A 72,089-nucleotide genomic window follows, 5' to 3' on the forward strand; every position below is an offset into this window, starting at 1 on the left:
GATCACCCACTCCAGGTCGATAATCCGGGTCAGTTGGCTCTGGTGGTGGCGCCTCAGGTGGGAGGTTATAAGTTCACCAAGGTGCTCATGGATGGAGGGAGCAGCATTAACATCCTATACTATGAGACCTTCCGTCGTATGGGACTTACAGATAAGAATCTCAAACCGTCCAATACAGTATTCCACGGTGTAGTGCCTGGCAGATCAGCATATCCCGTTGGTAAGATAGCTCTTGAAGTGGCCTTTGGGGATGATCATGATTCCAGGTCGGAGACATTAACGTTTGAAGTGGTGAAAATCCAAAGTCCATATCATGCCCTGTTTGGGCGTCCGGCATACGCCAAGTTTATGGCTCGGCCCTGTTATGTGTATTTGCAGCTCAAGATGCCGGGTCACAAGGGGACAATAACGGTTCACGGAAGCCGCAAAATCGCTTTGGAATGCGAGGAAGGAGATGCGGCTTATGCAGAGTCGGTTTGTGCCACCGAGGAGTTGAAGTACTATAAAGACAATGTTGATCCGGCGGACATGACTCCGTTGAAGAAGCCAACTACGGAGCATGATCCGGCCCTGAAGTTCAAATCGGCAGCAGAAACTAAGCTTGTTGACTTCGTACCTGGCGATTCGTCCAAGCAGTTCAGCATTAGTGCCAACTTGGATCCGAAATAGGAAAGCGCGCTCATCGAGTTCATCCGTGAGAATCGGGACATTTTTGCATGGAAGCCCTCTGACATGCCAGGTGTACCGAGGCAACTCGCTGAGCACACACTTAATGTGGATCCTAAATACAAACCGGTGAAACAGTTCCTCCGCCGGTTTAACGAAGAAAGACGCAAGGCGATTGGAGAAGAGGTAGCCAGGCTCTTAGCAGCTGGTTTTATTGTTGAAGTTTTTCACCCTGAGTGGCTTGCCAATCCGGTGCTAGTCCTTAAGAAAAACGGCACCTGGCGTATGTGTGTGGATTACACAGATCTTAATAAGGCTTGTCCAGCAGATCCTTTTGCCCTCCCCCGTATTGATCAAATCATTGATGCTACGGCGGGTTGTGAGCGTTTAAGTTTTTTGGATGCATATTCTGGCTATCATCAGATCAAAATGGCAGTTAAGGACCAGGAGAAGACGACATTCATAACTCCCTTTGGAGCCTTCTGCTATGTGTCTATGCCCTTTGGGCTCAAAAGTGCCCAGGCAACTTATCAACGGTGTGTACAAAATTGTCTTCACAAGCAGATTGGCCGTAATGTACATGCTTACGTGGATGATATCGTGGTTAAATCCAGGGAGAAGGAGACTCTGGTTGATGATTTGAAGGAAACCTTTGATAACCTAAGGACGTACAAGATGATGCTTAATCCGGACAAGTGTGTCTTTGGTGTACCGGCGGGCAAGTTATTGGGTTTTCTGGTGTCCAACAGGGGAATTGAGGCTAATCCGGAGAAGATCACAGCCATCACCTCCCTGGCTAAACCGAAGTGTATCAATGATGTTCAACGCCTGGCAGGCCGGATTGCCGCGTTAAGCCGGTTTATCAGCCGCCTTGGTGAGAAGGCGATCCCTTTGTATCAGATGTTGAAGAAGACGGATCAGTTCGTCTGGAGTTCTGCTGCTGATGAAGCATTTGAGGACTTAAAGCGGCAATTGGCCAATCCGCCTGTGCTCGCCGCTCCCATTGACAAGGAGCCGTTACTGCTATATGTTGCTGCTAATGCTCGTGCGGTCAGCGTGGCTATTGTGGTGGAACGAAAGGAGGCAGGTAAGGAGCATCCGGTTCAACGTCCGGTCTATTATATCAGCGAGGTACTCATTGAGTCCAAGCAAAGGTATCCGCATTGGCAGAAGCTGGTGTACGGAGTTTTTATGGCAAGCCGGAAGCTTAAGCAATACTTCCAAGGGCACCCAATTACGGTGGTCAGTTCTGCTCCTTTGGGAGATATCATCCAGAACCGGGAAGCAACTGGCCGGATTGCAAAGTGGGCTATAGAGCTGGGGCCGTACGGTTTGAAATATGTGCCTCGGACAGCGATTAAGTCTCAAGCACTTGTTGATTTCATCAATGATTGGACGGAAATGCAAGCACCTGAAGAAAAGCCGGATCATACGTATTGGACCATCCATTTTGACGGATCCAGGCAGTTGGAAGGCTCGGGGGCTGGAGTCGTATTAACTTCCCCACGAGGTGATAAGTTTTGTTATGTTCTCCGTTTAATGTTCCCTTGTACTAACAATGCAGCTGAGTATGAAGCCTTGCTCCATGGTCTTCGGATGGCTAAGGAGATGAATCTAAGTCGAGTTAAGTGCTTCGGTGATTCGGACCTTGTGGCTCAGCAAGTGTCTGGCACTTGGGACTCCAAGGACCCACTCATGGCAGCATATCGTCGTGAGGTGGATATTGTTGCAGGTTATTTCAGAGGCTATCAGGTGGACCACGTGGACCGGCGGAAAAATGAAGCGGCGGACGCTTTAAGCCGGCTGGGCTCTCAGCGCAAACCGGTCCCACCCAATGTTTTTCTGGATGTGCTGCACAACCCGTCGGTGAAGATCCCTGGTGAAGAGGATTTGGCCATTCCTGATCCGGAGGCTCAATTGGTGGCAGTTCTTCATGTTATTCCGGATTGGACGCTTCCTTACCTGGCGTACAAGAACCGGGGCGAGTTGCCAGAAGATGAGATTCTGGCCCGGCAGATAATCCGGCGATCCAAGTCCATGGCTGTCATCAACGGTGAGTTGCATCATTGCAGTGTATCAGGAGCTTTTCAACGTTGCGTGTCTCCTGAAGAAGGCCGTGAAATTTTGCGTGAGATCCACGAAGGAGATTGTGGTCACCACGCCGGTTCAAAGTCTCTGGTGGCTAAAGCGTTTCGCCATGGTTTCTATTGGTTAACTGCTCATGCTGATGCGAAGGATCTGGTCAGACGATGTGATGGTTGCCAAAGGTTTTCAAGACGTGCTCATGTACCGGCTCAAGAATTGAGGATGATTCCAATTACTTGGCCGTTTGCGACTTGGGGGCTGGATATGGTTGGGCCTTTCAAAAGGTCCAAAGATAAGAAGACCCACCTCCTGGTGGCGGTGGACAAGTTTACAAAGTGGGTGGAGGCAGAACCTGTTAGCAAGTGTGATGCGGCCACGGCGGTTCAGTTCATCAAAAAGGTGATTTTCCGGTTTGGCTTTCCGCACAGTATTATCACAGATAATGGTACCAATTTGTCCAAAGGTGCTATGAAGGAGTTCTGCGAACGGGAGCACATCCGGCTCGACGTTTCATCAGTGGCACATCCACAGTCCAATGGTCAAGCAGAAAGAGCTAATCAAGAGATCTTGAGAGGCATCAAGCCCCGGCTCATGGTTCCTTTGCAGAGAACGCCGGGTTGTTGGGTAGAAGAATTACCATCTGTGTTATGGAGCATCAATACAACACCCAACAGATCAACAGGATACACACCGTTCTTCATGGTTTATGGAGCGGAGGCGGTTCTCCCCAGCGATATCCGTCATGACTCACCTCGTGTCACGGCTTATGTTGAAGCGGACAACGAGACAGCACGGCAAGATGCTTTGGACCGGTTGGATGAAGAGCGTGACATCGCAGCCGCCCGGTCGGCGATTTACCAGCAGGATCTTCGTCGTTATCACAGTCGCCGAGTCAGAACCAGAGCCTTCCAGGAAGGAGATTTGGTGCTTCGGCTCATCCAAGATCAGACTGATATGCATAAGCTATCCCCACCTTGGGAGGGGCCTTTCGTGGTCAGCAAGAATCTGCACAACGGGTCGTACTATCTGATCGATATTCGAGAGCATAAGGACTCACGTACATCAGAGGAGGAGACTAACAGGCCGTGGAATATAGCTCATCTTCGGCCTTACTATACCTGAGCCATTGGCTATACTTATGTACATACAATGTATATATTATGATTAAGTATAATAAACCGGAACCTCAGCTAAAGCGGGGTATCTGTTCTTTTACATCATGTGAGGTTACACGGAGTTGCTCTAAAGCGGCCTCCGGTTTACCCCTTGAGTTCGCTTTGCTAAAAGCATCGTGTTATATCACTTGGAGGATTGGTCGTGTCCGAACCAATACCATGCCTCTTGATAGGCGAAAGCCACCAGATCACTTGGGGACTTGGTCATGTCTGAACCAGTCATGCCTCTTGATCGGCCTAAGGCCACAGAATCACTTGGGGGCTTGGTCGAACCCGAACCATGACCACGCCATTTGGTCGGCATAAATGCCACAAGAATCACTTGGGGACCTGGCTAACTAGAACCATAGTTACACCTAACGGGAGCTTGGTCGTGTTTGGCCATGGTTACGCCATTTGATCAGCTTAAATAAGTCTTTTTTGGCAAACGTTTTTTCGTTGCTTTTGCTTCATACTTTTCTTTGAAGGGGGTTTTTTGCTTTTTATTGTGTTTCTTAAACCGACAAAGTTTTTAACAATCAATTGACGGAACACAGTTCACGTCAATCCGGAGACTATTTGTCCGGTTTGATCCTTGTTGTTAACATCCTCTTATGGAGTAACACGGTGTTTATTATAACCCGGCACAGTTTACATGGTAACCAGTGTCATATATATATACAGGAGTTGTTATTTCCTCCAACAGTGTGGGTTTGCAAAACTCCGCTTCAAGGTTGGCCAAGCCAACTTCACACTCAATGGTGGCAGGTATTATGTATCTCAAAATTTGATCATATACTTAAAATTTTGTTTTGGATGTTTTGATTTTATATATACAGACATCATATTCCGCCTGACGGTACAACCGCGGTGGCACTTGACGAATTTCTTATTTCAGAAAGTATTTTGGAAAGTTCATTACCACAGGAAGAACAAGTTATGCACGAAGGCATATCAACATCAAAGGTATCAGCTAGCCTATTACAAGGCAACATGGTGCCCATAATAACATAATTGTTTTTCACAAAGGAGAGACAGTTTTAAAACCGGCTTCCGGTTTAAGCTTGGCCACCAGCCTGGCCTGATGGTTGTGGGTCATCCTGCGCCGCTTCAGCTTCCGTTTCTCTACCCAGTGGCTGGAAATCCACAGTTGTCCAGTCGATTCCCATTAATGCTTGAAAAACAGCTTCATCATGGATTAGCAATGACGGGTCAATATCGGGAGCATAAGTATGCTTACGGATTGGAGGGATCAGATTTTCCGATTCATGGATTGGTGCAGCTATTCGCTTGTTCTGACTGTCATATTGGGCTTGATAATGAGACAAGTCTGCTTCCTCAGCCAGTTGACAAGCTAGCGGACGTACCTCCCGGTTTATTGCTCGCAAATCCGCTTCACCAAATTCTGACCCGTCTTCCTTCAAGCTGGGATAGCCCTGAGCCGCTTCAATAGGATCAAAATCCGGCACCCAGGCTTTTGCCCGGATTAAAGCATTGATTGCACCGGTTCGAGCAGCAGATTTCTTCAGCTCTTCAACCCGGGCAGGAAGCACTGACAGTTTCATCAGAGTATCTTGAATCAAAGTGGGCGCCGGTTTGTTATGAGACGCGGTACAGATGATCCGCTGGGCACCAGTATACAATTGTTCAACCAAGTATAGGCGGCTTTCAATTTCTTCCGCACATCTGACCCCAAGTGACCAATGCGTGTCCCTGAAATACCATAAAGGTTAATAAACCGGCGACTCTGTAAGAAGGCAGAACCAATTCAGAAGGCAAGTGGCTTACCAAAGATAGCAGTGGTCATGGCATGAACGTGCCGCTTTATGCTGGTCAGTTCATCGTCACTGGTTTTAGTGCAGCCTCGGCATCCTCTGCTCGTTTGATCAAAGCGGACTTTTCAGTGGCCCAATCCGCCCGTTTCTTCTTGAAGTTCTCCTTAAGTTGTTCCATGGCGCTTAAGGCACTGGCCAATTCCTCTTTTGCTTGGAGGTTTCAGCCTGTTGGGTTTTCAGGTTTTCTTGCAGATCGATGACTTGGTTTTCTTTCGCCTTCAGCTCCGCCTGCAGGCATACAGATATATGTTTCAACAAATCGGTAGAAGGATTCAAGTACCAACCACATAACAAGTTATGCGCTTAGCACTTGGGGGCTAATGCATATTCGATCTTCATCTTTCAATTGTTTACAAAGTCCCAAGCTCAATACAAGTATTCAACTTGGCACTTGGGGGCTAATGGCTATTTGATCATATGTATTCTGATGCGGCAGTTTCAATTACTTAAAGTACTGGTTTAACTACGCTAAGTTGAACCGGCCCTTGGGCACTACATCAGCAATTTCAAAGCATCAAGATTCATATTATTAAGTCCCGGTTTGAAAGAATATTTCAAATGGCCCTTAGGGGCTAGGAGAGTCAGCAAGAATGAAAGCATACAAGCAGGAAGGAGCATATGGAAGTTACCTCATATTTATCTTCATCATGTTAACCAGACCGGCTTCATAGTCACGGCTGGTATACAGCCGGTTCAGATAGCCGGAATGGATATCTTGGGCGTTCAGAGCAGCGTAAGCCGTCAGATCAGCGTTCCACTTGCCTTTGCCAAAGCAGCAAGTTCTTCCTTGGCAGAATGTTTGGATAAAGCGACAGGATTGCTTGGCTCAGTATGGCCAGTGCCAGTAATGACAACTTCATCATCATTGGTACCGCCGGTTTGCACTGGAGCTGTTGGCTTGTCAGTAGGTTTTGCGGGACCGGTGGAGCTTTCAACCCGGAGGGAACCTGTGGGCTGATGGATAGGACCTGAAGTATCAGTAGGTCTTTCCTCAGCAGTAAGATCATCATCTGGCTGCGGTGGATCATTGGGAATATCCTCAGGAATAGCCGCTTCAAGATTGGGTGTGGTGCCTGGTTCAAGAATGACATCTTCTTCGGCCGCTTTATCCAGGCGGGCCTTCTTGCTCGGCCTAGGTTTGGCCCTGAGAAGAATAACAAAATTAAATACAGCATATGTTCTAAGGCAATATACTGCAAACATCACAATAAATATAGCTTACCCAAGCACCGTTTTGAGCGGTGGGAGCTGAGTAGCCGACGACTCGCCAGAAGATGAGTGGGAAATAACCTGATAATCGGAGTCAGACGGATTAAGAGGTTGACGAAAGCAGCCCGCTTTAGGACAAGCACTGACAAGCGAATTAGAGACCTCGGAATGACGTTTCCGAACCGGACTGTTCGGTAAACCGGCGGAGGTAACTACCTGGCCGCTGTGCCGGGTGGTGCGGCGAGCTTCGTGTTGTTGAGTCTTCATAAGAAGTTTAGGATCCAAATAAGCAAGAGGATGAGAAAATTTAACTTTCCGGTTTGCCTGACGGATTTTTTGTGAAGGCAAAGTTTCTGAATCGGAAGAGAGAATAATTACCTCTGCAACATCCGCATGGCTGGCTTCGGCATCATCCTGACAAATATCATCATCAATAAGATGCATGAAAAATAAACCAAGTGAGTCAAGCTCTACCTCAAGGTCCGGATTATCCACCTCGTCATCAGGGGCCGGATTAGAAGATGCAGTGGTTCTTTTCCGGTGGGCAGTCTTCTTCACAGCTTTAGTTTTTTGCCGGGTTGCTCTTTCCGGTTTATCTGTTTTCTCTGGTTTCTCCTGCGGCAGCTTTTTGCTCCAAAACGGATCATCGCCCTGATTATGCAGACACTGATATTAAAAACAATGACCAGACATATCAATAACAGATTCAGCAAAGAGAAAAATCAAAGTCTTACAGCTGGCGGTTTGTTGGTGGCACAGAAGGGAAGCAGGCCGGTTCTAGCGCAGATGTGCTCCGGTTCATTCAGTATCTTACGCACAGCCTCTGTGATTTCTTCACCGGAGAGCTGGAGTCTTGAATGTCGCAGTGGGTCATCCACACTATCAGTATATTCGCACATCAAACCGGAGCGCTGACTAAGGGGCAGTATGCTCCATGATATCCAACAGCGAGCAAGGTCAACCCCTGTTAAACCGTTGGCCATAAAGGCTCTGAGCTTTGACAGCTGAGGAGCATATTTGCTTCTCTCCTGGGCAGTCAATCGTTGAGGAAAAGGATGGGTATTGCTGAGCCGCTCCGGACGAAAGCCAGGCAAGGGATTCTCACCAGCAGGGGAGGTGTCTTTGCAGTAGAACCATGTCTGATTCCACTCCTTGGGGTGACTGTGCAGCTTGGCGTGAGGGTATGTGACCTCTTTCCTTTTTTGAATCGCCATGCCACCCAACTCCGTATTAGAGCCATCAGTAAACTCAGTACGGCGGTTTAGATGGAAAAGATCTCTGAATAATTCCACTGTGGGCTCCTCTTGAAAGAACACCTCACAGAGCACTTGGAAGTGGCACATATTTGTAACAGAGTTGGGGCCAGTGTCTTGCGGATGGAGTTGGAAATCAGCTAGAACATCCCGGTAGAATTTAGAACCGGGCGGTTTAAAACCCCGGGCTAAGTGGTCTACGAAAACAACAACCTCTCCTTCTCGAGGTGTGGGGGGCATTCTTTGCCAGGAGCCCTCCAATGGACGGTGTCTTTGCTGCCCAAGGCGCCAATCAGGACTAAATCGTCCAGTTGATCCTCTGTGACGCGAGAAGGGACCCAATTGCACTCATACACTTGCTTGGCCATGATGAAATCTACAAAGTACATTGATATGTGCAATGTTAAACCGGAAGCAGATCTATCTAAACCGGAGTTTATGAAGCAACAGCATCACGGCGGTTCAACAAGGGGACTAATGATATATGATAGATTGCTTTTTCAAAGGTGAACCGCCTATGTGGTAAAGAGGATACAGATCTAAGGCAAGAATGACTAAGGAAGGTAAAAACAGATTTCATAAGGTCGCAGTGAAATTTTGGATCTACCGTAAGACAGGAAAATAAAAGGATTTAGACCTAAAAGGTTGATCTCAAAGCAATTCACAAGGGACCAGATCAGTGTTTTATGCGCATAAAGGTTTGCTTTGGTAACAGAAGATAAGCCATTACGGGGAATACATCAGGTTTGAAGTTTTATTCATGGGCTAAAGAAGAAACAAAGGAAGAACAGCGCCAGAGTCTCGATGAACTTCGACGAACGAGGAAACCCTAGAACAGATCTGCGGGGGAAAGGAAAGAAGATTTACCGGAGCTGAGGAAGAAGCGGAAGGTCGCCGCGATGCTCTGGTGTGCTCAGGTTGATGCAGCGGCCAAGGTTGATGCAGAGGTCGACGGTGGCGGCGGAGCTCCGAAGCTGGGCGACGCGAGGAAGATGAAGCAGAAGGGGTCGGAGGGAAAGAGAAAGGAAATGACCCTTCGGTCCTATTTATAAAGAAAGGGATATGTCAGGCGCGAGAATCAAGGAGCCGCGAGTTTGGAAACGAAGTTGCGGCCTTAATTGTCGCAGGCTTGTTAACAGGATAAGGTTCTTTATAACCAGTGACGTCACACCGGTCTACCGCGAGCAGAGAAGATGACATCACGGCGGTTCAACAAAATACAAGAAGATGTTGAAGATGAAGATTTTTGCTAAGGATTGACATGAACCTGTTCAAATCAATTTGGGGCCTAATGTTGGGGATATTACTACTGGGCGTAAACCGGCCAGGACAGGCCGGGTTAACTTCATCAGTAGTTGAGTATGATAAAAGCCCATGAGGGCAGATGAGGGCTAAAGGCCCATAATCGGTTTAAGGCCTATAGCTATAAACCGGCGTCGGTATGTAACTTGTGTTATAAGTTAGGAATAGTGGAGACCGAACCGGACGCATCTATGAGCCGGTATCGGGACTCTGTAAACCGACGGGCGTCCCCATGTATATAAGGGGACGACCCGGCGGCGGTTCAAGGACAGACAACAACTCAAGACATAGGCGAAGCTTATTTGCTCCCTAGTCATCGAAACACCCATCAATTCCATCACAACTAGACGTAGGCTTTTACCTTCATTGAAGGGGCCGAACTAGTATAAACTCTCTTGCGTCCTTGTGTCCGCTTTAACCCCTTCAAGCTAACCTGTAGCGATGGCTCCACGACTAAGTCCTTTCTCTAGGACATCTACCGTGACAAAACCACGACAATCATGATGAACGGTGGCTGAGCAACAAATATTAGATCAGGTACTAGCACATATGCCTGTGCGTTGCAACGGGAGAAATAACAGAACTGTATTTCAATTTTGTGATGATTGTATCCGCAAAACACGTTAAGTTCATGCAAACTTTGATCTTAACCAAGATCCATGGAAACATCACTAAAACATTTTTAGTGTGGTACTAATGATACACATCTAATTAATTGTTCCTGTATTATCAAACATCTCATCAAAATCTTAAAAAAAATCTTTTGCTCGCAAAACAAATCTTTTAAACTTTGTAATAATTTATTAACAAAAACATAATATTCTCTTTACCATAACAACAACTGTTTTTTTCCAACCTTAGTCCTTGTTGTGTGCCTCAACTTACACGACAAACAAAATTCAGCACATACATCAGGCACGTACAAGCAAAACACATACAGTACATATGCATCTCTGCTTCTCCAATTCAGCACGCTTCACACAAAGCAACACCAGTAACGCACAAGGCACATCACATATGCAACTCCGATTCAGTAGTCAGTTATTCACCACTGTGTGGATTCTACAGCAAGCTAGACGGAATGGGGAGTGCTGTTTGGAGGCAGCCCCATGTATATACGGAGGTAATTTATATTTGGGAAGACAACGCTAAGTAGTTGACGCCACCGGTGGACGCCTAAGCTATGGAGAGGAGCAACACATGGGTGGCAGCTTAGGAGATGGCTCGATAGACATGCTAGCAGCACTAGCCCACCCAGCCAGTCACCGACCTCACTGCTGATTCTAGTTGTCGCTTGCAAGATAAGGTCGAGCCCACGCCACCCCGCCGCCTCACCCTGCACCACTCCCTCCGCCGATCCGCCCATTGTGCAGCCCGACCTCCTGACCGACCAGACGCGGAGGTCTCCAACTCATGCAGGAGTAGCCCAGCAGGGCTCTCGCTTGCTTCTCGTCAGGGCCGCCCAAGACGCTGTTGGGATGAGCGGAGAGTGAGCTCCCATCACCCAGCCGCTTGGATGCGCTGGAGGAGAGCGTGATCCCGTCTTCTAGCCGATATGCATCGTTGCAGGGCCGCCTAGGACTAGGGGCGTAGGAACGACCACCGAGCATGCAGGAAATCAATGGGACCTCGAGGGGATTAGCCGATTATTTTACTTTATTTATAGCTTCTGGTACTCATGTAAGTAACTGGTTTCAGATATGTATACGACTTCTGTTTTTCAGCAGGAGTCGGATTCTACATGGACACTCATGGACGAACAGATTGGGAGGCTACGTATACAAACCATAAACCAGTTGCGGGACGTGAAAACCAAGCCCAACACAGCCAAATATGAGACGTATGATTGTATAAAAAAATAACCAGCAACGTACGAAGGCAACATAATAACAGATTTAAACGGACCAAAATCAGGGACCAAACCAAGAATACCTACTCCCTTTAATAGTAGGTCTAGATATGATCATGCAAAGCAATATTACAATGAAGATGTATGTCATAATAATAGAATGGTGGAAGTTGCATGGCAATATATCTCGGAATGGCTATGGAAATACCATGATAGGTAGGTATGGTGGCTGTTTTGAGGAAGATATACGAAGGATTATTTTCGATAGAGCATATAATACCAGGGGGTTTGGATGCACCGACAAAATTTTCACCGACTCTTGAGGTGAGAAAGGGCAATGCATGGTACCGAAGAGGCTAGCAAAATTGCGGAAAGGTAAGAGCGTGTATAATCCATGGACTCACATTAGTCATAAAGAATTCACATACTTATTGCGAAAGTTTACTAGCCCTCGAAGCAAAGTACTACTATGCATGCCCCTAGGGGGGTAGATTGGTAGGAAAAGACCATTGCTTGTCCCCGACCTCCACTAATAAGGAAGACACTCAATAATAAATCATGCTCCCACTTCATAGCATAACTAGAGACTATATGCGCATGCTTCACTAATCACAAACCTTAACACCAATATTACTACTAAACCACAATCATTCACTAGTACCTCCCACATATTAACATCTCAATATTGCAAAACTATTGCAAGGAATCAAACTTATCATATTCAGTAATCTACATGAAAGTTTTTATTATATCTATCCCTCTTGAATACCTATCATATCAGGACCAATTTCATAACACATGTATTTTGCCATTACTATTTATTGGAATCTCAAAAAGATATAAGTGACACATAAGAGTGCAACTATTTATTTAATATATTACCACCGCCATGCTCTAAAAGATATAAGTGAAGCACTAGAGCAACTGCCTAGCTCAAAGATATAAGCGAAGCACACAGAGTATTGTAACAAATTGTGAATAAATGTGTGTCCCTCTCAAAAGGTGTATGCAGAAAAAAATGATTGTGGCAAACTAAAAAGTAAACAAAGCAAAGACTACTATAATACAAGATGCTCCAAGAAAAACTCATATCATGTGTGAAGGAAATATGCCCTAGAGGCTAGAGGCAATCATAAAGTTACTATTTATTTTCTTATTTCATGATAAATGTTTATTATTCATGCTAGAATTGTATTAACCGGAAACATAATACATGTGTGAATACATAGACAAACAGAGTGTCACTAGTATGCCTCTACTTGACTAGCTCGTTGATCAAAGATGGTTATGTTTCCTAGCCATAGATAAAGAGTTGTCATTTGATTAATGGGATCACATCATTAGGAGAATGATGTGATTGACTTGACCCATTCCGTTAGCTTAGCACTTGATTGTTTAGTTTGTTGCTATTGCTTTCTTCATGACTTATACATATTCCTATGACTATGAGATTATGCAACTCCCGTTTACCGGAGGAACACTTTGTGTGCTACCAAACGGCACAACGTAACTGGGTGATTATAAAGGTGCTCTACAGGTGTCTCCGAAGGTACTTGTTGGATTGACGTATTTCAAGATTAGGATTTGTCACTCCGATTGTCGGAGAGGTATCTCTGGGCCCACTCGGTAATACACATCACTTAAGCCTTGCCAGCATTGCAACTAATGAGTTAGTTGCGGGATGATGTATTACAGAACAAGTAAAGAGACTTTCCGGTAACGAGATTGAACAAGGTATTGAGATACCGACGATCGAATCTCGGGCAAGTAACATACCGATGAAAAAGGGAACAACGTATATTGTTATGCGGTTTGACCGATAAAGATCTTCGTAGAATATGTAGGAGCCAATATGAGCATCCAGGTTCCGCTATTGGTTATTGACCGGAGATGTGTCTCGGTCATGTCTACATAGTTCTCAAACCCGTAGGATCCACAGGCTTAAAGTTCGATGACGGTTATATTATGAGTTTATGGTTTTTGATGTACTGAAGGTAGTTCGGAGCCCCGGATGAGATCGGGGACATGACGAGGAGTCTCGAAATGGTCGAGACGTAAAGATCGATATATTGGATGACTATATTCAGACATCAGAAAGGTTCCGAGTGATTCGGGTATTTTCAGAGTACTGAGGAGTTACGGGAATTCACCGGGAGAAGTATTAGGCCTTATTGGGCCATACGGGAATAGAGGAGAGAGGCCAAAAGGAAGGAGGCGCGCACCCCCCCGCCCCCCTGGTCCGAATTGGACAAGGGGTGCAGCCCCGTTTTGCTTCTCCCTCTCCCCCGCTTTCCTTCTCTCCTACTCCGGAAAGGAAAGGGGAATCCTAATAGGATTTGGGAGTCCTAGTAGGACTCCCCACACTTGGCGCGCCCCCTCTAGGGCCGGCCTCTCCCTCCCTCCTTTATATACGGGGGCAAGGGGGCACCTCTAGACACAACAATTGATCTCTTGGATCTTTAGCCGTGTGCGGTGCCCCTCTCCACCATAGTCCACCTCGATAATATCGTAGCGGTGCTTAGGAGAAACCCTGCGACGGTAGAACATCAACATCGTCACCACGCTGTCGTGCTGGCGGAACTCTCCCTCAAAGCTCGGTTGGATTGGAGTTCGAGGGACATCATCGAGTTGAACATGTGCAGAACTCGGAGGTGCCGTGCGTTCGGTACTTGATCGGTCGGATCGTGAAGACGTACGACTACATCAACCGTGTTGTGCTAATGCTTGCGCTTTCGGTCTACGAGGGTACGTGGACACACTCTCCCCTCTTGTTGCTATACATCACCATGATCTTACGTGTGCGTAGGAATTTTTTTGAAATTACTATGTTCCCCATTAGTGGCATCCGAGCCTGGTTGTATGCGTTAATGTTATATGCACGAGTCGAACACAAGTGAGTTGTGGGCGATACAAGTCATACTGCTTACCAGCATGTCATACTTTGGTTCGACTGTATTGTTGGATGAAGCGGCCCGGACCGACATTACGCGTACGCTTACGCGAGACTGGTTCTACCGACGTGCTTTGCACACAGGTGGCTGGCGGGTGTCAGTTTCCCCAACTTTAGTTGAACCGAGTGTGGCTACGCCCGGTCCTTGAGAAGGTTAAAACAACACTAACTTGATAAACTATCGTTGTAGTTTTGATGCATAGGTAAGAACAGTTCTTGCTCAGCCTGTAGCAGCCACGTAAAACTTTCAACAACAAAGTAGAGGAAGTCTAACTTGTTTTTGCAGGGCATGTTGTGATGTGATATGGTCAAGACATGATGCTATATTTTATTGTATGAGATGATCATGTTTTGTGATCGAGTTATCGGAAACTGGCAGGAGCCATATGGTTGTCGCTTTATTGTAAGCAATGCAATCGCCCTATAATTGCTTTACTTTATCACTAAGCGGTAGCGATAGTCATAGAAGCAATAGTTGGCGAGACGACAGCGATGCTATGATGGAGATCAAGGCGTCGCGCCGGTGACGATGGTGATCATGACGGTGCTTCGGGGATGGAGATCACAAGCACAAGATGATGATGGCCATATCATATCACTTATATTGATTGCATGTGATGTTTATCTTTTATGCATCTTATTTTGCTTTGATTGACGGTAGCATTATAAGATGATCTCTCACTAAATTTCAAGATAAAAGTGTTCTCCCTGAGTATGCACCGTTCCCAAAGTTCATCGTGCCCAGACACCACGTGATGATCGGGTGTGATAAGCTCTATGTCCATCTACAACAGGTGCAAGCCAGTTTTGAATGCAGAATACTCAGGTTAAAGTTGACGAGCCTAGCATATGCAGATATGGCCTCGGAACACTGAGACTGAAAGGTCGAGCGTGAATCATATAGTAGATATGATCAACATAGTGATGTTGACCATTGAAAACTATTCCATCTCACGTGATGATCGGACATGGTTTAGTTGATTTCGATCACGTGATCACTTAGATGATCAGAGGGGTGTCTATCTAAGTGGGAGTTCTTAAGTAATATGATTAATTGAACTTTAATTTATCATGAACTTAGTCCTGATAGTATTATCATATCTATGTTGTAGATCAATAGCTCGCGTTTAGCTCCCCTGTTTTTATTTTTGATATGTTCCTAGAGAAAATAAAGTTGAAAGATGTTAGTAGCAATGATGCGGATTGGATCCGTGATCTGGGGATTATCCTCATTGCTGCATAGAAGAATTATGTCCTTAATCCGTGAAGATTTGTGCAGTCCTTAATCCGTGATCTTAGGTGAAGCCCTGCGACAGTAGAACATCAACATCGTCACCACGCCGTCATGCTGACGGAACTCTCCCTCAAAGCTCGGCTGGATCGGAGTTCGAGGGACGTCATCGAGTTGAACGTGTGCAGAACTCGGAGGTGTCGTGCATTCGGTACTTGATCGGTCGGATCATGAAGACGTACGACTACATCAACCGTGTTGTGCTAACGCTTCCGCTTTCGGTCTACGAGGGTACGTGGACACACTCTCCCCTCCCGTTGCTATGCATCACCATGATCTTGCGTGTGCGTAGGATATTTTTTGAAATTACTACGTTCCCAACAATGTGATGAATAAAAATATAGCTCCAAGTAGTATACCGATGGATTGTAGATGCAAGAGGGGATGCCATCCTGGGCATCCCCAAGCTTAGATGCTTGGTTCTCCTTGAATATCACCTTGGGGTGCCGTGGGCATCTCCAAGCTTAGTGTCTTGCCGCTCCCTATTCCTTCATCCATCACGATCTCACCCAAAACTTGAAAACGTTAGCACACAAAACTCAACATAAACCTCATGAGATCCGTTAGTATAACAAGCAAATCATAAACTTTAGGTACTGTTATGAACCCATTCATATTTTATTATTGCACAATACCTACTGTATTCTAACTTCTCCCTGACTTATACCTCCCGATATAATCCATTGCATCATTAAAAAAGCAAATTCTATAACTCAAAAAATTCTGCAAAATTAGGACAAAGTGGGCAATTTTTAAACCAATCATGTGCAAAACATTTGGAATTTTATCATGTTCTAGTGAATTCTAAAAATTCCAGTACTCGGCGCAAAAGTTTCTGTTTTTACATAGAATCAAATCAACTATCAATCAAATCATCCCAAAGGCTTTACTTGGCATAAACACTAATTAGAACATAAAAACACAATCACAACAATAGCATAATTGTATGAACACTCAAAAAACAGAAAGCAAAAAAGAAAAATAAGCTAACTATTGGATTGCCTCCCAACAAGCGATATGGTTTTACTGTTGGGGAACGTAGTACTTTCAAAAAAATTCCTACGCACAAGCAAGATCATGGTGATGCATAGCAATGAGAGGGGAGAGTGTGATCTACGCACCCTTGTAGATGGACAACGGAAGCGTTTGGTTGATGTAGTCGTACGTCTCCATGGCCCGACCGATCAAGCATCGAAACTACGGCACCTCCGAGTTCTAGCACACGTTTAGCTCGATGACGATCCCCGGGCTCCGATCCAGCAAAGCGTCGGGGAGGAGTTCCGTCAGCATGACGGCATGGTGACGATCTTGATGTTCTACCGTCGCAGGGCTTCGTCTAAGCACCGCTACAATATGACCGAGGTGGAATATGGTGGAGCGGGGCACCGCACACGGCTAAGGAACGATCACAAAGATCAACTTGTGTCTAGGGGTGCCCCCCTGCCCCCGTATATAAAGGAGCAAGGGGAGAAGGCCGGCCGGCCCCTATAGGCGCTCCAGGAGGAGTCCTCCTCCTAGTAGGAGTAGGACTCCTACTAGGAGGGGGAAAGAAGTGGGGAGGGAGAGGGAAAGGGGGGCGCCGCCCCCCCCCCCCCTCTCATATTCCAATTCGGACCAGGGGGGAGGAGGCGCGCGGCCCACCTCTGGCAGCCCCTCTCTCTCTCCACTAAGGCCCATATGGCCCATTACTTCTCCCAGGGGGTTCCGGTAACCCTCCGGCTCTCCGGTTTTCTCCGAAATCACCCGGAACACTTCTGGTGTCCGAATATAGCCGTCCAATATATCAATCTTTATGTCTCGACCATTTCGAGACTCCTCTTCATGTCCGTGATCACATCAGGGACTCCGAACTAACTTCGGTACATCAAAACTCATAAACTCATAATATAACTGTCATCGAAACCTTAAGCGTGTGGACCCTACGGGTTCGAGAACAATGTAGACATGACCGAGACACGTCTCCGGTCAATAACCAATAGCGGAACCTGGATGCTCATATTGGCTCCTACATATTCTACGAAGATCTTTATCGGTCAGACCGCATAACAACATACGTTGTTCCTTTTGTCATCGGTATGTTACTTGCCCGAGATTCGATCGTCGGTATCTCAATACCTAGTTCAATCTCATTACTGGCAAGTCTCTTTACTCGTTTCGTAATACATCATCTCGCAACTAACTCATTAGTTGCAATGCTTGCAAGGCTTGTGTGATGTGCATTACCGAGAGGGCCCAGAGATACCTCTCCGACAATCGGAGTGACAAATCCTAATCTCGAAATACGCCAACCCAACATGTACCTTTGGAGACATCTGTAGAGCACCTTTATAATCACCCATTTACATTGTGACGTTTGGTAGCACACAAAGTGTTCCTCCGGCAAACGGGAGTTGCATAATCTCATAGTCATAGGAACATGTATAAGTCATGAAGAAAGCAATAGCAACATACTAAACGATCGGGTGCTAAGCTAATGGAATGGGTCATGTCAATCAAATCATTCACCTAATGATGTGATCTCGTTAATCAAATAACAACTCCTTGTTCATGGTTAGGAAACGTAACCATCTTTGATTAACGAGCTAGTCAAGTAGAGGCATACTAGTGACACTATGTTTGTCTATGTATTCACACATGTATTATGTTTCCGGTTAATACAATTCTAGCATGAATAATAAACATTTATCATGATATAAGGAAATAAATAATAACTTTATTATTGCCTCTAGGGCATATTTCCTTCAGTCTCCCACTTGCACTAGAGTCAATAATCTAGATTACACAGTAATGATTCTAACACCCATGGAGCCTTGGTGCTGATCATGTTTTGCTCGTGGAAGAGGCTTAGTCAACGGGTCTGCAACATTCAGATCCGTATGTATCTTGCAAATCTCTATGTCTCCCACCTGGACTAGATCCCGGATGGAATTGAAGCGTCTCTTGATGTGCTTGGTTCTCTTGTGAAATCTGGATTCCTTTGCCAAGGCAATTGCACCAGTATTGTCACAAAAGATTTTCATTGGACCCGATGCACTAGGTATGACACCTAGATCGGATATGAACTCCTTCATCCAGACTCCTTCATTTGCTGCTTCCGAAGCAGCTATGTACTCCGCTTCACATGTAGATCCCGCTACAACGCTTTGTTTAGAACTGCACCAACTGACAGCTCCACCATTTAATGTAAACACGTATCCGGTTTGCGATTTAGAATCGTCCGGATCAGTGTCAAAGCTTGCATCAACGTAACCTTTTACGATGAGCTCTTTGTCACCTCCATATATGAGAAACATATCCTTAGTCCTTTTCAGGTATTTCAGGATGTTCTTGACCGCTGTCCAGTGATCCACTCCTGGATTACTTTGGTACCTCCCTGCTAGACTTATAGCAAGGCACACATCAGGTCTGGTACACAGCATTGCATACATGATAGAGCCTATGGCTGAAGCATAGGGAACATCTTTCATATTCTCTCTATCTTCTGCAGTGGTCGGGCATTGAGTCTTACTCAACTTCACACCTTGTAACACAGGCAAGAACCCTTTCTTTGCTTGATCCATTTTGAACTTCTTCAAAACTTTGTCAAGGTATGTGCTTTGTGAAAGTCCAATTAAGCGTCTTGATCTATCTCTATAGATCTTAATGCCTAATATGTAAGCAGCTTCACCGAGGTCTTTCATTGAAAAACTCTTATTCAAGTATCCCTTTATGCTATCCAGAAATTCTATATCATTTCCAATTAGTAATATGTCATCCACATATAATATCAGAAATGCTACAGAGCTCCCACTCACTTTCTTGTAAATACAGGCTTCTCCAAAAGTCTGTATAAAACCAAATGCTTTGATCACACTATCAAAGCGTTTATTCCAACTCCGAGAGGCTTGCACCAGTCCATAAATGGATCGCTGGAGCTTGCACACTTTGTTAGCTCCCTTTGGATCGACAAAACCTTCTGGTTGCATCATATACAACTCTTCTTCCAGAAATCCATTCAGGAATGCAGTTTTGACATCCATCTGCCAAATTTCATAATCATAAAATGCGGCAATTGCTAACATGATTCGGACAGACTTAAGCATCGCTACGGGTGAGAAGGTCTCATCGTAGTCAATCCCTTGAACTTGCCGAAAACCTTTTGCGACAAGTCGAGCTTTGTAGACAGTAATATTACCGTCAGCGTCAGTCTTCTTCTTGAAGATCCATTTATTCTCAATTGCTTGCCGATCATCGGGCAAGTCAACCAAAGTCCATACTTTGTTCTCATACATGGATCCCATCTCAGATTTCATGGCTTCAAGCCATTTTGCGGAATCTGGGCTCACCATCGCTTCTTCATAGTTCGTAGGTTCATCATGATCTAGTAGCATGACTTCCAGAACAGGATTACCGTACCACTCTGGCGCGGATCTCACTCTGGTTGATCTACGAGGTTCAGTAGTATCTTGTTCTGAAGTTTCATGATCATCATCATTAGCTTCCTCACTAACTGGTGTAGGTGTCACTGAAACAATTTTCTGTGATGCACTACTTTCCAATAAGGGAGCATGTACAGTTACCTCGTCAAGTTCTACTTTCCTCCCACTCACTTCTTTCGAGAGAAACTCCTTCTCCAGAAAGTTTCCGAATTTAGCAACAAAAGTCTTGCCTTCGGATCTGTGATAGAAGGTGTATCCAATAGTTTCCTTTGGATATCCTATGAAGACACATTTCTCCGATTTGGGTTCGAGCTTATCAGGTTGAAACTTTTTCACATAAGCATCGCATCCCCAAACTTTCAGAAACGACAACTTTGGTTTCTTGCCAAACCACAGTTCATAAGGCGTCGTCTCAACGGATTTTGATGGTGCCCTATTTAATGTGAATGCGGCCGTCTCTAGAGCGTATCCCCAAAACGATAGCGGTAAATCAGTAAGAGACATCATAGATCGCACCATATCTAGTAAAGTACGATTACGACGTTCGGACACACCATTACGCTGTGGTGTTCCGGGTGGCGTGAGTTGCGAAACTATTCCACAATTTTTCAAATGTACACCAAACTTGTAACTCAAATATTCTCCTCCACGATCTGATCGTAGAAATTTTATTTTCTTGTTATGATGATTTTCTACTTCACTCTGAAATTCTTTGAACTTTTCAAATGTTTCAGACTTGTGTTTCATTAAGTAGATATACCCATATCTGCTTAAGTCATCTGTGAAGGTGAGAAAATAACGATATACTCCACGAGCCTCAATATTCATTGGACCACATACATCTGTATGTATGATTTCCAACAAATCTGTTGCTCTCTCCATAGTACCGGAGAACGGTGTTTTGGTCATCTTGCCTATGAGGCACAGTTCGCAAGTACCAAGTGATTCATAACCAAGTGGTTCCAAAAGTCCATCAGTATGGAGTTTCTTCATGCGTTTTATACCGATATGACCTAAACGGCAATGCCACAAATAAGTTGCACTATCATTATCAACTCTGCATCTTTTGGCTTCAACACTATGAATATGTGTGTCACTACTATCGAGATTCAATAAAAATAGACCACTCTTTAAGGGTGCATGACCATAAAAGATATTACTCATATAAATAGAACAACCATTATTCTCAGATTTAAATGAATAATCGTCTCGCATCAAACAAGATCCAGATATAATGTTCATGCTTAACGCTCGCACCAAATAACAATTATTTAGGTCTAATATTAATCCCGAAGGTAGATGTAGAGGTAGCGTGCCGACTGCGATCACATCGACTTTGGAACCGTTTCCCACGCGCATCGTCACCTCGTCCTTAGCCAATCTTCGCTTAATCCGTAGTCCCTGTTTCGAGTTGCAAATATTAGCAACAGAACCAGTATCAAATACCCAGGTGCTACTGCGAGCATTAGTAAGGTACACATCAATAACATGTATATCACATATACCTTTGTTCACCTTGCCATCCTTCTTATCCGCCAAATACTTGGGGCAGTTCCGCTTCCAGTGACCAGTCTGCTTGCAGTAGAAGCACTCAGTTTCAGGCTTAGGTCCAGGTTTGGGTTTCTTCTCTTGAGTAGCAACTTGCTTGCTGTTCTTTTTGAAGTTCCCCTTCTTCTTCCCTTTGCCCTTTTTCTTGAAACTAGTGGTCTTGTTGACCATCAACACTTGATGCTCCTTCTTGATTTCTACCTCCGCAGCTTTCAGCATTGCGAAGAGCTCGGGAATAGTCTTATTCATCCCTTGCATATTATAGTTCATCACGAAGCTCTTGTAGCTTGGTGGCAGTGATTGGAGAATTCTGTCAATGACGCAATCATCTGGAAGATTAACTCCCAATTGAATCAAGTGATTATTATACCCAGACATTTTGAGTATATGCTCACTGACAGAACTGTTCTCCTCCATCTTGCAGCTATAGAACTTATTGGAGACTTCATATCTCTCAATCCGGGCATTTGCTTGAAATATTAACTTCAACTCCTGGAACATCTCATATGCTCCATGACGTTCAAAACGTCGTTGAAGTCCCGATTCTAAGCCGTAAAGCATGGCACACTGAACTATCGAGTAGTCATCAGCTTTGCTCTGCCAGACGTTCATAACATCTGGTGTTGCTCCAGCAGCAGGCCTGGCACCCAGCGGTGCTTCCAGGACGTAATTCTTCTGTGCAGCAATGAGGATAATCCTCAAGTTACGGACCCAGTCCGTGTAATTGCTACCATCATCTTTCAACTTTGCTTTCTCAAGGAACGCATTAAAATTCAACGGAACAACAACACGAGCCATCTATCTACAATCAAGCATAAACAAGCAAGATACTATCAGGTACTAAGTTTCATGATAAATTTAGGTTCAATTAATTTACTTAAAGAACTCCCACTTAGATAGACATCCCTCTAATCCTCTAAGTGATTACGTGATCCAAATCAACTAAACCATGTCCGATCATCACGTGAGATGGAGTAGTTTCATTGGTGAACATCACTATGTTGATCATATCTACTATATGATTCACGCTCGACCTTTCGGTCTCCGTGTTCCGAGGCCATATCTGTATATGCTTGGCTCGTCAAGTATAACCTGAGTATTCCGCGTGTGCAACTGTTTTGCACCCGTTGTATTTGAACGTAGAGCCTATCACACCCGATCATCACGTGGTGTCTCAGCACGAAGAACTTTCGCAACGGTGCATACTCAGGGAGAACACTTCTTGATAATTAGTGAGAGATCATCTTATAATGCTACCGTCAATCAAAGCAAGATAAGATGCATAAAAGATAAACATCACATGCAATCAATATAAGTGATATGATATGGCCATCATCATCTTGTGCTTGTGATCTCCATCTTCGAAGCACCGTCGTGATCACCATCGTCACCGGCGCGACACCTTGATCTCCATCGTAGCATCGTTGTCATCTCGCCAATCTTATGCTTCCACGACTATCGCTACCGCTTAGTGATAAAGTAAAGCATTACAGCGCGATTGCATTGCATACAATAAAGCGACAACCATATGGCTCCTGCCGGTTGCCGATAACTCGGTTACAAAACATGATCATCTCATACAATAAAATTTAGCATCATGTCTTGACCATATCACATCACAACATGCCCTGCAAAAACAAGTTAGACGTCCTCTACTTTGTTGTTGCAAGTTTTACGTGGCTGCTACGGGCTTAAGCAAGAACCAATCTTACCTACGCATAAAAACCACAACGATAGTTTGTCAAGTTGGTGCTGTTTTAAACTTCGCAAGGACTGGGCGTAGCCACACTCAGTTCAACTAAAGTTGGAGAAACTGTCACCCGCAAGCCACCTATGTGCAAAGCACGTCGGGAGAACCGGTCTCGCGTAAGCGTACGCGTAATGTCGGTCCGGGACGCTTCGTCCAACAATACCGCCGAACCAAAGTATGACATGCTGGTAAGCAGTATGACTTATATCGCCCACAACTCACTTGTGTTCTACTCGTGCATATAACATCAACATATAAAACCTAGGCTCAGATGCCACTGTTGGGGAACGTAGTAATTCCAAAAAAATTCCTACGCACACGCAAGATCATGGTGATGCATAGCAACCAGAGGGGAGAGTGTGATCTACGTACCCTTGTAGATCGACAACGGAAGCGTTTGGTTGATGTAGTCGTACGTCTCCATGGCCCGACCGATCAAGCACCGAACCTATGGCACCTCCGAGTTCTAGCACACGTTCAGCTCGATGACGATCCCCGGGCTCCGATCCAGCAAAGCGTCGGGGAGGAGTTCCGTCAGCACGACGGCGTGGTGACGATCTTGATGTTCTACCGTCGCAGGGCTTCGTCTAAGCACCGCTACAATATGACCGAGGTGGAATATGGTGGAGGGGGGCACCGCACACGGCTAAGGAACGATCACGAAGATCAACTTGTGTCTAGGGGTGCCCCCCTGCCCCCGTATATAAAGGAGTAAGGGGAGGAGGCCGGCCGGCCCCTATAGGCGCGCCAGGAGGAGTCCTCCTCCAAGTAGGAGTAGGACTCCTACTAGGAGGGGGAAAGAAGTGGGGAGGGAGAGGGAAAGGGGGGCGCCACCCCCCTCTCCTAGTCCAATTTGGACCGGGGGGAGGAGGCGCACGGCCCACCTCTGGCAGCCCCTCTCTCTCTCCACTAAGGCCCATATGGCCCATTACTTCTCCCGGGGGGTTCCGATAACCCTCCGGCTCTCCGGTTTTCTCCGAAATCACCCGGAACACTTCCGGTGTCCGAATATAGCCGTCCCATATATCAATCTTTATGTCTCGACCATTTCGAGACTTCTCGTCATGTCCGTGATCACATCAGGGACTCCGAACTAACTTCGGTACATCAAAACTCATAAACTCATAATATAACTGTCATCGAAACCTTAAGCGTGCGGACCCTACGGGTTCGAGAACAATGTATACATGACCGAGACACGTCTCCGGTCAATAACCAATAGCAGAACCTGGATGCTCATATTGGCTCCTACATATTCTACGAAGATCTTTATCGGTCAGACCGCATAACAACATATGTTGTTCCTTTTGTCATCGGTATGTTACTTGCCCGAGATTTGATCGTCGGTATCTCAATACCTAGTTAAATCTCGTTACCGGCAAGTCTCTTTACTCGTTTCGTAATACATCATCTTGCAACTAACTCATTAGTTGCAATGCTTGCAAGGCTTGTGTGATGTGCATTACCGAGAGGGCCCAGAGATACCTCTCCGACAATCGGAGTGACAAATCCTAATCTCAAAATACGCCAACCCAACATGTACCTTTGGAGACACCTGTAGAGCACCTTTATAATCACCCATTTATGTTGTGACGTTTGGTAGCACACAAAGTGTTCCTCCGGCAAACGGGAGTTGCATAATCTCATAGTCATAGGAACATGTATAAGTCATGAAGAAAGCAATAGCAACATACTAAACGATCGGGTGCTAAGCTAATGGAATGGGTCATGTCAATCAGATCATTCACCTAATGATGTGATCTCGTTAATCAAATAACAACTCCTTGTTCATGGTTAGGAAACATAACCATCTTTGATTAACGAGCTAGTCAAGTAGAGGCATACTAGTGACACTCTGTTTGTCTATGTATTCACACATGTATTATGTTTCCGGTTAACACAATTCTAGCATGAATAATAAAGATTTATCATGATATAAGGAAATAAATAATAACTTTATTATTGCCTCTAGGGCATATTTCCTTCATTTACACCCCTAGCTAGGCGTAACTCAAAGTCTCAAGTATTGCCATCCTTAGTTTTCACCCCATAGGTGGCCCTCATAATTGATTCATATGGTGGCTTAATTATCTTTCTAGGGAAGTGTTCCATTCCTTTCTTTAATGGAAATTGGAACCTTATGTTTCCTTCTTTCATGTCAATAATAGCACCTATGGTTCGTAGGAATGGCCTACCAAGTATTATAGGACAAGACGGATTACATTCAATATCAAGCACAATAAAATCCATGGGCACATAATTTCTATTAGCAAGAATAAGCAAATCGTTTATTCTACCCAATGGTTTCTTAATAGTTGAATCTGCTAAGTGCAAATTAAGGGAACATTCATCCATATCAACAAGGCCTAGCACATCGCATAATGATTTTGGTTTAGTGGAAACGCTAGCACCAAAATCACATAAAGCATTACACCCATAATCTTTAATCTTTACTTTAATAGTAGGTTCTCATCCATCATGCAATTTCCTAGGTATTTAAACCTCCAACTCTAGTTTTTCTTCATGATCTTTCATCATAGCTTCTACGATATGTTTAGTAAAAACTTTATTTTTTTCATAAGCATTGGGTGAATTTACCATGGATTGCAACAAGGAAATACACTCAATTAAAGAAAAACTAACATAATTATAGTCCTTGTAATCCAAAGTAGTGGGCACATCACTAGTTAAAGTCTTGACCTCTCCAAACCAACTTTTATTATTTTTATCATTAAGATCATCACCCTTCGAGCAATTGGGATGCCTTGTAGCTAAAGATGACTCATCTCCAGTCCATTTTTCATCAAGTTTTATATTAAAAAAAAGGGCAGCCCCAGTGCATGTAGCTCCCGCTTGCGCAGGGTCTGGGGAAGGGTCCGACCACTTTGGGTCTATTGTACGCAGCCTTTCCCTACATTTCTGTAAGAGGCTGTTTCCAGGACTTGAAACCGTGACCTCATGGTCACAAGGCAGCAGCTTTACCACTGCGCCAAGGCTCCCCTTCTTCATCAAGTTTTATATTACTAAAAAAAAATTCAATGGGTGAGACACCAATCATTTTAATATCTTCAACATGATTATAGTAAAAATCGGGCGGAATAGCCTTTTTCTAGGAATCCTTGCTTCGCTCTCAACCTATCGGTTCTTTCTTTACTTATATTAATGGAGACACGAATAGCTTTGCTGGACTCATTAATATCATGCTTAGGTGGCAACAAATTTAATTGAAGAGTTTCCACATCATGAGCAATTCTATCCATGTTCCTAGCCATAGCATCAACTTTATTCAATTTCTCTTCTACCATGGCATTAAAAATATTTTGTGAATTAATGAATTCTTTGATATTTCTCTCAAGATCAGTAGTTATCCTATTATCATAATAATAATTTCCATAGGAATTATCATAATTATTAGAGGAATTTTTGAGATACGGTCTAGGATTAAATTACCTCTATAAGCGTTGTTATTGAAATTATTTCTAGAGACAAAGTTCACATCAATGACTTCATTATTTTGCTAAATCAAAGTAGATAATGGCACATCATTAGTATCAACAAGAGCATTTTTATTAGCAACCATTTTCATAAGAGCATCCATTTTATCAGTCAAGGTAGTAATTTCTTTGACAGAATTTACCTTCTTACCAGTTGGAGCTCTTTTGGTGTGCCATTGACAGTAATTTGCCATTCAATTGTCAAGGAGTTTTTTAGCTTCTTCCAATGTGATTTCCATAAAATTACTGTCTGCAGCAGAGTCTAGAAGGTTTCTAGAAACAAAGTTTAGTCCTGCATAGAAATTTTGTATAATCATCCATAAACTAAAATCATGAGTGGGACAATTTCTTATCATTAATTTCATTCTCTCCCAAGATTGTGCAACATGCTCATGCTCAAGTTGCTTAAAATTTATAATGTGATTTCTAAGATAAATAATTATAGCGGGAGGAAAATACTTGGCAATAAAAGCATCCTTACACATGTCCAAAGAATCAATACTATTTCGAGCCAAGGATGAAAGCCAAGTTTTAGCATGATCTTGTAGTGAGAGCGGAAATAATTTCAAATTAACAATATCATTATCCACATATTTTTCTTTTGCATATCGGATAATTCAACGAAAGTATTAAGATCATATGCAACATCTTCATTAGGACTACTAGAAAATTGTTCTTTCATAACAAGATTCAACAAAGCAGCATTAATGTCACATGACTCCACACTAGTAGCGGGAGGAGCAATTGGAATACTAACAAAATCATTATTATTAGTATTTGAAAAATCACACAAGTTAGTGTTTTCTTAAGACATAGTGACCAAGCAAACGACAAAACAAAAATATTTTTGTGTTTTTGATTTTTTTATGAAAACAAAATGATAGTTTGTGCAAAGGCAAATAAAGTAGAGTGATACGTCTCCAACGTATCTATAATTTTTTATTGTTCCATGCTATTATATTATCTGTTTTGGATGTTTTATATGCATTAATATGCTATTTTATATTATTTTTGGGACTAACCTATTAACCTAGAGCCCAGTGCTAGTTTCTGTTTTTTTCCTTGTTCTAGAGTTTCGCAGAAAAGGAATACCAAACGGAGTCCAAACGGAATAAAACATTCGCGATGATTTTTCTTGGACCAGAAGACATCCAGAGGACTTGGAGTGAAAGTCGGAGAAGCCATGAGGGGGCCACAAGGACGGAGGGCGCACCTAGGGGGGCATAGGGCGCGTCCCCACCCTTGTGGGCCCCTCGTGTACTTCCTAACCTAGTTTCTTCGCCTATATATTCCCATATATCCCCAAACCAACCAGGGGAGCCACGAAACACTTTTCCACCGCCGCAACATTCTGTACCTGTGAGATCCCATCTAGGGGCCTTTTCGGTGTCCTGCCAGAGGGGGATTCTATCACGGAGGGCTTCTACATCAACTCTATTGCACTTCCGATGAAGCGTGAGTAGTTTACCTCAGACCTACGGGTCCATAGCTAGTACCTAGATGGCTTCTTCTCTCTCTTTGATTCTCAATACCATGTTCTCCTCGATGTTCTCGGAGATCTATTTGATGTAATACTTTTTTGCAGTGTGTTTTCCGAGACCCGATGAATTGTGGATTTATGATCAGCTTATCTATGAATATTATTTGAATCTCCTTTGAATTCTTATATGCATGATTTGATATCTTTGTAATTCTCTTCGAACTATCGGTTTGGTTTGGCCAACTAGATTGGATTTTCTTGCAATGGGAGAAGTGCTTAGCTTTGGGTTCAATCTTGCGGTGTCCTTTCCCAGTGACAGTAGGGGCAGCAAGGCACGTATTGTATTGTTGCCATCAAGGTTAAAAAGATGGGGTTTTCATCATATTGCTTGAGTTAATTCCTCTACATCATGTCATCTTGCTTAATGCGTTACTCGGTTCTTTATGAAATTAATACTCTAGATGCATGCTGGATAGCGGTCGATGTGTGGAGTAATAGTAGTAGATACAGAATCGTTTCAGTCTACTTGACACAGACGTGATGCCTATATTCATGATCATTGCCTTAGATATCGTCATACCTTTGTGCTTTTCTATCAATTGCTTGGCAGTAATTTGTTCACCCACCATATTATTTTCTATCTTGAGAGAAGCCTCTAGTGAAACCTATGGCCTCGGGGTCTATTTTCCATCATACAATTTCTATTTTCCATCATACAAGTTTTACTTTCCATCATATTAGTTTCTGATCTACTATTTTGAAATCTTTTACTTTCCGATATATAAACCAAAAATACCAAAAATATTTATTTTATCGTTTATCTATCTCTATCAGATCTCACCTTTGCAAGTAACCGTGAAGGGATTGACAACCCCTTTATCGTGTTGGGTGCAAGTTGTTGTTTGTTTGTGCAGGTATTCGGTGACTTGAGAGTTGTCTCCTACTGGATTGATACCTTGGTTCTCAAAACTGAGGGAAATACTTACTCTACTTTGTTGCATCACCCTTTCCTCTTCAAGGGAAAAACCAACGCAAGCTCAAGAAGTAGCAGGAAGAATTTCTAGCGGCGTTGCCAGGGAGATCTACGCCAAGTCAAGACATACCAAGTACCCATCATAAACTCTCATCTCTTGCATTACATTATTCACCATTCGCCTCTCGTTTTCCTCTCCCCCACTTCTAAAACGATTTTCAAAAATATTTGCCCTTTTTCTTCGCCCTTCTTTCCGTATGCCTTTTTGCTCATTTGCTATCTTTGCTTGTGTTGCCATGTGCCTTCTATTTGTTTGCATCTTCGCTTGCTAAAAATCTATTGATATGGATCCTCATCCACTTGCTAATCTTTTTAAAAGATCCAATTATGATGAACCAATTTCTAGTGAGTTGAGTGCACTAGATTATCTTTATGAGTTTTTGCTTGAAATTCTTGAATCTAAAAATTGTGATGAAGTGTTGAAAGAAGAAATTTATGAAGTGATTCATGATAGCTCCTTGAATGAAAAGCACGATTGCAATGATATTAGTATATATTCTATTAATGACAATTGTGTTAATGATATGCAAAACCCTAAGCTTGGGGATGCTAGTTTTGTTATGTCCACTACTTGTTGCTATGATCATGATTGGGGTGATTCTTCTTATAATCTTGAAAATTTATTTAAGCTCCATGATGAATATGAGATTGATAATAATGTTTGCAATAATAGTGAAAATGGGTTTGGAAGAGTGTCAACTTTAGATCCCAAATATTTGGATAATGTTCAATCTTATGAAGTTTTTGACAAAAGTGGGTTCGGAGAGGTCATCACTTTATTTTATGACAATCCCACTATTTTGGAAGAGTGTCAACTTTGCATGCATGTGGATCATGTTGAGAATATTTTATGCAATAGTTATATTGTTTAATTTGATTATGATCCCACATATAATTATAATGATAGAGGAAAATATGGTTGTAGAAATTTTCATGTTACAAAATTACCTCTCGTTATGTTGAGATTGCTATTGTTTCTTTCTTGTTCCTAGCATATGGTAGTTTTTGCTTGTCTTGATAATTTGTTTGCTTATAAAATCCTTATGCATAGGAAGCATGTTAGACTTAGACTTGTTTGTCACATGTTTCATGGTGCTCTCTTTGTGTTTCAATTGCTATCTTTCATGTGAGCATCATTAAAATTATCAATGCCTAGCTAGGGGCGTTAAACAATAGCGCTTGATGGGAGACAACCCAATTTTATTTTTGTTCTTTCTCTTTAGGTCTTGTTTTGCATTAAATAATTTATCTAGCCTCTAGTTAGATGTAGTTTTTATGTTTTAATTAGTGTTTGTGCCAAGTAAGACTTTTGGGATAGCTTAAGGTGATAGTTGATTTGATCTTGCTGAAAACAGAACCTTTTGCGCCCAGGATATTAATTTTTGTTTTCAGCAGAAGCGCGATAAAATACTAATTATTCTTTCAGAATATTAATAAACAAATTTCTTAGGTCGTCCTAATATTTCAGAATTTTTGGAGTTATATAAGTATTCGAAATCTCTAGATTGCTACAGATTGTTCTGTTTTTGACAGATTCTGTTTTCTTTGTGTTGTTTTACTTATTTTGATGAATCTATGGCTAGTATCGGGGGGTATGAACCATGAAAAAGTTGGAATACAGTAGATATTACACCAATATAAATAAAGAATGAGTTAACAACATTACCAAAAGTGGTGATTTATTTTCTCATACTAACGAAGCTTATGAGATTTTCTGTTGAGTTTTGTGTTGTGAAGTTTTCAAGTTTTGGGTAAGGATTTGATGGACTACGGAATAAGGAGTGGCAAGAGCCTAAGCTTGGGGATGCCCAAGGCACCCCAAGGTAATATTCAAGGACAACCAAGAGCCTAAGCTTGGGGATGCCTCGGAAGGCATCCCCTCTTTCGTCTTCATCCATCGGTAATTTTACTTGAGGCTATATTTTTATTCACCATATGATATGTGTTTTGCTTGGAGCGTCTTGTATGATTTGAGTGTTTACTTTTTAGTTTGCCACAATCATCCTTGCTGCACACACCTTTTGAGAAAGACACTGATGAATCGTGATTTATTAGAATACTCTATGTGCTTCACTTATATCTTTTAAGCTAGGCAATTTTGCTCTATGTGCTTCACTTATACCTTTTAGAGCACGACGGTGGTTTTATTTTATAGAAATTGATGGGCTCTCATGCTTCACTTGTATTATTTTGAGTGTCTCTAAAAATCATGGTGGTAATTTGCTTTGGTTATAAATTTAGTCCTAATATGATAGGCATCCAAAAGGGATATAATAAAAACTTTCATATAAAGTGCATTGAATACCGTGAGAAGTTTGATTCCTTATGATTGTTTTGAGATATGAAGATGGTGATATTAGAGTCATGCTATTAAGTAATTGTGAAGTTGAGAAATACTTGTGTTAAAGTTTGTGATTTCCGTAGCATGCACATATGTTGAACCGTTGTGTGATGAACTCAGGGCATGGTTTATTTATTAATTGTCTTCCTAATGAGTGGCGGTCAGGGACGAGCGATGGTCTTTTCCTACCAATCTACCCCTCTAGGAGCATGCGTGTAGTACTTCGTTTAGATAACTAATAAATTTTTGCAATAAGTATGTGAGTTCTTTATGACTAATGTTGAGTCCATTGATTATACGCACTCTCACCTTTCCACCATTGCTAGCCTCTCTAGTGTCGCGTAACTTTAGCCGGTACCATAAACCCACCATATACCTTCCTCAAAACAGCCACCATACCTACCTATTATGGCATTTCCGTAGCCATTCCGAGATATATTGCCATGCAACTTTCCACCGTTCCGTTTATTATGACACGCTCCATCACTGTTATATTGCTTTGCATTGTCATGTAGTTGACATCGTATTTGTGGCAAAGTCATCGATCATAATTCTTTCATACATGTCACTCTTGATTCATTACACATCCTGGTACACCGCCGGAAGCATTCACATAGAATCATATTTTGTTCTAAGTATCGAGTTGTAATTCTTGAATTGTAAGTAAATAAAAGTGTGATGATCTTCATTATTAGAGCATTGTCCCATGTGAGCAAAGGATGATGGAGACTATGATTCCCCCACAAGTCGGGATGAGACTCCGGACGAAAAAAAAGAGGCCAAAAAAATGAGAGAAAGCCCAAATAAAAAATGAGAGAAAAGAGAGAAGGGGCAATGCTACTATCCATACCATACTTGTGTGCTTCAAAGTAGCACCATGATCTTCATGATAGGGAGTCTCCTATATTGTCAATTTCATATACTAGTGGGAATTATTCATTATAGAACTTGGCTTGTATATTTCAATGATGGGCTTCCTCAAATTGCCCTAGGTCTTCGTGAGCAAGCAAGTTGGATTCACACCCACTTAGTTTTGTTTTGAGCTTTCATAAACTTATAGCTCTAGTGCATCCGTTGCATGGCAATCCCTACTCACTCACATTGATATGTATTGATGGGCATCTCCATAGCCCGTTAATAAGTCTAGTTGATGTGAGACTATCTCCTTCTTTTTGTCTTCTCCACAACCACCGTCTATTCCATTTGTAGTGCTATATCCATGGCTCATGCTCATGTATTACGTGAAAGTTGAAAAAAAAATGAGAACATCAAAAGTATGAAACAATTGCTTGGCTTATCATCGGGGTTGTGCATGATTTAAATATTTTGTGTGATGAACACGGAGCATAGCCAGACTATATAATTTTGTAGGGATAAACTTTTTTTGGCCATGTTATTTTGAGAAGACCCGAAGGGTCGCTGGCCTGTGGAGGCATGCTACCTAGCGGCTTGGCATGTGCTGGTGATGCCCCAACGACGCTTTGTGGGATGGTCGCCCGCGATATAGTGTTGGGTGTCGCCGGTGTTCCCTGTCTTGTCCAGATTTGATGCAGGGCTTGATCTGGGTGGAATCTAGCTACTGAGGCCTATGATTTCTTTGTGTATGGGCTGGCACTAGTGATGTACACGGTATACTTGTGATGTGGCATGACGTTTTCGTGCAACATTGTCCACGCCAATGTTCATGTTTTTCGATGGCCTAGTGTCCTGATGGCGGTGGAGAGTCGATGTTGGATGTCAGGGCAGAGGCCCCGGAATATGAGGCTAAGCGGTTGGATTTACAGTAAGCGGCACTACAATAATGGTGGCATCTATATGTGGTTGTGTGGATTGCAAGTGGCGGGGGCAGCGGGCGATCCTGATGTTATCGATGCTTCCGCGGTGGTGGCTCACTGGTCTTGATCTACAGCCATGTTTCAATGGCAGATGACCTTCCCTCGAGATGGGTTAGCAATCTTGGTACATCGGTGTGGCATGGGTGAGACTCGGAGCAAAAGCTCCACGTAATAGCACCATCGGCGGCGATGCTTGCAGGTGTCATTTCCCTCTTGGGGGTGTCGATGTGGTTCCCTCCACACGCTAGGGCTCCGAGCAAAAACCATAGTTTGTCTCTGCGGTCTCGGTGGCGACGACATTGTGCGTCGTTACCCTCTTGGGGGTGTCGTCGTGGAGCTCAGCTACTTTCTGGTCACAGTGCGCTGGCGTCTTCAGGCTTGGATCCTTGCGTGAAGCTTCTTCGTTTGTGGCATGGGTAGTATCATTGGTGCCCTACCTTTTACACGTGGCATCGTTGTTACCGTTCTAGGTCCTCGCTGTCTGTAAGCAGGATCGGTGCTCCATATCCCTGAGCGAGAGGACAGGTGGCCCTCTCTGGCGATAATTTGGTGTGCGCGGTGTAACCGTGTCCCGTGGTTTTCCAAGGAGTTGTGGTTTTCGTTCCTAGTTAGTGGTCTCATGTACTTGTTGGTTGTGGCTTCTCGTGCGTTCGTGCTCGACTTAGTTGCCAGCATCTTCACTACACCCTCGGATGTCAATTTTATTTTGATCTGCTTTATAAAATGGGGCAGAAGCCTGTTTCAAGTGGGTGTCGCATGTGTTCTACAAAGTGTAAAATGAGCCAGTAACTCTCACTTCACAGAATAAGACAAACAGTATCAGAAACAACATTGTCTTCTCCGAAAGAATTATTATTTACAGACAACTTGGAATTGACGGGTTTTCAGGACAAAAATATATAATGAGCTCCAGGCCTGTTCTGTTCAGAATGAACCTTGCAAATACAAAATGTAGGTAACATTTTCTATTTCGCTTCCAGACCAAGAGTAACAATACAGAAATATAACAGAGTACATGTCTTAGGCCACACCAGCCATGGATTCAGGTTTAGATGAGGAGATAATTACGAAGGAAGCAAATCATTTGAAATACTATCACAAACAGAAAAAAATGTAACAAACATTTTTCAAAAGGTTCCAACTAAATGAATGAAATTGAATAAAAACAGCACCGATGTTTTATAGATTCATGGAACAGCAGCCAAGCAAAACTTCCACAAAGGGTATCATGCTCCTTTGTTCTGAGGACATGCAGCATTTGTGTTCCTACTTCTGAACGAAACACAGGAGTACACAGGCGCAGAATCGCCATCACCTGTGCAATCGCTTGGCACCAGTACATGCTTCGCACCAGGAGTGAGCTTCACTGGGCCTGATCTCTTCTGCACATAGCGAACACTAGGCGAAGCATTGGAATTGCCAAGAACAGCGCTCCCCATTCTGTTGTCTGTATTTCTGGCCGAAAGGGTCAGATCTCTTATGCTGTTGGAAGTTGCTTGAACTACCTGGCCTGGATAGTTGAATGTAAAACCCAATGATGAGCTTGCTGAATGCACAACATGTTGCTGAGGCAAATTGGCATGGAAACCTGAAGATGGTGCACCATGCTGTCTGGTTGTAGGCAAAGGTGGTGCTGTGGGTGGTTCAGTTCTAGTGATAGGATCAGAATAATAACGGCGCGACGGGGAATTCTGTTGGAATGCTGCACTGCCATGATTGGGAGGAGGTTGGTAGCCCAATAAAAAAGGCTGATTGGTCTGCGAGTTTGAAAAATCAACAAACCTGTTTTCATATGGCAACTGATCTCCAGAAAGTACATTAGCTGCAGGGAAAGGGTGGCTGTAATCATGTGTAGTCCGTGCCTGACTTGCGCTTGCATGATATGTTGAAGCATGAGTTATACTGGTAGAATTTACTGTATCATTGGGGAAATTCTGAGCTTGTAAAGAGAGAAAAGGCCGTCCTTGTTGTGGCAAGAACACATTTGCGTTCAGGTAGTCATTGGTGAAAGTACCTGTATGCTTGCGCGCAGTCTCGGAAAACGATTCAGCTCTGGTCGTGCAAACTGGAAGATCTTTACCCATCAAACGAACTGTCTGTCCTGTGGAAGGTCCATTCTCACTCGGCACGTTCAACTGAGAACGAAAATTTAACTCCTTACTGTGTGACACATTAGATTCATGAGATGGCCCGGAAGAAAATTTGCCGCTGGTGGAAAACCAACTCTGGTGCTGCCCAAATGAATCCTGAAATGTATGATCTGGCAATGCACAAGGGGACGTACTCATAGTCATAGTATCTTTTACTGAAATATTACTGCAACCACGATGAGTCTCAGCAAGTTCAGTTAAGCTCAATGGAGGACCAGCAGCATCTACATCAGAAACTTTTATCGCCTCACCATGCAAAAATGTGCCCGCCGAACTTGAATTCGTTGTTCTTTCCAAGTCAGCACTAGATTGTTCACTTTCCAGTCTGTGTGAAACAACAGAAAAATTCATCCGGTTTTCTCTCTCATGAAGCAATTGGACATGAGAACTTAAAGTTTCCTCATGTGTATGCTCCAGATTTGGCACCTCTGAATATGAATCATAACTTTGGTCCGATTCAGTAGATTCTGATAACGCCATATTCAAATCAATCAAAGGAGTTGACATCTCTCTGCTACCAGGCTCAGGAGAACCCTCGTGATCTGAATTCTTATTTCCTTCTTTCGTCTTAGTGAAAGCTTCCATGGGAATATGAGAAGTGCCACTTTCTGCAGTTATGCATTTGTCTGGAGAATCCTCATGATCTGAATTCTTATTTGCTTCTTTCGCCTTAGTGAAAGCTTCCATGGGAATATGAGAAGTACCACTTTCTGCAGTTACGCATTTGTCTGGAGAATCCTCATGATCTGAATTCTTATTTGCTTCTTTCGCCTTAGTGAAAGCTTCCATGGGCATATGAGAACTACCACTTTCTGCAGATATGCATTTGTCTGCTTCGGTAGACGTGAATGACGATGATGATGAGGAGGACGATGAAGAAGCCATAGCATCTGAAAACATCTTGCAGAGACTTTGTCGTTCTGGTAGCTCAAGTATAGCATCTGCTTCTGAGAATTTGACACGTTTCACTGATTTGCGGCAGAGTTCTATTACTCCCTTGCCTTCTGAATTGCCACGTTTCTCCTTGACCATTTTCACTGATGTGTGCTTTGTGCACTTTAAAATGCCATGCCTAGGGATAAAATTTTCCAGATCTCGTGGTTTCCCCACTTTGTTGGCTTTATTGCTGTCCATGTGCTTTTGTGTGCCAGCCTTCTTCTTATTTATATTATTGATCTTCCCTTGCTTCCTTCTCTCAGATATCTTTTCTCTCTCTTCTCTGTGATGTTGTGAGGCCTCAGTTTTCTGTGATGAGTGAGTATCCAGTCCATCAAACAGGTTTGGACTTTCAAGTGCTTCCTACAGAATTGAAGAGCATTATTTGAAACCATAAGAGACATATAACTGTGATTACAAAAAATAAACAAAAAACTGAACAGCACAAATCAGATCTACCAGATGTATACCAATTTGAAAAAATCATCAGAAAAGCAGAATACCCTAGACGGAAAAGTTGCTGCATATATTTAATTTATTATGTTCATTAATTTTGAATCATAGAAATTTCAGCACAAGTGTGTTATACACAAATGACATTGGTGTTGCAGGTATGCATATGGGTGATGGACCATGCGTTTAAACTTTACACCCACTGCAAAATTCACAAATCTTAAATGTTCTTCTGTAGATACACTTGTTAATGTCAGTCTCGTATATCACCACCAATGTTTAGGAGAAAAATAGTTTTAAGATTATACCAGGGTTACAGTCCTACGTAGGCATACATATATTTTCTGATGGATGCCTAAAGTGCCTCTAACACTTTCTATAGGAATACATGCTTGATGCAAACAGGGTTATGTTCTTCTGTAGATACACTTGTTAATGTCAGTCTCGTATATCATCACCAATGTTTAGGAGAAAAATAGTTTTAAGACTATACCAGGGTTACAGTCCTACGTAGGCATACATATATGTGCTGATGGATGCCTAATGTGGCTCTAACACTTTCTACAGGAATACATGCTTGATGCAAACAGGGTTACGTTCTTTTGGATAAGTGTCAAGCTACACGACCTGAACCACATACTGAGATCTTAGGCACACCTCACAGGTCCCACATTGGAAATGATGTCCTCGAAAAATTCTAGGGACAAATTGCTCAAATGTAGACAGCAGACACAATCCGTAACATGAAGCGACACACAATATATGTGGACGTTCAGACTCAATCCAGGACAACATGCACCAATTCATGCCACCTAGTGTTAAACATGCCTCCTCGAGTGGACTCAAGATGCCAGATGTTATGTGGGTATCTGCGTGGGCGGAGAGCTACACCGCCACCCGCTTCCGGAGTCCAGGCAGATCGTGATACATATTATTTTTCCGGAATGCGCAAGAGAATTGCGTGTCATATCATTAAGAAGGAGAAGAAGATGTTCGAAAATTGCAAGACCTCCGCAACAGAGGCAAAGCCAACCCCACTCCACCAGTGTTCTACAGAGCTATCTACTCGCGACGACCCACTATTCCACCGTCCCTCTGTCACCACACCAGTAGCCACAACCTCCATTCACTCGCAATGCCAGCTACAATCGCCGAAACTGCAGCCGAGGGTTGAAGACCCTCCCTACTATTAGGCTCCTTCCAAATCCTATGCATGAAGAGTATGAACAAAGAGTTCAACACCTTCCTCGCCGCCGCACTGGCCTTGGTCCACCAGGCTACCAGTAAATCGTGCTGGGAAGGAGTGTGCCGCTCGTAGTGCACCATGCGTACACCTCGAACCAGATAGCGCGCGAAAAAGAGCATTGCACCAGAAGGTGATCCAGCGATTCCGGCTCCTGAAGGCACAGAGGGCAGCACGGCTGATGCGGCAGGCCCCTGGAAGCAAGACGATCGGACGTCCAGCATCTGTTGTTCACTGCGATCCACGCGAAGAATTTGAGCTCCGGTGGCACGTGTGAGGCCCAAATCTCCTCCGCAACAGGCGTGTGCGTCAGGCCCTGAAAGAACGCGCGATATGCCATGCGCGCCGAATAGCATCCAGAGGCACACCAAATCCAGCGAAACTGATCCGGAGATGCCGTCATGGAACCTGCCTGACACTGCATGGACCCCCATAGGACGCAGAATTGGCCGATCATGGGCGTGGAGAACTGCCCCTTTATGTGCCCAGTCCATGCGCTGCGCGTGAGGCCGTCCACAGAGCAACCAGCGCGCACCAATGGCGGAACAGCGCCCAGATATCCGGCGCGAGCTCGCCAGCCAAGGCACCCTCAATCCATCGATCCATCCAAAAAATTGCAGACCGGCCGTTCCCCACAGTACAGACCCCACGGTACAGACGGTAGACGCCGCAAATAATCCCATGGCTTCCTTTGTCAGCTAACCTGCATGCCGTGCCAGGGCCGGTCGGGATCTGTCCGCGCCAGCCAAGCCCACCGCACGCGTAGTGCCGCATTCAGCAAGCGCAAGTTGTGGATGCCCAATCCACCCAGTTCTTTTGGTCTGCAGACTGTGCTCCAGGCCACTTTGCAGTGTCCTGCCTTAGCCTCGCGTGCGCCCCGCCATAGGTATGTGCATGGGAACGCCGCCACCATGCAAGGGAGGGACAGCAGACACGGTCTACCAGCTCAAGATCGCACCTAATCGGGATGATGGAGCTCTTCGACATGTTCGCTTTTAGGCCCAAAGCTTCACCGAATATATGGAAAACCTCCTTGATCACCAGTTCACCACCAGGTCCCGGACAGCCGGCCGCGCAAACATCACCATGTCGTCGGCATAGAGGAACAACCGATGCTTGATGCCCACGCCCTGCATGGACTCCGGCAGTCCTTGCCTCTACTTTGCGAATCATGGCCGTAAGAACATCCATGGCCAGGATGAAAAGCATGGGGTAGATGGGGTCCCCTTGCCGCAAACCCTGCACGTGCCAAATGCGACCCCCGGGGTGTCCATTCACCATCACTCTAGTCGAAGCCGAAGACAGCAGCGCTGCGATCCAAGAACGCCATCGGGCACCGAAACCACGCCGCGTTAGCACTTCCATGAGCAAGGGCCATCCGAGGGAGTCGAATGCCTTCGCTACATCAAGCTTGAGGAAGAGTGATGGCACTTTCCTATGGTGAAGCAGCTTGACAGATACGTATTATCTTTACTTGTCCCTAGTTAGCATTAATTCCGACTGAGAGTTTGGAACTTTGGATGTAGAATGGTTCGCCCCGAAGAAGGTTTTCTTGCTATATCCAAATTTAGTTAGACTCCCTATGAAGCCATCTACAGGCGTAAGCCAGAATGTGTCACATCTAGGCATTTGGGTGCATGACGCATGTGAAGACTGTGGAGCCGCACCTCTAAAAGCATGCCGACCGCAGCACCAAGATGGTGTTCATCGGATGCGAGAGGGCTTCCTGCACCAATGCATACCGCTTCTATGACCCATGACTACTACTCCCTCCGTTCGGAATTACTTGTCTTGGAAACGGATGTATCTAGAACTAAAATACATCTAAATACATCCATTTCCACGACAAGTAATTCCGAACGGAGGGAGTACCTCAGATCTAATCCTCACCCTCCTGGCCATTAAATATGTGACAACAGAACACACACGCACAGCAAGGTAAAAGTAATAACCAGGTGGAATGCAAAACTCTTGGTAGACTAATCCACTATATATTATGCGCAAATATTTACAGCCATGGTAGTTATACAGCTTAAATCACATTATTAGGTAAAATGTGCACTATACTCAGGAAGATATGTGTAATAACCACTTATACCAAAGGATATAAAAGAAATAAAAATAATATTTAGATCGGACAGGGACTGAATGCTGGTTAATTATGGAACATTCATATCTGTATTTTAAGAAAAAATAGATATACAATTATCCTACAGTCCAAATTGAAGTTGGTTAAGAGTTCTCTTGACCGTGACTTCATATTTCCATCCAATCTATCTTATTTTCTCTTCTCCAGCTTGCACCCAAATTTGAAGAACATTTTCTGTATGGCTTGGGCAGTCCATACATTAGAATATTCTATAGAGGTAGAGCTATCTTAGAATGAAAAATCAACTTAAACTACAGACATATATATTTCCAAGTCCCTCAAATGCATACAAAATGAGTATTCGTGTAATGAACCTATTCCTTGAACTTTTTTTTATCAAACGACCATGACTAAAAAATCATGTTTTTTTGAGAAAAATATAGTCGTGCACTCATTAAGCTGTGTAGTTAATTTTTTTTCGACAAAAAGGACCACATGGTTGTCACAATGATGTGTACTCGTCCTCAATGTACCAATCAAAAAACAATCTTTTCACAATTATCCTTATATACTTAATGACATCTATTGACAGATCGACCAATTAAACTTCTTTGTTGATGTAATAAATGAATATATATGATCCAATTCAACCTTACAGAGTAGAGAGTACTAGAAGCAAAACAATTCTCACAGGCCGACCGGCCAGGAATTGCGCCAGTCACATCCTTGCGCTACACGCTGCAAACAACAACGCCAAATGCTACGACCGGCGGCCTAGAAAGCTACAACCTATGAAATAAAAAGCTTCAACTGAAGACGGGGGAGCTGGTGGTGGGGCACTATGCAACCGCAAAATAGCTGCAACCGGCAGGAGAGAAGCTACAACCGGCAACGGGTGAAGCTTCAACCGGCACAAACGGTGATCGCGGGTGAGCTGGGAACTCGTGACCGTGGGATTTATAACCTGCGACTGCAGTGAGATGGAATCGTCGTTTGGAAAGCTGGAACAGGTGAGATTTTTGCTGCCACCACACCAGCGCCGCTGCTATTGCGGTGATCGCGTGCTGGAACCAACCGGTAGCACAGTTGCAACCATGGCAGCAAAAGCTTTTGCAACCCTTGAAAAATGTGCTGCAATCGTCACCAGATGTGGGAGCGGTGGTCCTACCTGCGGATTTAGTTGCACACGATGACTAGAGGGCAGCAGCAGCTGCGGCGAGTTGCGGGAGTGTGCGAGGTGGATACGGCGAGCAACACAGAAGGAGGATGAGAAGAAAAACTGGCACAGGCCTCCCTATGATTCAGGACGAATCGGTGGGGAAAGAAAATAGGATGACATGGGGTAGGAGATCGGACGATTATGGGACCCAGTCTGATGGTCTGCATGCAACCAGCCGAACCCTAGAGCCGGTCGGCCGGCACTTAGCGCTGCTAGAAGGGAAGTGCGCACTTCACTGCGTCGCTTATGTTCCTGAGGTTGCACATGTTTTTTTTTATGTGCTAGTTTTCTCTTTTGAAAGTTGTGAAATTATTTAAGTGATTGGGTGGGTTTTCTCTGACCGTGTGATTGGGGGGCAGCTTCTAATGAGTACACGTACGTGGGGGAGTTATCCTATTGGCCACGTGTATTGTGTTGGTGCTAAGCGTGGCAAATTTTCATGTTTTGACCCTTTTCTGAAACCTATTCGAGATTTGACCCTAGTTTGAAAAAAATTCAAGATTTGACCCTTTTGCTACCGCCAGAGTCCATGGCGGTAAGGTTTAACAGCCTACCGCCAGGGACTTTGGCGATAGGAAACATCGCTATCGCCAACCGGGCTGGCGGTAGCCTGCACAACCCTACCGCCAAGGTGCTTGGCGGTAGGCACGAGCACACATTGTATTTAATACTTAGGAGGTTTTTGGCGGTAGGGCATGCAACCCTACCGCCAGGGACCTTGGCGGTAGACTGTTATACTCTACCGTCATGGTCCCTGACGGTAGCAAAAGGGTCAAATCTCGAAAAAAATTCAAACTAAAGTCAAATCTCGAATAGGTTTCGAAAAATGATCAAAACACAAAATTTAGGTCAACACCCGAAATTTAGCTGCGTGCCGTGGTCAACGCTTGCTTCTTGCCAACCAAGACCCATGCTACCCAGGCACTTGCCAATAGGACCCACCCATCAAAAGATCCCACCACAAAGCCCAGTAAAAATCGTGTACTGAATACTAAATTGAAGATCTCAATTGAATGAGGTCATGATGAGATGTGGCCCACATAGTGTGTACGTCTCCATGGAGTATTATACAATACATTGGCAATGCAAAAGGGCCGTGCTACGAATCAGTCGGATGATGAAATCATCCGCCCGCCCAGCCGTCGGATCAACGCTATGGGGCCGTTCGATGCAGCAACTCCACGACAGAAGACCATCTTTGACGCAACGGCATGCCAGCTCCTCTGCAGCACGGCACGGCGCGACCATAGCTCCAACGCAGCGTCGACGACATCGGGTAAAGCTCCATTGCAGCCCCGGCGACGTCCGGCGAAGCTCCATTGCAGCGTCGGCTATGCTTCCGACGGTCCGGCGTTGCTCCATTGCAACACCAGCAGCGCTCCCAACAGCTTCAACACAACATCACCGGAGTTTTAGCACCACCATCGGCCACTCGCCGCAGTCACTGTGGCAGCACCGGCGACTTCCATTGCAACTCCGGTAGTGCACCCAATAGCGCAACTCCGGCAGTGCTCCCAACACCGAGACTTCCATTGCAACTCCGGCGGTGCTCCCAATAGCTTCAGGGATAATCCCCTCGGACGCGGACCTCCCCGCAACACCGGCTGCTCCCGCGGCGCCGACGATGCTGCACCGGGCGCTCACCGGCAGGATCGTCACGCTTCTCAACACCAGCAACAGCAAGGCCGTGCCCGGAACTGCAGGTCGACACGGGGTGCTGCAGCCTGCAGGTCGCAGCCGGGTGCTGCAGGCAGCTTGTTCTGACGAGGGATGATGGTGGAGATGTGGGGCAGCTTGCTCCGACGAGGGCAATGGCGAAGTAGTGGACGGATGTTGCGTCGAGACGGAGGTAGGAGAGGATGAAGAGAAAGGGGATCTCGCTCCATCGCTGGTAGGGGTAAAAAGAACGAGTCACGCGCTAGAGATAAGGGACTGCGGGCGCGTGACATGGCCCACGAGGACGCGTGGTGGCCGGGCGACACGGCTGAATTCTGGAGAAATCAGCCGGATGTTTTAGATCGTTTTCCAATGCAAAATGCTACTCCCCTATCACAAATATAAGATGTTTTGCTTCCTTCGATCCATATTAATTGTCGCCATAGTTACCTGATTCGCAATTCAAATTTGTCATTCAAAATTCGGTATATTTACCGAATCGGATTCGACGGGGCTGGGGTACACATCTCCGATTCGCGAATCGTAGAAGGGGTTCGCGAACCCGGCAATTACGACCTAATATGCCGGCTTCAGGTCGAGACTTCCTAGCTATCCCAACGGCCACACACGCCTCGGGGCTTCAGGCACGCATCTCTCATCTGTTCTTATTCTAGCACGTCTCTCCAGTAATATGCTTCCCCTCTCCCTGTCTGATCTCTCCCGTTGCGCTCGTGCTCTGGCGGATGGAGACGAATGAGGAGGGATGGAGGAGACGCATGAGGAGAAAAATTGACCGATTAGGGTTTGGCGAATCGGGCACCAATTTTCGATTGAACCGACCGAATTTGTACTCCAATTTGGGTCGCTCGATCTAGAACGGAATTCGAGGCCTCTCATAGTGAATCCGGTAACTATGGTTGTCGCTCAAATGGATATATTTAGCATTAAAATATGTTTACATACATCCGTTTCAGTAACAATTAAAATGGATCAGAGGGAGTAACTTTTTTATGAATCAAATGTATATATACACGTTTTAGTGAGCTTGTTCAGTCATTTTAGTCCATGCAATCCATATTAAAATAAGCAAAACATCTTATAGTGTGAAGAGAAAGTTAGTGTTCACACACACGCTCCAAACTTAGTTAACTTATTAGGTGGGTAGGTTCGCCACCTACCCTAAAGATGTTACATGGGCCAGTCCATCAAACATGGAGTCTTATGCCTTACTTGGAGTCTTAGTTGATTAAAGATCTTTGTTAGGAAGGAGTCCAGTCAGTTTAGAGATCATATTAGAGTTTGAATAGATTTACGGGCTAGTTGGTCAAGTCTTGTCTACTATATATAGGGGCCGACCCTCTTCATAAAGCAAAGAAGAATATTATCGTTTGCTTTTATATACTTTTCAATAATTAGGATTAGGTCAGCAGATTCTTCCACTTTGGTATCAGAGCTATCTATGGAGTAGATGAAGATCATCATGAAGCAATTGGCGGCTTTCACATGCCAATGAGCAAATGGCCATACGCTCCTCGTCGGGCTAGTGCAACACTTGAGCAACGGCTACATGCCTTACCCCCACCGTGAGATTACACGGTTGCAGCAACCGCCTATGACGCAACCTCTGCATTGCAAGCACTTCTCCCCAGCGACGAGGCGCCCCTGGTGCTTCCCCTCAACCACAGCACCTTCGGTGTCACCTTAACTAGCGAGGGAATCATCACCGCCTCGACTGTGGACCTGCCAACCCCCACGACCTGCTCACTTTCCTTCATTCCACCATCTACTTCCCCTCGCACCATGTGTCGACCGCTCGCAACTGTCATCATGCGCCAACACCCTTTTACCACCTCCAGCCATCTCCTTACTCGCCACAACTACCCCTGACATCAATCTGGGCCACTTGGTACGCTCACCCTATAGCCCAAATCCCGCCCCAATTTTGCTGCCCACCTACCAAATAGCAACCCTACCATCAACAACATCAACCCTATGATCATCATCAGCAGCAGCAATCGCATATTTTGCACCGCCTCTACCACTTTTGTGCCTCCACCTGCCAACCGGGGTGGGATTTCATATAGCACTATAGCCGCACCCCACCCCCCCTCCCCCAGGCCATCTATGGATGATGCATCCCGCCCATCACCTCCCTTCCATCCTTAGGGTATCTCCAGCCGTTCGGCCCCCCAGGGCGCCTAAATAGAGCGGCCTGGGGGCGTGCCGGCGCTAGTTCGGCCCCTGGGGGCGACCTAGCTCCCAGTCACGCCCCCAAGCGCCGGCCCCAGGATGCGAGAAATTTAAACTTGGTCGTTCCCGCTCTTAAAAGACGCCATAAATCCGGCAGACGACTTTCCATGCTTCGGCGAGGTATTCCTCCTCCTTGGACGTCCACTTGATGCGCGGTTCGCCTGACCTAGCCGCCCGCTTCTTCTTCTTCTGGCGCCCCTTCGTCAAAACAGGAGCCGGCTCCTCCTCGTCCTCCTCCTCCTCGTCCTCCTCCTCCTCCTCGGGTTCCTGCGCTTCGTGCGCGTCCTCGCCGTAGACGTAGCCGAGCTCGGCCTCCATGTCGCCGCTGAGATCCACTACCTCGTCCTGGGTGGCGAACCCGGGAGACGCGGCGGCCGCGGTCGATCCTGTCGCGATGATGTCGTCCATGTCGGCTCCTGTGTCGTCGGTGTCGCCGAGGTGCGCGAAGGGCAGCGGTCCACGGCGGAGATGGGGCGTCGGTGTGGACGCGTAGGCGGCGGGTGGCGAGTAGTTGTATGGAGGGTACAGCACGCCGACGAAGGCGGGCGAGGGTGTGCGCGTCGCGGGGTGGCCATGGGGGAAGGTCACGTTTGGGTTGACCCCCCCCCCCGTGCACGTCGCCGTCGGCGTAGCCAGGCGACGACGATCCCCATGGAGATCCGACGTCTTGCTGTCCCCAGGGCGCGTACTGGGCGTGGCTGACGACGGGTGGATTCATCATCCCCGCGTGGTCGACCGATGAGGAAGACGCCGCCGCACGCGCCGCGTTGTCGCGGGCCTTCTTGGCAATGGCCCTGTTCCGCCGGTCGGTGGTGACTGTGTCGCGTCGCTGAACTTCCACCCTCCACTCGGCGCTCGACATGCCTGGTGGCTTCGATGGCGGCGCCCTCGGCTTCCTCTGCTTCGGCTGGGCCATGATGCCAGTCGTGGTTGCCGCCGCGCGTGGCATGGCGTACTTCTTCGGCGGCATGGCGACGACTGGAAGGCGAGCTGGAGGGGGTTTGGTGGGAGGAAGGCGAGCAAGCGGAAGAGATGCGAGGGAAAAGCGTAAAGAAGCGGCGGGAAAAGGCCCTCGGGTCGCCGCCAGGGCGGGCCCACACGCCTTTTTCGTTTGTGCCGGCTCCCCAAGCGCCCCCCAGGGCGCCGGGTTCGGCCTGGGTCCGCCGGCACCAGTTTTGGCCCGAGCCGGCGAAAACGGGCTTCTGGGGGCGTGATTGGGCCGGTTTTTTTACGACGGCGCGGCAAAATCGCCTGGGGAGGGCCTGTTGGGAGCGCGGCTGGAGATGCCCTTACCAACAATCACCTAAGATCAGGTCTCGCTTCCGCAAACTTGACTTTCGGACGTATGACGGTGATGTCGATCCTCTTGGTTGGCTCAATAGGTGCGAGCAGTTTTTTCGTGGACAGCGCATAGACGAGGCTGAAAAGGTATGGACTGCAGCCTACCACCTCACCAATGGCGTTCAGTTTTTTTGGTACTTAATTACAACTAGAGTGCGATTTCAGCATGCCAACATGGGAGCAGTTCAAGGAAGCTTGGCACATTCAGTTTGGGCCGTCACTCCGCACCAATCCCTTTGGCGAGTTGGCACGTCTAACTTTCGCCTCCTCGGTTGCTTACTACACCAGCAGGTTTTTAGCGCCCATGTCCCACAACAATGAGCCATTTACACCGTCCCAGCAACGGTTTATGTGCACAATAGGGCAATAGGGCTGCTCGATGGTCTTTGCACTGAAGTCGAGCTTCAGCGGCCATCTAACCTTCACACTGCCATCTCCTTCGCCAAGGCCTATGAGCAGGGGCATTTCCCTCCAACAACATCACCACACCAGCCTTCTGGTCCTATAGAGCCCTTGCGCCCCAACGATCTTTATGCGGTCAACGCAACTACAATACCTTCCCCACCAACGACACTAGCAATTATTCTGTCGTCGACCACTCCATAGCCAACCCCGCCACAGCAGGTTCGGCGCCTCACTCTACATGTCAGGAATTTTGCTTCAACTGCGACGAGATTTATGTTCGGGGTCACCGGTGCACGCGGCTCTTCTTCATCGAGGATGATTTAAAAAGAAAAAGGTAAAATGCCGATGTTGTTGGTGACACGCTCATGACACGGTGAGCGAGAGACACAACCCAGAGCAAGGCCAGATAACCCACGACCACTAACCCTAACCTTCCTCTCTCGCACTCTGTTTGGCTGCAGCAGGGATTGGGGATCAAGGGAGACTCAAGAGCACCACTGCCATCTATGCCGCCTGGAGTGGCTCGCGCCGCCATCTCCGCCGCCGCCTGGAATCGCCTCTCATCCTTGTCGACTCGTCATGCCGCCGCCTCGAGTGACTCGAGTCTTTTCGCCATCGCTGCCCAACGCCATCAACAGTGAGGTAGTATGATTCAGTCGCACTCGTGTTTGGCTGCTTGATGTGTCTTGTCTCCTGTGTGCTTGGCTGCTGGCTTATGCTATGGTGCATGTGTCTAATTACTTGTACTTGTGTTTTCTCATTAGATAAAATGCTAGTTCGGATGTTCCTTTGAACATAGTTAGGTTGGGGAAGCAAACTTGCACACATATATACCTCCATTTATCTTGATAAGCTATGCCTACTGTCTTGTTGTTGTTGAAGCATTGCTTGCTGATGTTGCTGATGCCTACTGTCTAGTGTATTGTATATTGCTTGTTGATGTTGCTCTTTTGTCTACTGCTAGGGAGGGAAATACGACATGGCATCTACTGGGAGTGGCATGGCAGCAAGCCAATCTTCACTTGGTGGTACTGCTACGGAGGGAAATACGAAATTGACAAAGTCTAATACCATATGATGTACTCTCTCCGTAAAGAAATATAAGAGCGTTTAGATCACTAAAGTAGTGATCTAAACAATCTTATACTCCCTCTGTACCAAAATAGTTGTCGCTGGAGTAGCTAAAGTTCAGCTACTCCAGCGACAACTATTTCGGTACAGAAGGAGTATTTCTTTATAGAGGGAGTATTTTTCTATTTTGCATACACCATGAGGAGTCGAGGAGCTTGATGATCAATCAGGACTTGAAAAGAGTCACGGAGGCGATCAGCAACCAATGGGCAGTATTTTGATATCTCTCACTCTTTATACGTGTCATTTTATTAATTATTTTTATATACTCGCCGTAATGCCGTATTGTTGTTTCTAAAAATTGTCTTATCCCGTATCATCATATCGGTGATTCATAGCCTACAACGAACAAGTTGTTTCCCAAGGAAGGGAGAGATGTTATGTGAACCAGCCCATCAAACGTGGAGTCTTATCCCTTACTTAAGCAACTTTGTTAGGAAAGAATTCGGTCAGTTTAGAGAGGGTACCTTGAATAGATTTACTGACTTGTTGGTCAAGTCTTGTCTATGTCTACTATATAAAGGAGCCGATTCCTCTCAATAAGACAGAGAAGAATATTGTCGTTTACTTTTATCTACTCCCTCTATATCTAAACATAAAACGTTTTTGCAGTTCAAATAAAGAGGAAGTACTTCTCAGTAATTAGGGTTAGGTCAGTATTAGATTCTTTCAAAAGAGTATCCTATTGAATTTCTATAATGTTAATCCAATTTACTAGTTAATTACTGGACAGCATATTATGGATCATGTCAAACATACGGTGACAGCAGTCTGACCGCAACATGCATATTAAGAACCACCACCCTTTTCGAAGTACTGCTTGTATGCATGTCTAGCGGTTGTATTAAGAACAGCTATCATTAGCATACATACATCATGAATTGTTGAACAATAAGACAGGTCGATAGAGGCGAATAAAAGTATGAGATAAGTAATGATGAAGGCCCCTTATCCAATAGAAATGCAAAAGATATCAATGAAGTAAATGCCTGCTCCACGTCTATGATAAAGTCTCGTGTATGGGTCCGGACCAGACTGAAATCTGCAGGAGGGACACCAACTAGGCACCTCTCACAACTCATCGTGCATGGTGTCTCAGAAGGCAACACGACACGCCATGTATGTACTATAGCATCTACAGCCGGACTTGGCAAATCCGGACCGTCAAACGCTCGCGGACATGCCCGGACGCGTCCGTGGGCATTGACCTATTCGTCGTCGGAGATGTCAACGATCTCCGTGCCGAGCTCCGGCAGCATGGTCGGCAGCTTCAGCTCCGGCTGGTCCGCTCCGGCCTACTCTGCCTCTATCTCCGCGTCAAGTTCGGCGAAGAGCGTGTCGGACTCTACATACTCCCGCCGAAGGAACATCTGGTTGGCCTCCACATAGGCCTCATCCTGGATGGACTCCAGGATGGCTTTTTGGTCCGCCATCTCCTGGCGTCGGCGAACTCCAGCTCCGCCTGCTCCATGTTGAAGCCCGACAGCTGCTGCTTCGTCTGCTCCGGCTCCTGCTACTCCGCCTCCTCCACCTCCATCAGAGCCATCTCCTCCTCTTCCCCGGCAGCGATGCCGGCGGCGCGCGCGGCTTGCCTTGCCTGGATCTCTTGCTGGATCTCGGCGCGGCGCTCCGGCGTCAGCATGGCGTAGTAGGTGATCTTGCTCCGAACCATGGCAGAGTGCTAGAGCGTGGGCGGAGGGTCGGACCGGGGGCAGAGCGCCGGAGCGGGAGAGGGAGGAGGTGGATGAGCTCGGACTGGCGGCGGCGAAGAGGGGGGAGGTGGATTGGTTAGGGTTTCGAGACGCCGGCCGACTTAAATAGCCGGATTTGGTCTTGGGTGGCGAGCCGGAGCAGCTCCACGCGGTGTGCGCGGCGACGGACGCGGCATTCGTCAGACCGTCGGGTTTCCTGGCGTTTCCACGTGAGACCCCGCCGTCAGGCCGTCAGACCAACGTGATGGGCGTTCCCGAACGTCCCATATTGCCCCATATTTGAGCTGGATATGGAGTGACGGTCAGCCCGGGCGTTTGAGGCCCTTTTATGAAGCCCGTCTGGGACAAAAAACGTGACTAGACAATGACCGTGCGGCCCGCCGGGTGTATGAGGCGAGTTTGAGAGGTCCTGCCGTAGATGCTCTAAGATATGGTACATATGCTGTGCAGTACCAGCTAGCCGGTCTAGAGTGCACTACCACTAGCGGTTCGATTATTGGTGGTCATCATATAATCTATCGGATTCTTAATGATGATATTGGTCCTAAGTCACTGCATGAGCAGCTATCAACGTCATCAAGTTCGTCCAAGATTTGCACAAATGGTCACAAGAATTATGTCCCATTCCCCGACTTGGACTGATCGATCAAAGTCCACAATTACGCATGAAATAACAAGATTTTCGCCTATAGATAGTAAAAAAGTGCTAGCAAATGTACCAAGAAAGAAAACACACTGATCGTTCTAACGTTAGCAGTTAGCACAAGCCGCTTAAAGGTTTTGGCCAGAAAATCGACGTGCACCTGCAAGCAGCCATTATCGAGTAACCACACAATCTTCTAGACGAACTAGCTAGGCCTGGTTCAGAATAGATTAGGAACTGGGATCGGCACATCTAACATACAATATCCCATATAGAACCAGCCATAACTAATTGCCCCCACAATATGTATCGACAAATAACAATCACATTAGCTGCTAATACTACTAATAACATGGCAGTAAGACAACCAAAATCTAATTACGTATATGGAGCTAGCAAGCATCTAACCATCCTGAGCAAGTCAATCAAGACCGGAACCAATCGTTCCATCAATTCTTACGAGATAAAAAGGGTAAAAATACGTGGCAGGCAGATATCATTGCATTGGCAGACAGAGAAAACTTGGGTTGGGCTGGACCACGTACCTTGCTGGCAGCGAAATTCCCCTTGGGCTCCCGGCCTCCGCTGCTCTCCGGCGCGGCAGCAACTGCCGCCGTCTCCTCCTTCTGCCCCGCCTCCTCTTCTTGCAGCTTTCTCTTCCGTTTCTTCTCCTCCTTGGCCCGCCTCGCGATCGCGCACAGCGCCTCGTCGTCGTCCACCTCCGTTTGCTCTTTGCATCCGGCATCACCGGCGGGGGGCGCGGCCAAGGGGGGCGCCGCGGCGAAGAGGTCGGAGATGGACCGCTTCTTCGTCGGCTTCGCCTTCCCTGGCGCCCTCCTCGGGGACGCCGCCCCAGCTGCGGCAGCCACGGCGGAGGCGAGTTCGTCCGCCCACCACCGGCACCTCGGCGCCCTGAGAGGCGGGAGATCCTCGATTCCCAAGAGAAGCAGCCCCTCCGCCCCTGTCTTGCACCTCATGCTCGCCGCGTAATCCCTTCGGACGGACAGATCACAGACGGAGATCAGAAACGAAAAAAAAAAAAAAAACGCAAGCACGACCGCCATGATACCGACGAGATGGCGCGGCGCCTCCACACGAACCTGATGGAGAACGCGGCGGCGGCCATGGACGCGTCGTCGACGCGCTCCCTCGGCGCAAATCTGCGCTGGATTTCGTGATTTGGTGGAGAGGAGGAGGAGTAGACTGGAAGAAAGGAAGGTGGGAGGAAAGAGGTAGGTGAAGGAAAGGCAGGTACGGAGTATGGTGCATTTTTATTTAGGCCTTTTTGGTTTATAGGATAGGATTATCATAGGAATAGGAATTTTATAGGAAATGAGATGACATGTATCTCAAATCCTATGAGTAGAAATAGGAAACAAGATGACATTTGGTTGACACCAAAGAAATTTTTTTATTGAGTCTAGGCTTTTTTTTATTTTCTTATGAAATATGGAGGATAGGAACCAATCCTATGTAGGAATAGAAATCCATTCCTATGAATCAAAGAGCTCTAAAGGAAAAAATCTTATAAGAATCCTATCCTCCAGATTTTTTATGAAATTCCTCTAAACCAAAGGAGGCCTTAAAAGATAGGGATTACCGTACGGTATTAATAATTCGAGGTGGCCTTTGATTACATCGAGGCGAATATTGTACTTTTTTCCCGCTCTTCCCACCGCTTATTTTGGGTACAATTTATTGATTTTTCAGTAGTTAATGCCCTGGCTAGCTGGCATTGGTGTCGTGCCGCGGACAGCGACCGCTGATTCGCGTCCAATTAGTTTTTCTTCATTTCTTGTGTGTGTGGCAGGTGACGTTGCACTATCACGGTCTTCCGTTCGCCGGAGGGCATTATCATGTGATAACGACCGACTTTCAAAAAGAAAAGATAACGACCGCGGCGCGGTGGGGGCGCACAACTTAGCCTCCAATGATCTAAACTTGCGTGCGGAGATACATGAAGAATCACAGGTAAGTTTCGGCCTTGTTTCAAAAGTGTACAATCTATAAGCAGTTTTACAGGGGTATGCATGGTATTTTTTCGCAATTTGTTATTTGTAAAATGAGGCTTAAAAAGGTGATCCTAAATAAAAATGCGTAAATTTGACGCTTTGCTAGGTGGGTCTGTAATGTTTATGACTACACTTTAGTATTTTGGGCTCATGTAAAAACAAATAATACAAATTGGGTATCGTTCCTTGTGATTTGTATGATTGAGAAAAGATGCTTAAAATGTAATCCTAAGTTAAGAAGAGAGTAATATGACGCTTGGCTAGATGTGCCGATAGTGTTCACGACTACGGTACAGTTTTCATATAAACACATAACTAGGATAGTTGGGGAGATGCGCTAGCACTAACCAAACCCGTACCAATGGTTTCCATTCTAGACGACGAAACAGAGCCCCAATCCCCCCCCCCCCCCCTCCCCGAGCCGGTAAAATTCGGTTTTGTTTCAAAAGTAGTATACAATCTAAGTTGTTTTACAGGTTTATGCACTGCTAATGTTTTTGTGATTTGTTTTTTTGGGAAATGAGGTTTAAAAAGGTGATCCTAAATTAAAACACGTAAATACATATACGTATGAAGGTTCGCTAGGTGGGTCGATACTGTTTATGACTACTATTTAGTAGTTTGGGCTCATGCAGAAACACATAATAGTAAATTGGGTATAATTTTCTGATTTGTTTGATGGAGAAGAGATGCTTAAAAAGTAATCCTAAGTTTTAAAAAATAGTAAATATGATGGTTGGGTATATGTATTGGTAGTGTTTACGACAACAGTACAGTTTTCATATGCACTGTGGCATGCACCTCGCACGCCGGGACAATGGACTATTGTTCGGCATTATTGTCGATATAAACACATAAATAGGATAGATGGGAAATGCACTGGCACTTACCAGGCCTGGACCAGTGGGCGTCCATTCCAGACGATGAAACAAAGGCCCCAATTTTCAGCCCTTGGGCTGTTGAGACACACCAAGATTCACAGGTAAATTGTGGTTTTGTTTCAAAAGTATACAATATAACATGTTTTATAGTGTTATGCATGGGTGTTGTTTTTGTGATTTTTTTTGAGAAATGAGGCATAAAAAGGTGATCCTAAATTAAAGCGCATAAATATGACAGTTTGCTAGGTGGGTTAGCGTTTATGACTACGGTTTAGTATTTTGGGATTATGTAAAAACAAATAATAGTAACGCGGGTATAGTTTTGTGATTTGTTTGATTCAGAAAAGATGCTTAAAAAGCCATCCTAAGATAAGAAAAGAGAGTAAGTATGACCATTGGCTAGGTGTGTCGGTACTGATTACAACTACGGTATAGTTTTCATATGCGCTGGAATGCACCAGGCACACCAGCACAAGAGAACATTGTTCGGCATTATTGCCGATATAAACACATAAATAGGATATAGTTGGGGAGGTGCGCTGGCACACCAGGCCCGGACCAATGGACATGCATTCCCGGCGACGAAACAGAGCCCCAATTTCGACCCCCCCCCCCTCCCCCACCTAATTACTAGCACTTTGGCCCATTGGGCCTAATAATCCCCGGTCCAAAAAATTCCCTATTGAATAGCCTTCAATTGCTTCAAGTTCTATGGTAGGAATAGTCCTATTACTTTTTCCCTACCGGACAAGCCCCACTATCGAATTTGGGCATTTTCTGTTTGTCAGTTTGACTTCGACAACCTCTGCCTTGGAGCCTTTATGAGTGAAGTCGTCGGCTTGGTTTGGCGATACTACCGCGGCTACCTATCTATATCAAGGTGACCCCCTGCTGCCGTTATGTTTGTCGTGATTGGCAGTCTCTTCATACGCAACGGTATACTATTGCGGCGATTCAACGAGATTTATTTTTCTACCGGTCTTTGCAGGTAATTCAATGCTTGGATTTCTCTATGTTGCCCATTATTGGCGTGAGCTATGGTGGTGCACCAACGACAAGTTTAGTTGCGGCTATGGCAAGATTATGGAGGTACATAGTTCTAGTGATAAGTTCCCCTTTGTTACGCTAGCTAGTTGTCGTGTCAATGACCTTACATCGGATTGTATCGGATTAAAAAAATGACTTCGATGCCTCATGCCTTTGTCTCGGTGTGATCGGTTTGGGTGACTCACATACCCATGCGACTCAGCGCCTCGCCCTCGCCTGCCCCTCCATCCCTCGATAGTCACCCCAGAGTTCGACGTCCATTGCTTAAGGCCATGATTTCACGATCTGTACAGTGCGCCTCTTTCTAGTTGGTCTAATTGCCAGGATGTGTGTGGGATCATCCTATAGTACTCCAACGCAATGTAATTTATACTTATTAATCTAATAATCAGAAAAGGGGGCATCAAAATATAGAAGTAACAGGGAACAAGGCAAACCAAAGGGGAAGCTCCAATCTTGCCTCATTTTTTTTTTGAGACAAAATCTTGCCTCATTTTAGTTCTGAGCCATTCCGAACTTGTGATTAATCCGGCGAAGATTATCCAACAAAGAGGTGAATAGGTACGATTCTAATTATACCCAATTCCGTGTAAGACACTATTGCAGATATAGCATTATAGTTATATATTCTAATTATACCGCAAATCAGGAGAAGTAGGGCCCATTTTTTTAGCTTAGCACATGGCCCGGTTTTTGCTGCCTTGGCTTGAGTATTGCCCATGCATGCTAGCAGGCGAGACCATGGTTCGGTCTCTGAGAGCTCATGTAAACAAATACTCCCTCCCTTCCAAAAATGTCTACATTTGCCCATGTTTATAGAAAAATTGTTTGTATTTGCCCAAGTTTATAGGAAAAAATATCATCATCCACAATGCATATGTGGTATCCAATATTCGTCACAAAGTGTATTTATATTTTCTTTATTTAGTACTCTCTTCGTTTCTTTATTTATATTGGCTGTGCATAAAAATTGTTCCCTTCCTAGAAGTGTCGTTGTTGGATCACTTATGATGTTACCTGAGGGTTATAATTGATGGTTGTTGTTTTTGTTTGTTGCAATTGTTGGCTCGGTCGCCTTTTCTTTTTCTTTTATAATAATTTTACTGCGTGCATCCTCGATTTCTTGAGAACCTCTTGAGATCGTGTTGGTGCAGAGACTGGGTGTATTTAATATCTTCTCAATATTAATATATTTGTTTATTGGAAAAAATATTTCACAGAAGAAAAAGCATGATTATATATTTTTCGTAAAAGATATTTTCAAGTACGCTAGCATTGTGTATGCACGTCATTAATGAGACTATGTCTCAATACTGTTGCTCACCACTTTCTAGTTTCGTGTGTGTCAAAACGTGAAGGTAGTACTTCCTCCGTTCAGGTTTATTGGGCTCGGAGACCACTTCTTTTGTACCAAGGCACATAGTAATTTGCTCATGCTAAATCTTTCATCCCACTCACAATGTACTCTTTCACATGCCAGCTCTCACGTGCAGCCAATAGAAAAGCATGCATGCAGCATATTTATTACTCCTTCCATTCTATAATGTAGTGCGTCCATATTTTTTGAGATTTAGCTTTGTTCATAAATTTAATCAACATGGGCAACTGTAGCGGGAGCATGACAGATACTTTGAATTCGTATTTTTAAAAAAAACAAATGTGTGATTTTTTCAGTAAAATGATTTAAGTATTATTGGTCTAATTTATGGTCAAAGTTGAATCTTAAAAAGTGTGGGTGCACTACTTTATGGAATGGAGGGAATATTTAGCTATGATACTACTCTCTCCGTCACGGTTTAGAAGGCACAGTTAAATTTACGTGTGTTTCCACAATAGATAAGGTTTAGGGCGCATTGCATTTATTTCTAGTAGCTAATTAGTACTCCCTCCATCACAGTTTAAAGGGCGTATCTCCAAAACCAATTTTTTTCACAATTAGAGGAAAATAGGGCGCAGGTCATTAATTAGCCCGCTGAAATTACTCCTTCCGCTTGCCTTCCTGGTGCGCATGCATGGTGTGAACTGAAACTTTAGGTGGAGGTGTGAATCGGTTTTGTTTGCATGCATGGCTGTGCGAGGCCTTTTATTGGACGGGAAGATTACTATGTGTTTGTTTAGCGATTAATTAGGCACATATCCTTAACTACCGCAACTCCAGCGCATCATTTATTCCTGCCAATTGCTAGCGACCTTGGGCCCAGAGAGATGTGAGGTACGCCTTTTAAACTTTGATGTAGGAAGTACTCCGATATACTATTTCTATATGCATGCATAGTGTGAATGCTATTTTTTAGCCCATCCCACGACCAATAGATAACTACCTAGGTCTCAGAGAATTTCCAATCACGCCTTCTAAACCGTGACAGAGGAAGTATCAACAATTCCTCTCGCTATATCCAATAAAATAGCTGCATGCATGTAGCTTTGCAAAGCAATGCCTTGTAAAAACGGACATGCATGCATGTGATGCATCCTAGTCATAACTTCAACTTTTTGCGTAAATTTTTGTACGGATGTGGGCGGTATATATGTTTAGCATTTGCAATAAAAATATATTGTTCATGCCTCACATCTTTATTAAAGATGGCACCACGTTAAGTTCAGTTCAAATGTATTTCTCTTGTTATACTCATTTTGCCACATACTACTTGGTTTGTTTTATTATATTTTAAACGTTAACCAAGAACGCTTTACATTAGTTTTTTCATTAACTTAATTGATTTTAAACTCATTTTGCCACATACTTGGTTTGTTATGCATTTATTTTAATATAGTTTCCACGGCAACGCACGGGGCATCATCTAGTTGCTTGATATAAGGATATGTAATCAAATCCCTAAAAAAAATATCCAGACTAGTGGTGCAACGCAATACACTTTATATTTTGGTTTTTTTATCAAAAAATTATATATCTTATATCAAGGAACGGAGGGAGTAGTACTTTTGAAGTTTTCAAAGACAATCAAACAAATATGATGAATTTAAAGTAGTGATGCCATATTAATGGATGATCGTAATCCTTCTTATTATTGAAAAGATTCATAGTATCTCTTAATAATGGGAACATTATTTTAGTGAGATAAGCTTGCTGGAATCACATGGGCGCCAATCCATATCGAGAACCAATAAGTAAGCCACAAGCCTACATCCAATATACGGCCGAAGTATAATACCGACAAAGTATATGTATATATAGCTCAAAAAAGATCGTGGTGACCTTGTGTAAAGAGTGTAACTTTAAAGGAATCAAGCATTCCCTGTCTATACTATAATAGAAGATGGAAAATTACAATTACAAATTAGAGCAATTTGAATCAATATGTGGTTGGATGGTTAGAAAGACGTGGTATTTTCAGCCCATCAGAGTTGAAATCCTGGTGCTCGCATTTATCCTGGATTTATTTCAGGATTTTCGGCGAAGCGCGTTCAGTGGGTGGGAACATTCCCGTCGACTACAAGGCGCCTACGGTGACTTCGTAAAATCACAAGATGATATGCCGACCCAGTCTCTCTGAGGTGCTCATAGGGGTAGGGGGTATGCATGTGTGCGTTTATATAGGTGAGTGTATACACGTGTATATGAGCGCTTGCGTCTGTATTGTGTTAAAAAACAAAGTATAGCAATTCAAATGACTTTCTTCAAGTTTCTCTGAATTTCATGGTAATATTGTTGGGATGTGATTCGGTGACCAATATTACACTATATCGGTTATTAAACATGGAGGTTTACTTAATCACTATTTTTTCTAAGAATAAATTTAAATCACCCTCGTTTATTTCAATCATAGCTCCAAACTTAGAAAAACGATCGATTAATTATAGATACAATAAAAAATAAGTGTAGTTATTGGCTAACTAATTGCATTTAAGAAAATACGAAATGTAAAAAATGAGCATTTCAGTAGATGGGCTCTTTACGTGTGCTAGATGGGCATAACATAATAAATCTGTTTAACTAGGGGAATGCAAATTAAATTGTGTGCGAGAACTAGGAAGGAATTAAGAAATAAAAGGTTAAGTCCATGAAATATTCTATTTCTAAATAGCTACAAACCCACTACCGATTTTTCCTACACATGCAACCATGCTAGATAAGCATGGCATACGTACAAGTTATAAATTATATTTTCATTACTCTATGCATGCAACATTGCCATATCATAAATCCATGTCTCTTAACTGCAATTCATTTTTTTATGTGCTTCAAAATTTTTAATTTGTTGAGGTTGCATTTTCTTTCCATTAGTTTTAGATTTTTTTTGTAGCAACTATTTAAACATTCCTTTTAGCAAGATTCCTGGAGCAATGCACCGGGCATCGTCTAATATATGTGAATGGGCGTGCAATTGTAAAAAGGACACATGTAGAGCTATTTTCATTGTGGGGAAACATTTCATGAAGGTGGACAATATCACGGAGATTATATTAGTATGGCTACACGGAAGTATATAGTAAGGCTAATCATAATGGGGAGTATCATATATTATAGTATCATACGCATGATACTATAATATATGATACTATCTTCATAATGCATAGTATTATAGAGTGGTATTATATATGACCTTATTTTTATGATCATGCATGACATAAAGTAGTATAACATTTATTATGTTACGGTGTCTAACTATGTTACTCTAACCCTCTCTCTCTTCTTTAATTCTCTGCCACATCAGCATGTTTGCTATTCCCGAGTGCATGATACCGGCTAAGATACCCCCACTATGGCCAGCCTAAGTATATATTGAACACACTAATAAGGCTGCTCGTAGTGTGTAGTATCATGCATATGATACTAGTGCAGGCTAACCGTAATGGGAGTATCATAATTAGTATCATGCAAACCAACTAGGCAATTTTGATAAGGTGACGTAGAATTAAATAAAGAAAGAGAGGGTTGAGTATCATAATTAATTTTATGCTATCATGCATGGCAATAAATGATACCACTATGATACTACCTTCGTCTCGGTGTATAAGTCATTCCCGTAGTTCTAGGTCATCGATTTGAGGAATTAAATATGTGTTATATATCATGAAAAATATATCACTAGACTTCTACACAAATGTAGTGTGTGTGTGTGTGTATATATATATATATAGTGTTACTATTCATCAACCAGGGTGCAGAATAAGTTATTCTTCACCCGAGGTAATCTTATGATCATTTTATAATTAAATTACATTTCGAATTCAAATAGTTACATTCCTATTGATTCACTACGTAAAATTTGACATAAAAAAATAAAAATATAGGTCATAAGACAAGAAAATTTGCAGTTTATGTGTATTTTAGACTATGTTTTTATGTTTGTAATTTTACATAACATAAAATATTTTTTACTACGATTATATATTTTCTTACGATCCCTTTTTGCGTCGGAAATAAGACAAAACTTACGGAACGTAAATTTACGGTGCATTGATGGTAAAATAGAGGGGAGTGAAGAATAACTATGCCTCACCCAGGGTGACGAATAGCGCGACCCTATATATATATATATATATATATATATATATATATATATATATATATATATATATATATATATATATATATATATATATATATATATATATATATATATATATATATTGTCGACATAGAACTACGCGAATGACTTATACACCGAGACGGGGGTAGTACTAACATATGATACTATGCACTACCGAAGTAGTATCATACACTAGCTAGTATCAATGTATCATGTGCATGATACTAGTATATGATACTCCCCACTAATGACCAACCTCGATTAATATGTTAGATGAACTTATTTCTTGCCATGCATGACACATAGTAGTATAACATTTATTATGATATGGTATCATTATATGATACTCAACCTTCTCTTTCTTCATTGAATAATATGGCAACTCGTCAAAATTATCTAATTGGCATGCATGATACTAGCTATGATACTCCCATTACACGCAGCCTAATGGGACCCCATAACCCCCCCCCCCCAACGTCCGGGCGGACAGCCAGACACTATACAGACCAAATTTAGCCACCCAACTGAACCCCCAAACCTAGCTCAAACATTTGGGCTGTCTGAAACCCTCATATCCGGCCCATATGTGGGGCGGATATTGAGCAATCCAGACATGTCCGAATGCCGCAGCCATGTAGGATCTAGACCACACTGGCCCACTATGACCTCACAAAATCTGACCCAGACCAAACCCTAGCCATTTTTGCTTCACTCTCTGCACCCCGTCCACTCCACTTTCCTTGTCAGATTCGAAAGTGGCTCCTCGTCCAAACTCAACCTGTCGATTGGGACGCCTGATACGTCTTTAATGTACCTATAATTGTTGATTGTTTCATGCTATTATATATTATTACTGTAGACTAACCTATTAACTTAGTGCCCAGTACCAGTTCCTATTTTTTGCCTATTTCTTTGTTCCATAGAAAAACCATACCAAACAAAGTCCAAACACGATGAAACTTTACGGTGATTTTTTCTGGACTAGAAGAGATCCTGGAAGCTTCGGGGATGCACCAGACGATGATCGAGGGAGGCACTGATTGCTCTCTGACTATAGCGTCAGAAAAGCTCCTGTATGCTAGGACTACGTCGGTATTTCCCCAAAGAGGAAGGGATGATGCAGCACAGTGACAGTAGGTATTTCCCTTAGTGAAGAAACCAAGGTTATCAAACCAGTAGGAGAACCAAGCAACACAATGTAAACATCACCTGCACACAAATAACAACAGCTCGCAACCCGACGTGTTAAAGGGGTTGTCAATCTCTTTGAGGTAACGATGCCAGAAAATTGTAGTAGATTGAAATAATAGATCGCAAATAAATAAAGTGCAGCAAAGTATTTTGTATTTTTGGTTTAATAGATCTGAATAAAAATGCAAAGGAAAAGTAGATCGCAAGCAAATATATGAGAAAGAAGACCCGGGGGCCGTAGGTTTCACTAGTGGCTTCTCTCAAGAAAGATAGCAAACGGTGGGTAAACAAATTACTGTTGGACAATTGATAGAACCTCAAATAATTATGTCGATATCCAGGCAATGATCATTACATAGGCATCACGTCCAAGATTAGTAGACCGACTCCTGCCTGCATCTACTACTATTACTCCACACATCGACCACTATCCAGCATGCATCTAGTGTATTAAGTTCATGGAAAAACGAAGTAATGCAATAAGAACGATGACATGATGTATACAAGATCCGTTTATCTATTCCGTAGATATAGATCCCATATTTTTATCCTTAGTAGCAATGATACATACGTGTCGGTTCCCTTTCTATCACTAGGATCAAGGACCGTAAGATCGAACCCACTACCGGGCACCTCTTCCCATTGCAAGATAAATAGATCAAGTTGGCCAAACAAAACCCAAATATCGGAGAAGAAATACGACGCTATAAGAGATCATGCATATAAGAGATCAAAGAAACTCAAATAACTTTGATGGATATAAAAATATATGACTTATCATAAACTCAAAGTTCATCAGATCCCAACAAACACACCGCAAAAAGAGTTACATCATATGGATCTCCAAGAGACCATTGTATTGAGAATCAAGATAGAGATATGAAGCCATCTAGCTACTAACTACGGACCCGAAGGTCTACAAAGAACTACTCACGCATCATCGGAGAGGCACCAATGGAGGTGGTGAACCCCATCCGAGATGGTGTCTAGATTGGATCTGGTGGTTCTGGACTCTACGGCGGCTGGATGAATATTTCGTCGACTTCCCTAGGGTTTCTGGAATATTTGGGTATTTATAGAGCAAAGAGGCGGTCCAGAGGCACCCGAGGTGGGCACAACCCACCAAGGCGCGCCTAGGCCTCCTGGCGCGCCCTGGTGGGTGATAACCCACAAGTATAGGGGATCGCAACAGTTTTCGAGGGTAGAGTATTCAACCCAAATTTATTGATTCGACACAAGGGGAGCCAAAGAATATTCTCAAGTATTAGCAGTTGAGTTGTCAATTCAACCACACCTAAAAGACTTAATATCCGCAGCAAAGTAGTATGGAAGTAACAACAACGGTGGCAAAAGTAATAGTAGTAGTTTTTGTAGCAATCGTAACAGTGACAACGGAAAAGTAACTAAGCAAAGATCAATATGTGAAGAGCTCATAGGCAATGGATCAATGATGGATAATTATGTCGGATGCGATTCCTCATGCAACAGTTATAACATAGGGTGACAAAGAACTAGCTCCAGTTCATCAATGTAATGTAGGCATGTATTCCGAATATAGTCATACGTGCTTATGAAAAGAACTTGCATGACATATTTTGTCCTGCCCTCCCGTGGCAGCGAGGTCCTATTGGAAACTAAGGGATATTAAGGCCTCTTTTTAATAAAGTACCGGACCAAAGCATCAACACTTAGTGAATACATGAACTCCTCAAACTACGGTCATCACCGGGAGTGGTCCCAATTATTGTCACTTCGGGGTTGCCGGATCATAACACATAGTAGGTCACTATTGACTTGCAAGATAGGATCAAAAACTCACATATATTCATGAAAACATAATAGGTTCAGATCTGAAATCATGGCACTCGGGCCCTAGTGACAAGCATTAAGCATAGCAAAGTCATAGCAACATCAATCTTAGACCATAATGGATACTAGGGATCAAACCCTAGCAAAACTAACTCGATTAAATGGTAAATCTCATCCAACCCATCACCGTCTAGCAAGCCTACGATGAGATTACTCATGCATGGCGGTGAGCATCATGAAGTTGGTGATGGAGGATGGTTGATGATGACAATGGCGACGGATTCCCCTCTCCGGAGCCCCAAACAGACTCCAGATCAGCCCTCCTGAGGAAGATTAGGGCTTGGCAGCGGATTTGTATCGTAAAACGCGATGAATCCTTCTCCCTGATTTTTTTCTCCCCGGAAGTGAATATATGGATTTGGGGTTGAGGTCGGTGGAGTCCCAGGGGGCCCACGAGGCAGGGGGTGCCCCCGCCCCAGGGGCCCCCTGCACCCTCGTGGACAGGGTGCGGGCCCCTTGATGATGATTCGTTTGCCATTATTTTTCATTAATTCCAAAACGTGTCTCCATGGATTCCCAGGTCATTCTGAGAACTTTTATTTCTGCACAAAAATAACACCATGGCAGTTCTGCTGAAAACATCGTCAGTCCGGGTTAGTTCCATTCAAATCATGGAAGTTAGAGTCCAAAACAAGGGCAAAAGTGTTTGGAAAAGTAGATACGTTGGAGACGTATCAACTCCCCCAAGCTTAAACCTTTGCTTGTCCTCAAGCAATTCAGTTGATAAACTGAAAGTGATAAAGAAAAACTTTTACAAACTCTATTTGATCTTGTTGTTGCAAATATGTAAAGCCAGCATTCAAATTTTCAGCAAAGATTATGAACTAACCATATTCACACTAACATTTAGGTCTCATGTTTACTCATATCACTGGCATAATCAACTAGTGAGCAATAATAATAAATCTCGGATGACAACACTTTCTCAAAACAATCATAACATGATATCACAAGATGGTATCTCGCTAGCCCTTTCTGAGACCGCAAAACATAAATGCAGAGCACCCTTGAAGATCAAGGACTGATTAGACATTGTAATTCATGGTAAAAGAGATCCAGTCACAGTCATACTCAATGTAAATTAATAGCAATGCATGCGAATGATAGCGGTGCTCTCCAACTGGTGTGTTTTTAATAAGATGATGATGACTCAACATAAAAGTAAATAGATAGGCCCTTCACAGAGGGAAGCAAGGATTTGCAGTGGTGCCAGAGCTCGAGTTTTGAAACAGAGATAAATAATATTTTGAGTGGCATACTTTCATTGTCAACATAACAACCAAGAGATCTCGATATTTTCCATGCTACACACATTATAGGCGGTTCCCAAACAGAATGGTAAAGTTTATACTCCCCAACCACCAACAAACATTAATCCATGGCTTGTCCAAAACAATGGGTGTTGTCCAACTAACAACAATCCTGGGGGAGTTTTGTTTGCAATTATTTTGATTTGAGTCAGCATGGGACTGGGCATCCCGGTCACCGACCATTTTCTCGTGAATGATGAGTGGAGTCCACTCATCGTGAGAATAACCCACCTGGTATGGAAGATATAGACAACCCTAGTTGATACATGAGCTATTCGAGCATACAAAACAGAATTTCATTTGAAGGTTTAGAGTTTGGCACATACAAATTTACTTGGAACGGCAGGTAAATACCGCATATGGAATAACTTTGGGGTTTATGGAAGTGGATGCACAAGCAGTATTCCCGCTTAGTACAAGTGAAGGCTAGAAAGAGACTGGGAAGCGACCAACTAAAGAGCGACAACAGTCATGAACATGCATTAAGATTAATCAACAATGAGTGCAAGCATGAGTAGGATATAAATCACCATGAACATAAATATCGTGAAGGCTATGTTGATTTTGTTTCAACTACATGCGTGAACATGTGCCAAGTCAAGCCACTCGAATCGTTCAAAGGAGGATACCACTCTATCATACCACATCACAACCATTTTAATAGCATGTTGGCACGCAAGGTAAACCATTATAAACTCCTAGCTAATTAAGCATGGCATGGGTAACTATAATCTCTAATTGTCATTGCAAACATGTTTCATTCATAATAGGCTGAATCAGGAACGATGAACTAATCATATTTACAAAAACAAGATAGGTCGAGTTCATACCAACTTCTCTCATCTCATTCAGTCCATCATATATCGTCATTATTCCTTTCACTCGCACGACCTAATGGTGTGGATAATAATAATAGTGCACGTGCATTGGACTAAGCTGGAATCTGCAAGCATTTTATACAAGGGAGAAGACAAGGTAATATGGGCTCTTGGTTAAATCAACAATAATGCATATGAGGGCCACTCAACATTTTCATCATGATCTTCTCCTCTCGACCCCCAAATAATAAGAAAGGAAATAAAACTATTTACACGGGAAAGCTCCCAACAAGCAAAAGAAGAACGAGAAACCTTTTTGGGTTTTCTTTTAATTACTACTACTACAGGCATGGAAAGTAAACTAGATAAAAGCTACAACTATTTTTTTTGTTTTTCTTAAGGTTTTTCAAACACACAAGAAGAAGGCTTAGAAAACAAAGTAAACTAGCATGGATAGTACAATGAAAAAGTATGAGCACCGACAACTAGAATGAGTGTGTGAACATGAATGTAATGTCGGTGAGAAATACGTACTCCCCCAAGCTTAGGCTTTTAGCCTAAGTTGTTCTATGGCCACTGCTGGCCTGGAGGATATCCAAAGTCGTAGCTGGGGTTGTACTGAGATGCAGCAGCTACTGCCTGAAGAGCTGCAGCTTGGAGGCAAGCTTCCTCCGTCCTCCTCTCATACTCGTTTGCCTCCTCCCTGGTTATAACATATCTCCTTTTTGCCCGAATGTTAAAGAAAGTAGGAGCATGGGCAACATGGACAGTGTGTTGTTTGTCAAAGATTAGTCGATACTGGAGGAACTGTTCATTCCTCTCAAAAAAACTGATGGTGAACCATAGCACTATAATCTAGATAAGCAGGAGGCAACTCCATATCATTTCCATGTATGGGTACACCAAGATAATTAGCTACATGAGTTGCATAAATTCCACCAAACAAATCTCCACTTGTACCATTAAGATGCAACCTTCGTGCAACAATAACCCCTAAGTTATATTGTTTATCACCTAATACCGCACTCTTGAGGACACTAAGATCTGGAACACACATGTGACAAGCCTCATCTTTACCATTAATGCATCTACCTATAAAGAGAGCAAAATAATGTATGGAAGGGAAATGAATGCTCCCTATGGTAGCTTGTGTGATTTCCCTAGATTCCCCCACAGTGATACTAGCAAGAAAGTCTTTATATTCAGATTTGTGAGGTTCACTAACATTGCCCCACTGCGGAAGTTTACAAGCAGTATTAAAATCTTCTAGGTCCATGGTATATGATTTATCATAAAGATCGAATAAAACAGTGTGAGAATTGCACGAGGATGTAAATTTAAACCTCCTCACAAAGGAATCAGTTAGGTAGTGGTGGTATTGTAGGCACTTATCTGACACGGAGTCCTCAAGATCAGCATTATGCACATACGCGTCAAATTCATCCTTGATGCCTGCCTGGACCATAAACTCCTCTGACGGCCATTCACAAGGCCGCACTTGAGCTTCCCTCAGTGGTTCATCATCCGACTCACGTATCACGAGCCTTGGTTCTTGCTTCCTTGAGGAACCACCTTGGTACATTTTCCTATGCATTTTTCTTTCTCTGAAAAATTTCTGAAATTTTATTGACTCGAAATAAAAGTGAATCAAACACAACAAGATTGATAGCAACTACTCCCACATGTGCCTAGAGGCTATATCATGCATTAAAACTACTTTGGACCATATATATTTGACATGTAAGCTCAAGAACAGGGTCACCTTAGTAGAAAAAAATTGCAATAAATAAATCACTAGAACAAAAACTAATTGGACCATTGGAGGATTCACATACCGAAGAACAATCCCCCAAAATAGTTTTGTGAATGGAGCTTTGAGCAAAGAGATCGAAAATGGCAGCAAGATGAGCTAGAACACAGGTTTGAGCTATGGGAGGATTTTTTCTGGAGGAAGACGAAGTGAGTGGGTGCTAGAGTAAGTGGAGGGGGTCCACATGGGGCCCACGAGGCAGGGGGCGCGCCCCGGGGGGTAGGTGCGCCATGTGCCCTCGTGGCCAAATGGTGGGCCCCCTGGTGTGTTCTCAGTGCCAGAAATTCTTAAATATTCTACAAAAAATCATATTTCATTTTCAGGACATTTGGGGAACTTTTATTTTCAGGGTAGTTTTATTGCAAGGATAATTCAGAAAACAGATAGAAAATACTATTTTTGCTTTATTTAATCTAAATAACAGAAAGTAAAAGGAGGGTACAGAGAGTTGTGCTTTCTAACTTCATCCATCCCGTGCTCATCAAAAGGAATCCACTAACAAGGTTGATCAAGTCTTGTTAACAAACTCTTTTCGAATAACATGAAATTGGAGAATTTTTGAATAACACTAGGTTACCTCAACGGGGATATGCATGTCCCCAACAATAAGAATATCATATTTCTTCTTGACAGTAGGAAGAGGGAATTCAAAACCTCCAATAGTAATCGTTGAAATTTTTCCAATAGAATTGATACTATGGACTTGGGGTTGTTTCCTCGGAAAGTGTACCGTATGCTCATTACCATTAACATGAAAAGTGACATTGCCTTTGTTGTAATCAATAACAGCCCCTGCAGTATTCAAAAAGGGTCTACCAAGAATAATTGACATACTATCATCCTCGGGAATATAAACAATAACAAAGTCCGTTAAAATAGTAACGTTTGCAACCACGATAGGCACATCCTCACAGATACCGGCAGGTATAGCAGTTGATTTATCGGCCATTTGCAAAGATATTTCAGTAGGTGTCAACTTATTCAAATCAAGTCTACGATATAAAGAGAGAGGCATAACACTAACACCAGCTCCAAGATCACATAAAGCAGTTTTAACATAGTTTCTTATAATGGAGCATGGTATAGTTGGTACTCCGGGATCTCCTAGTTTCTTTGGTATTCCACCTTTAAAAGTATAATTGGCAAGCATGGTGGAAATTTCAGCTTCCGGTATCTTTCTTTTATTTGTAACAATATCTTTCATATACTTAGCATAAGGATTCATTTTAAGCATATCAGTTAAACGCATACGCAAAAAGATAGGTCTAATCATTTCAGCAAAGCGCTCAAAATCCTCATCATCCTTTTTCTTGGATGGTTTAGGAGGAAAAGGCATGGGTTTCTGAACCCATGGTTCTCTTTCTTTACCGTGGTTCCTAGCAACGAAGTCTCTCTTATCATAACATTGTTTCTTTGATTGTGGGTTATCAAGATCAACAACAGGTTCAATCTCTACATCATTGTTATTACTAGGTTGAGCATCAACATGAACATCATCATTATCACTAGGTTCATGTTCATTACCAGACTATGTTTCAGCATCAGAAATAGAAATATCATTGGGATTCTCAGGTGTGTCAACAATAGGTTCACTAGGAGCATGCAAAGTCCTATCATTTTTCTTTTTCTTCTTCTTAGAAGGACTAGGTGCATCAACATTAGTTCTCTGAGAATCTTGCTCAACTCTCTTAGGGTGGCCCTCAGGATACAAAGGTTCCTGAGTCATTTTACCTCCTCTAGTCATAACTCTAACAACATTATCATTTATTATTATTTAATTCATTAAGCAAATCATCTTGTGCTTTAAGCACTTGTTCTACCTGAGTGGTAACCATAGAGGCATGTTTACTAATAAGTTTAAGGTCACCTTTAACTCTAGACATATAATCACTCAATGTTCAACCATATAAGCATTACGTTTCAATTGTCTACCAACATAAGCATTGAAGTTTTCTTGTTTAACAATAAAATTATCAAACTCATCCAAGCATTGGCTAGCAGACCTATTATGAGGAATATCACCTTCATCAAATCTATAGAGATAATTTACCTTTACTACCTGTGTCGGGTTATTAAGACCATGTATTTCTTCAATAGGTGGTGAATTCTTAACATCTTCAACTTTAATACCCTTTTCTTTCATAGATTTCTTTGCCTCTTGCATATCTTCAGGACTGAGAAATATAATACCCTTTTCTTTGGAGTTGGCTTAGGAGTTGGTTTAGGAAGTGTCCAATCATTATCATTACTCAATATATTATTCAATAGCAATTCAACTTCCTTAACAGTTCTTTCCCTGAAAACACAACCAGTATAACTATCCAAGTGGTCTCTGGAAGCATCGGTTAGTCCATTATAAAAGATATCAAGTATTTCATTTTTCTTGAGAGGATGATCAGGCAAAGCATTAAGTAATCGTAGAAGCCTCCCCCAAGCTTGTGGGAGACTCTCTTCTCCAATTTGAACAAAATTATATATTTCCCTTAAGGCAGCTTGTTTCTTATGAGCGGGGAAATATTTAGCAGAGAAGTAATAAATCATATCCTGGGGACTACGCACACAACCAGCACCAAGAGAATTAAACCATGTTTTAGCATCACCCTTTAACGAGAACATAAATAACTTAAGGATATAATAGTAACGAATTTTTCCCCATGAGTGAATAGGGTGGCTATATCATTCAATTTAGTAAGATGTGCCACAACAGTTTCAGATTCATAGCCATAAAAAGGATTGGATTCAACCAAAGTAATTAACTCAGGATCGACAAAGAAATCATAATCCTTATCAGAAATACAGATAGGTGAAGTAGAAAAAGCAGGGTCATATTTCATTCTAGCATTCAAAGACTTTTCTTTCAACTTAGCTAACAGTTTCTTAAGATCATATCTATCTTTGCAAGCAAAAAGGTCTCTAGCAGTTTCTTAATCCATAACATAACCCTCGGGCATATCAGGCAATTCATATCTAGGGGGAGAATCTTCATCATCACTTTCATCAATATTATCTGTTTCAATAATTTCATTTTCTCTAACCCTAGCAAGTTGTTTATCAAGAAATTCACCTAATGGCACGGAATTATCAAGCATAGAAGTAGTTTCCTCATAAACATCATGCATAGCAGAAGTGGCATCATCAATAACATGTGACATATCAGAATCAATAATAGGTGTAGGTGTCGCAAATTTACTCAAAACAGAAGGTGAATCAAGTGCAGAGCTACATGGCGATTCGTTACCTCCCCTCGTAGTTGAGGGAAAAATCTTGGTTCTTTCATCTTTCAAGTTCCTCATAGTGATCAACAGGTATAAATCCCAAGTGACTCAAAGAATAGAGCTATGCTCCCTGGCAACGGCGCCAGAAAATAGTCTTGATAACCCACAAGTATAGGGGATCGCAATAGTTTTTGAGGGTAGAGTATTCAACCCAAATTTATTGATTTGACACAAGGGGAGCCAAAGAATATTCTCAAGCATTAGCGGTTGAGTTGTCAATTCAACCACACCTAAAAGACTTAATATCTGCAGCAAAGTATTTTGTAGAAAAGTAGTATGGAAGTAACAATAACGGTGGCAAAAGTAACAGTAGTAGTTTTTGTAGCAATCGTAACAGTGGCAACGGAAAAGTAACTAAGCAAAGATCAATATGTCAAAAGCTCGTAGGCAATGGATCAATGATGGATAATTATGTCGGATGTGATTCCTCATGCAACAGTTATAACATAGGGTGACACAGAACTAGCTCCAGTTCATTAATGTAATGTAGGCATGTATTCCGAATATAGTCATACGTGCTTATGAAAAGAACTTGCATGACATCTTTTGTCCTACCCTCCCGTGGCAGCGGGGTCCTATTGGAAACTAAGGGATATTAAGGCCTCATTTTAATAGAGTACCGGACCAAAGCATTAACACTTAGTCAATACATGAACTCCTCAAACTACGGTCATCACCGGGAGTGGTCTTGATTATTGTCACATCGGGGTTGCTGGATCATAACACACATTAGGTGACTATTGACTTGCAAGATAGGATCAAGAACTCACATATATTCATGAAAACATAATAGGTTCAGATCTGAAATCATGGCACTCGGGCCCTAGTGACAAGCATTAAGCATAGCAAAGTCATAGCAACATCAATCTTAGAACATAATGGATACTAGGGACCAAACCTTAACAATAATAACTCGATTACATGGTAAATCTCATCCAACCCATCACCGTCCAGCGCGCCCCCTCAGGTGCAACCAGGGCCCAACTTGTTCCTTCTGGTCCATAAAAAATCTTCGTAAAGTTTTGTGGCATTTGGACTCTGGTTGATATTGATTTTCTGTGATGTAAAAAACACGAAAAAAAAACAAGCACTTGCACTTGGCACTATGTCAATAGGTTAGTACCAAAAAATGACTATAAAATGATTATAAAACATCCAAGATTGATAATATAACAGGATGGAACAATAAAAAATTATAGATACATTGGAGACGTATCAGGCACAACCTCAGGGGGCGCACCCCAGGGAGAGGCGTGTCCTATGAGCTTGCGGGTCCCACAAGGCTCTGCTTGACCCAATTCTAGCATTATAAATTCCATAAAATCCAGAAACCCCCAGAGCGAGACACAAAACAATTTTATCGCCGCCGCAAGCCTCAATTCTTTCATGATCCCCATCTAGAGGCCTTTTTCGATACTCCGCCGGAGGGGAAATCCATCACAAAGGCCATCTTCATCAAGGTTGCCGCCTTCATGATGATGTGTGAGTAGTTTCCACAAGACCTACGGGTCCATAGTTGTAGCTAGATGATTTTATCTCTCTTTTCGATCTTTAATACAATGATATCTTCGGAGATCTATTCGATGTAACTTTTGCGGTGTGTTTATTGGGATTCGATGGATTTTGGGTTTATGATCAGATTGTTCATTGAAAGTATTTG

The 72,089-nt window shown here is 43.7% G+C and overlaps 1 protein-coding gene across 1 annotated transcript; it reads right to left on the reverse strand.

The window, feature by feature from the left end:
* Positions 1–34,443: 34,443 nt before the first annotated feature.
* LOC123060597 (uncharacterized) lies at positions 34,444–51,966 on the reverse strand. The gene is made up of 3 exons (XM_044483377.1): positions 51,822–51,966; positions 51,267–51,714; positions 34,444–36,942 (listed from the first exon to the last, which is right to left on the reverse strand). Exons 1-3 carry the CDS (start codon positions 51,845–51,847, stop codon positions 34,720–34,722), a joined length of 2,697 nt encoding a protein of 898 aa, XP_044339312.1. The 5' UTR covers positions 51,848–51,966; the 3' UTR covers positions 34,444–34,719.
* Positions 51,967–72,089: the final 20,123 nt, after the last annotated feature.

The sequence above is a fragment of the Triticum aestivum genome, chromosome 3A, assembly GCF_018294505.1.
Source record: "Triticum aestivum cultivar Chinese Spring chromosome 3A, IWGSC CS RefSeq v2.1, whole genome shotgun sequence".
NCBI classification, from domain to species: domain Eukaryota; kingdom Viridiplantae; phylum Streptophyta; class Magnoliopsida; order Poales; family Poaceae; genus Triticum; species Triticum aestivum.

Bases quoted from the DNA above. Each gene is read 5' to 3' on its own strand.
- LOC123060597 (XM_044483377.1), bottom strand. From the start codon at position 51,847: ATGGCCGCCGCCGCGTTCTCCATCAG. The intron at 51,715-51,821 runs GTTCGTGTGGAG...GTCCGTCCGAAG, and splicing joins GCCGCCGCGTTCTCCATCAG to GGATTACGCGGCGAGCATGA. The intron at 36,943-51,266 runs GTACGTGGTCCA...TCAATTCTGTAG, and splicing joins GGAATTTCGCTGCCAGCAAG to GAAGCACTTGAAAGTCCAAA.